We start from the raw sequence: 70,601 nt of genomic DNA, 5'->3' as shown, positions 1-70,601 counted from the left end.
TTACTAGTGAAAAATTAAAAAGCCACCTATTTCTGAATCTCCTCAAGTAGAATAACACAGGTGTGCAGTGAGCTAGCAAAATCAGGTCTAGGTTCTGGATTTATAGGTCTTAGAAAATGAGTTTCTGTGTATTAAGGGCCTGTGTTATATCACACCTCCAGTCAGGTCCAAAAACACATCCAGCCACAAAAATAGCTCAGCCCACTCCTTCCTCATTCACATCCCAGGGAACAGCAGCTGGGCTCAGAGATCCTGTTCCCTCAAAAGGAAGCCATGGGACACTGGCCCGGCTTCCATAATCAAACCTCCTCTACCAAATAACATCAACTCACCCTGTGTTTGCTCTTCAAGGGCCCCTTTCTGCGTGAAGTTTTCTCGTAATTTTTCTTGGATCTCTTCTAGGTCATGGAGAATATCTTTCATTTTTTGCTCAGGTGGGCTGGAACTCACTTTGGGAGAAGCCAAGGAAAGGTCCACCCCTTCCAACAAAGTCTATTGATGAATAAGAACAGAATGAAACAAAGGGAGAGAGAGGGAGGGGGAAGGGAGAGGGAAGGAAGGAAGGAAGAAAGAAAACCTTCTAAAGAATGCATCAAATATATTTCAGTCCTGCCAACCATCTATAATTTTCTACTTACCTCCCAACAGGTTTTTCAAAATATAATTAGGCCCTCAAAATACGTGCCTTGAAAACAATCTGGAATGCATTATTATGGCAATGATATTAGAGAGTAGCGATTTCTGGGTGATGGGGTTATGGATGGGTTGCGGTTCTTAAACTGCTAAGTATTTTCTAGTATTTTGTACAACAGATACAGAATTCTTAGCTCATACCCCTCCAAAAGTTTTAAAGTTTTAGGCCCATCTTATAGGGGCCTTACAAAATAAATAATACAGATAGTCACTAAGATAAGCCACAGAGGCTGAAATAGTCTTCCCCCGACTGCTATCATCTTATCATAATAACTCTTCCCCTGGGCCAAGGCTATCATGTTGCCTGCATTCAGTCTCTGGGGCCTCCAACACACACTCTCTGATTTTCTTTACCTTCAGGTCCTGTTTTTCCCCAGCACAGCCTCTCATCTGCTCACCACCTTCCTACCTCCAGCACTTGACTTTCCTTCCCAACTTAGGAAAATCCATTTCCCATTCTTTTCATCAGTCATAACAGGAGTAGGTACCACCTCTTGCGTATTTTCCACTGCTCACCTCTAACTGCCTAACAACCTTCCAAGATAGGTTTGTTACCCCCATTTTGCAAAAGAAGGTTAGGGCTGTGTGTGTGTGTGTGTATGTGTGTGCTCAGTCCTGTCCGACCCCATGGACTGTAACCCATCAGCCTCCTCTATCCATGGAATTTTCTAGGAAAGAATACTGGAATGGGTCACCATTTCCAGGGTTACGGTTAGGGTTAGTTAACTAAATTGCCACAGTTAATTTGATTGTCCCACATTTTCACATTGCTTAAGGACATTTTAAAACAAGATATTTTTTAAAAAATCTCCCCGTTAAACCAATGAGGAGCAGGCCACAGATCATCTGTTGTTGTTTTACAGATAGAAGCCTGAGACTCAGAAAAATGAAATGACTGGCCCAAGGTCATAACACTAGTGAGTAACCACATCAGGACTGACAAACTCTCAGACTTTCTGCCCCAACACACTGCATCCCTGAGGACCCATTTATTCACACATTCAAATACTCTGGGTATTTACTGAGCACTTACTATGTCCCCAGCACTGTGCCAGCCCTGGGAAAACAGAAATGAACAAAAGAACAAAAGTCATCAAGGTCTCTGCCCTCCTAGAGCTTAGAGTCCAGTGCTTAGGAAGAGGAACGAAAGACAATAAATTATGGTATCAATCACTATCAAGTCACAAGTCTGACAATTGCTGCAAATGAAAGGTACATGGAATCACATACATGAGAGCCTCTAGTAAGGGAACTTGACTTGTTCAAGGAAATCAGTGAAGGCTTCTTCAAGGAAGTGACAATCTAGTCGGGGTCTGAAGGATGAGCAGGCATGACCTACATGACAGGGGAAAAGAAGAACATTCCATGGTATGGGCCCCATGATGAGAAGAAGTGTGACTCTATAGTGGGAACAGAATGGAGTGATTAGGAGGCATTGGTAGAAATCCAGATCAGAGATGGTCATAGGATTGGATTAGAGATGTTTTTAAGGAGCTCCAGAATAGTAAATAGGTTCAAGAGATGTTTAGCCAGGTGATGGAGTAGGGCAACATGATCCTCAGCTTTCTGACTTGGGCACTTGGAATGGTTACAGGGTCAGCTGCTCAGACGGGGTACCTAGAGGAGAGACAGCTCAGGATGGATTAAGTGTGATGTGCCTCTGAGATGCCAAGAGGAAAAGATAAGAAGGAAGACACCAGATCAGAGGAGGGTCCAGACTGAAGCTACATTTGTGCACAGGGTGGGTAATGAAAGCCACAGGTGTGGACAGGGCCATCTGAGGGAAAGAGACAGTGACCTACAACTCAGCCTTGAGGAATCCAAGCATTTCACTGCTTAGCAGAGGAGAGTAAACCTGCCAAACAGACAGAAAAGGAGCAGCCAGAGAGACATGGGGCAAAACTGGAATACTCATATCTCAGAGCTAAGGGGAAAGGAAGCTTCAAGAATGAAGTTGTGAGAAGAAGCAGACTCACTGATATACAGATACACTGATCCACAATATATATATTGTGGTTAGCAATAGCTAGTGGGAGGTTGCTGTATAGCACAGGGAGCTCAGCTGGGTGCTCTCTAATGACCTAGAGGGGTGGGATGGGAGGAGGATGGGAGGGAGGCTCAAGAGAGAGGGGGGAATATATGTATTCGTGTAGCTGATTCACTGTGTTGTACAGCAGAAACAAACACAACACTGTGAAGCAACTGTACTCCAAAAATAATTTTTTTTTTTAAAAGAAAAAAAGGGGGAAGACAAAGATCTTTTATCTCTGGTCATGGCAGAACAGGTTTCAAAAACACATTTTCTTTTAAATATATTCAGCTATTACACAGTGTTTTGTAAAGTGTTTTGTAAATATATATATTAAATATATATAAATATTAAAAAACAAATCAGTGGGGAGAGTGGGGAGAGAGGCAACACGGGGGCACAGGAGTGAGCGGTAAAAACTACTGGGTGTGAGACAGGCTATGAGGATGTGTTGTGCAACACTGGAAACACAGCCTATATTTTGTAACAACTGTAAATGAAGTGTAACTTTTAAAAATCATACAGAATTTTTAAAAAATTAAAAAAAAAAGAATGATGCTGTGGTCAACTATGTCATAGGCAGCTGAAAGGCCAATGAAAATAAAAGCTAGAAGGTCTGGAGGATTTGCATAGAGGTCACTGGTGATCTTCAGGGAGTAAGCTGGTTACGTGGAGTGGTAAGGATGGATGCCTTCACACCTCACCTCAAACATTCCAAACTCCCAATTATCTGTGTTGGGTAGTGAAGAGCAAGGTGAAAGATTGGGATTTAGCGCATCCTTCAAGGGCAAACATATTCATCTTGCTTCCCAGCGGTTCCAGGGAGTTGTCCCTAGCCCCACCCCCTGGCACATCCTTTCTTCTCCCAGATGAGCCTACAATAGCCAGAATGCTCACTTCATCTGGTTCAGATTCTGGGATGTGTCTCGGACTCTGAAGGTTCCTGACAATCTCTATGAGCCGTCCCACCAGCTTTGCCAGCTCCCGGTCAACTTCTGTGACGCTCCTCGGTGCCTCCACCTTTAAAAGAGCAAAGCAGAACACAAAGCTGGACCCGGGAACCAGCTCTAGACAGAGGGAGCCGTAAACACTGGATAAAGGAAGCGGGCAAGGAAGTGACAAAAATGTCTAGAGGAAAAGGAGGTAAAGTCCTCGGACTTTCCGCATTCCCGCGTCCCCCTGCTGGCTGTCCAGTAGCCGTAACAGGGAAGCAGCGTTCATCCATCAGATGGGGCCAGGGGAGTGGGGGGTGGGAGTGAGGCATGAAGGGAAGACTGGGGTCATTTTGAACTGGGGAAGTCAGAGAGGAAGCAGGGTGGGAGCCTGGAGATTTCGTGCAGGTGGCAGCTGGTAAGTTGAGTGGAAGGCATTTGGCTCAGGCTTCAGCTCCACTCTCACCTCTGACTCATCCTGTGTCTTCACCACTCCTTTCAAAAATTAAAGCGACCACCCCTAGTTCCCTTTAACAGTGAAAAGCATCTACTATGAAAGGATCGTGGAGATTCTAGATTGCTGTACAGATGCAAGCTCTTTTTGTTTATTGGCGTCCTTCACATTTAAAGAAACATTCAGACGAGAATGCTAAACAACTCTGCTTCCAGAGCTTCATCTGAGCAGCTGCCTGGCTGAGAGTGGGAGGAAGTTTGGCCACTAACATATTCTGGCAACAACCTCAAGACCTGGTGACCATCATCAGAGGCAGGCGGGGCCCAGAAGTCATTGGAGAAATCTGAACTACCTCCCAAAGTGGTCCTACATAGAACCACAGAAATACAAGATTTTCATTATTCTACTCTAAATAAACCAGTTTTTAATAACTTTGGGGGGACAGCTCTCACTTTTTAAATTATGCTGGAACCTCAAAAACTGGAACTAATTTTTCATCTCTAAGAAGCACTTATGTCCCTCAAAACAGCATGTGTTTCAGACTCCATATGCAGACTAATTTTCAGAGGAAGGTGGCTGACCACTGGTAACATTGATTGCTCTTGTATACCCAGGTCTCACTCCTAAACATTCTGGCAGCGGGAATTCTGGAGTGGAGCCCTTATCTAGACACTTGAGCAAATTAAAAACTTTTATAAGTAAGTGTTGGTGCTTTTTCTATCCATAAAACTGCACACTTATCGTGATGAATGTAGAAAATGCACAGAATTGAAAGAAGAAACATTTTAAATCATCCAATATCCTACCATCCATAAACAATTGTAATCTGAAAGCCAATGCAAAGTATATTCAGTCACTATACTAACAAATAGTTTTAAGGACCTGAGGGATAATGCTGTATTTATTCATCTGTGGCCACACAGCTCAGCTTGTAGGGTCTCAGTCCCATGACCAGGGATAGAACCTGGGCCACGGCAGTGAAAGCGCTGAATCCTAACCACTAGACCACTAGGGAACTTCCAATGCTGTATTTATAACCAAAGAGAAGAAAACAGCTTTAATTATAAGGGAAAAAAAAAAAAAAGGAAGCAACCAATATGTCCATTAAAAGGTGAATAGACAAACTGTGGGACATGTATGCAATGGAATATTATTTGGCAATAAAAAGAAATGAGCAGTCAAGCCACAAATCTTAATTATGTTTGGTGAAAGAAACTAGTCTGAGAAAGCTAGATACTGTATGATGCCAATGGTATGACATTCTGGAAAAGCCAAAGAGATAGCAAAAAAAATCAGTCGTTGCCAGGGGTTGGCAACGGGTGAGGGGATACACAAAGCTGGGGCTCAGGGGGTTTTGAAGGCAGTACAACTATAACTGCAGATACCTGACTTCGTGCATTTGTCCAAATGCACAGAATGGTACAACACAGAGCCAACTGCAACTATGGATTTTAGTAAATGACAGTGTAACAATATTGGTTCACGGGACTCCCCTGGTGGTCCAGTGGTTAAGAATCTGCCTGCCAATGCAGGGGATTGACCCCTGGTCCCGGAAGATTCCACACGCCACGGGGCAAGTAAGCCTGTGCACCACAGCCAGAGCCCCCATACCCTAGAGCCCCTGCTCCACAACGAGAAGCCACCGCAATGAGAAGCACAAGCACTGAAACTAGAGCGTAGCCCCCACTCAACACAACTAGAGAAAGCCCATGGGCAGCAATGAAGACCCAGTGCAGCCAAAAAAATAAATAAAAATTTTAAATACTGGTTCATAAATTGTAACAAAGGAACCAAACTAATGCAAGAGAGTAATAATAAGGAAAACTGTGAGGGGAATAAGGGAACTTTCTGTACTATCTGCTGAACTTTCTATAAATCTAAAACTGCTCTAAAAAGTAAAGTCTATTAATTATTTTTTGAAAAAAAAAAAAAAAAAAAGTAGATAGCTCCAAGCTTTCTGACCCTCCATCAGTCCCTACCCTGCCCCAACACATCACACACAGAAGCATCACAAAACAAGCAAAAACTGTCAGAACCAACTTTTTGAGGCAGAACTCTGGCAATCACTGACTCAAAAAAACACAACCTGGCAGTAGGAAGCTTTGTGACATTCTGACCTGCACTCACCTCATTCCCTTCCTGGCTCAGTGACAGTACTGAAAATTTCTAGCATGAAACTCTGGTCCTGGTTCCCAAAGACACAGAAGAGATCTTATTCCCAAACCATTGCATATGTCTGTCCTAACCAGGCTCGGGGCTGTCTGAAGAAATGACACAGGGTGCTCATTCATCTTTGTTTCACCTAACTTGGAGCTCAGCCCAGAGAGGTGGTGGGCATTGCTCAGAAATGCTGCAAAAGGAGTCAACCTTGCAGGTGCCCGGGGCAAAAGAGCATGGTGTAAACTGACAATACCCTAAGTCCCAGTGGTTAACAGAGGAGGAGCAAATAGACATAAGTCCCTGGAGCAAAAGTTGAGAACTGGAACCTTTCTACTTTGTTAATGGGAATGCAAAATATTGTTGCTGTGTGGAATGCAGTTTGGCTGTTCCTCAGTTAGCTAAACACAGACCTGTCACGTGGGCCAACAATTCTGCTCCTACCGGAAAGAACTGAAAATAGGAACTTCGATATCTGTACACCAATGTTCACTGCAATGTTACTTATGATAACCAAAAGGTGGAAACAATCCAAATGTCCATCAATGTTTGAATGGATTAAAAAAAAAAAAAGAGTGGTATAATCAAATAAGGGAATTATCATTCAGCCACAAAAAAGGGAATGAATTTCGGACCTCCCTGGTGGCCCAGTGGATACGAATCTGCCTGCCAATTTAGGGGACCTGGGTTCGATCCCTGGTCTGGGAAGATTCCCCCTGCCTCAAAACAACTAAGCTCCTGCCCAACAACTTCTGAGCCTGTGCTCTAGAGCCTGAGAGAGTTGCTCAGTTGTGTCCAACTCTTTGCGACCCCATGGACTGCAGCAGGCCAGGCTCTGAGGCCTGCATACCCTAGAGGCAAGGCTCAGCAACAAGAATAGCCACCGCAATGAGAAGCCTTCACATCGCAACTAGACAGTAGCCCCCACTCACAACTAGAAAGCCTGAGAATAGCAATGAAGATCCGGTGCAACCGAAAATAAACAAATGAATGAATAGTTAAAAAAAAAAAAAAGAAAAAGGAATGAATTTCAGATATATGCTCCAACACAAATGAATCTTGAAAATGGTATAGTAACTGAAAGAAGCCAAGGCTAGAAACGAACCGGCAAATACTCCATGATTCCACTTGTATGAAATACATAGAGTAGGCCAAGTCATAGAGAAAGAGAGTAGATGAGGAGGTACCACGGGCTGGAGGGAAGGGAGAGGTCATCGCTTCATGGGTACAGAATTACTGTTTGTGGTGATGAAAAAGTTTTGGAACTAGGTAGTGTTGATCATTGCACAGCAATGCAAATATAATGCCACTGAACGGTACATTTAAAAATGGTTACATGGCAAATTTTATGTTATATAACGTAAACATATTTTAGCACAATTAAAAATCGTCAGAGAGAGAGGCTGCAGAAAGACTGGAAATAAGTGGAAATAGTCCAGGGTAGATAGCACTTTAGTTGATAGGATTTCAGATTTGGATTTTGTTTCTCCTGCTTCTTCATATTTCTCTGAGCCTTCCGAAGAACGGGTTCTATGTACAGCCTGAAAAAACTAAAGTGAAAGGAGAAACAAACAGGAAGAGAGGAAGCGCCCTGTGGGTACCGCGGTGCAGGCGGCGCGGATGAGCGGAGAGCAGAGGGCAACCGCTGGTCCCGCCTCCCTACCCGCAGCTGCGCCGTGGGGCGCCCGGGTCGGGGCGCTGGGCGAGGTGCCGGACCCGGCTCCGGGCCGGGGTATGGGCTCAGGCCCTCCAGCTCTCGCGCCGCCAGCCTGTACTTTTCCGCCAGGTCCTCCAGCATTGTGTTCTTCCGCAGCTGCGACGGCCTGGGGGCACCCTCGCGGCAGGTGGGGCAGAACCGGCCGCGACTCGCGGCCCACAGGTCCAGCAGGCACTCGCGGCAGAAAGTGTGGCCGCAGGGCAGCGTGGCGGGCCAGGCCAGCAGATCGTGACAGATGATGCAGCCCAAGTCGTCCTCCGCCAGCCACACGGGAATCGCCGGGCCCGCGTCCAGGCCCGCGTCCAGGCCCGCCATGGTCCCCAGGCCGCCTCCGCCCACCGGCGCGGGCGCGCGGAAGTCGGGGCCACGTGGGGACCGCCGGCTCCAGGTTACGTCTTCGCCGGCTCCTCCCTCGCTCTCTGCCTGTTCGCTCCTCTTTCGCTGACGCTCAGGTCCACCCTCGTTTCCTTTTTCCAGTCCCCCTGCGAGCTCACTGGGAAATTAGCTCGCCCCAAGTCGCTAGAAACACGCCGATGCCATAAACAGAAAGGAATTTGAGTCCGGCTGTAGTGACCCAAAGCCTGTTATACAGAGTGAAGTAAGTCAGAAAGAGAAAAACAAATACTGTATATTAACACACACACCAGCCAATCCTAAAGGAAATCAACCCTGAATTTTCATTGGAAGGACTGAAGCTGAAGCTCCAATACTTTGGCCACCTGATGCGAAGAGCTGACTCATTGGAAAAGACTCTGATGCTGGGAAAGAGTAAAGGCAGGAGGTGAGATGGTTGGATGGTATCATGGACTCAATGGACATGAGTTTGAGCAAACTCCGGGAGATGGTGAAGGACCAGGAAGCCTGGCCTGCTGCAGTCCATGGGGTCGCAAAGAGTTGGACACAACTGAGCAACTGAACAACAAAAAACAACAGCACACACACACACATATATATAGAATCTAAAAAAAAATGGTACCGTTGAACCTATTTTCAGGGCGGGAATAGAGACAGGCACAAAGAACGGACTTGTGGGCACAGCGAGGGGAGAAGACGGGGAAATTGAGAGAGTAGCGTTGACATATACACATTCATGCCAGTGGTCAGTGACTTGAGTCATGTCCGACTGTGACTCTATGAACTGTATTTTTTTTTAGGCAAGGATACTGGAGTGGGTTGCCATGCCCTCCTCCAGGGGATATTCCCCACCCAGGGATGGAACTTGCTGTCTCCTGCATTGCAGGAGGATTCTTTACCGCTGAACCACCAGGGAAGCCGCATATATACCCTACTATGTGTGAAGTAGATAGCTAGTGGGAAGCTGCTGTATAGCCAAGGGAGCTTGGCTCAGTTCTCTGTGATGTGAGGGAGGCCCAAGAGGGAGGGGAATATATATGTACTTTAAAGATTATTCTTCTTGTACAGCAGAAACCAACACAGTATTGTAAAGCAACTATCCTCCAATTAAAAAAGAGAGAAAAGCCAGCTCATTAAAACTATAAAATTTTTTAAAAAGAAAGAAAGAAATGTGCTGATATCCCCAAATTAGCTTTATGTTCCCCTGCTGCTGCTGCTAAGTCGCTTCAGTCGTGTCCGACTCTGTGCGACCCCATAGACGGCAGTCCACCAGGCTCCCCCCGTCCCTGGGAGTCTTCAGGCAAGAACACTGGAGTGGGCTGCCATTTCCTTCTCCCGTGCATGAAAGTGAAAAGTGAAAGTGAAGTAGCTCAGTCATATCCGACTCTTAGCAACCCCATGGACTGCAGCCTACCAGGTTCTCGTGGCCATGGGAGTTTCCAGGCAAGAGTACTGGAGTGGGTCGCCAGTGCCTTCTCCGTTATATTCCCCAACCCCCAATAAATTGCGACCTGGACAACTCTCTGGAGAAGAAAAAAGGAGAGGATCGAAGAACTGTTTTCTGAGCTGCGCCCACTAGGTGTCATTCAGCTACGCCATCAAGCCCTGAGGGATTGAAGAGTACTGGGTGCAGGTAGCTGGCAAGCGCTTTAAAGTCTGTTTTCTTTGTCTAGGGTGGAAAGCCGGCATGGGTAGCTTTTAAAGCCTGACCCAGATGATTCTGGGGCGTCTCAGGTGGCTCTAGTGGTAAAGAATCCACCTGCCAGTGTAGGAGATGCAAGAGACACCGGTTTTATCCTGTATTCTTGCCTGGAAAACTCCATGGGACAGAGGAACCCGGTAGACTGCAGGCCGTGGGGCTGCAAAGAGTCGGACACAACTGAGCACACACACACACATAGATGCCTCTAACATGTAGCCAAAATTAAGTCACCCTTAGATTTTTAAATTGTTATTACAGTGCAGAACTGTGCCACTGTTTCCTTACTGCTCCCTACTGGCTAAAAGCGCATTGCCTGCTAGACTTCAGGATGAAAATAAAGTCTGTTTTCTTGAGGGAGCACGCCTGGCCCTGGTGGGGCTTTCTCTTCCTCCTCTCTTATTCTAGTCCTATGTGCATGACAAACACATAACATACAAGAGCTGGAAAAGCAAAGTCCCCAAGAGGCAAATGAACTTGCAGGCTTACATAGCAATACCTGAATGGCAGAGACCTGGCCCCTTATCTCTGTTATCTGTTGAAATGAACGAAAAGTGTCCTGTATTTTATTTCACCCCATATTGTCTGGGATCAGAATATAGGTACCAGATAATATAAATTTGTGGCTACTTCCAATACTGGAATTGACAAGAAATACTCTTTAGTGCTGCTCATCAAAGTCTGCACTATCTATATGTGAAAAAAAGGCATAGTGATCTACCACCAGACATTATTTTTAATAACCTCTCAGCTGACAACTTGATTAGATTTTCCTTTATTTTTTTGTTGAAAGCAAAGAATTTGAAACCACCTGTGTTGCAAAAGTTATTGGAATTAACCACTTTCTCATTTTCTGGGAGGTAGGCTAAAAAGACTTTGAAAAAAGTGTGAAAGCTCAGTTGTGTCCAGCTCTTTGCAACCCCATGTACTATAGCCCACCAAGCTCCTCTGTCCATGGAATTCTCCAGGCAAGACTAGTGGAGTGGGTTGCCATTCCCTTCTCCACGGGCTCTTTCTGACCCAGGGATTAAACCCAGATCAGACACTATCAATTATACCAGTTACTCTTTTACTTAGAGGCACATTGTTTAACATGATATACTCAGAAAGGCCTAGGAGATTAGAATATTGTCCATTTATATAGACCTTTGTTAATCTAATTTTTTTGAAAGATACTTGTATCTTAAATGCTTGAAATATATTTCCTTTGAAAGTTTGGAGCTGCAAAATTAGCTCATTCAGTACAGGTAAAATATATGCCACACAATCTAATTGGCTGTGCCAGTTCTCATAGTTAAACCAGTTGGTTAAATCAAACTCATTTTCTATCAGAGAGTCTGACATCATTGTTAAATTTGAGTGGATATGTTAATATACATCCCTGTGATGCTGAGCTCTAATGCTAAGTCAGATGGGAAAGCACAAGGGTCTTGAGTTTGTATGCACCTGCCATTATTATATTATGTCAGGGCTCCTTTCTTTGTTTTGTTCTCACTTCAGGGACAAAGCATATTTTGTCAGGGGAAACATCAGTAAACTGCTAACCTAAAATAATAAAACAGCCAGTTATTTTACCAGCAAAAGGGGTAGCAAAAGGAGCAGCAAAGAATTGCAATTCAGGACAGGGAGCTATGGTGAACCACATCAACTCCAGTTATGCAAAGGACGGGAAACTCTTTTATTATAAAGAAGGAGGGGAAGTTGGGCGAGACGTCTAGAAACAAAAGGTCCTTTGGAGGAGTTTGAAGTACAGTGGCTTTTTATTGGCTGAGCTGTTGCCAGGCAAGGGGAAAAAAATCTTTCTGCCCCCTGCTGGTAGAAATAAAGCAGTGTCATTCCCTGCTGGCGATGCAAGGTGCATCTCTTCCTAAAGTGAAGTGAAGTCGCTCAGTAGCATCTTAGTCATCTGGACTCTGACTCACTGTGTGCGCCTCCACTCCACTGGAGGTTTAAAGTGAAATCGTTCAGTCATGTCCTACTCTTTTTGACCCCATGGACTGTAGCCTACCAGACTCCTCCGTCCATGGGATTTTCCAAGCAAGAATACTGGAATGGGTTGCCATTTCCTTCTCCAGGAGATCTACCCCACCCAGGGATCGAACCAGGTCTCCTGCATTGTAGACAGACGCTGTACCGTCTGAGCCACCAGGGAAGTCACATCTCTCCTATCGGGGTCTGTACTGTCATGGAGTTGTATGTACCTGATAGAGCTTCCCGCTTCTGGCCTCCTGACTCCAGGTTAGTTTTCCCTTAATTAATTTTCACCAAACATACATCACCCATATTTCCACTCTACATGAATGCAAAACACCCAAATATAAGCCAAACACCCTATTTTTAATGCCAAACTTTGTCACCAACAAATATCTGCATTAAATGAAGGAAATCACAAACCCTGACCTCAATGCCTTGATTTTAAAAAAACTTAACTGACACTGTTAGAAGAATGAAAAGCTATAGACTGGAGGAAAATATTTGCAAATCCTTTATCTGTCAAAGGACTTGTATCTAGAACCCCGAAGAAAATTTTCAAAACAGTAAGAAAACGAACCATTTAATATCACATTTGCATTAACTGTTTCATCTTCTGGGGATAATTGCTTTAACTTTAAAGAAAAGCATATTAGTTTGAAAACTGTGCCTCTCCAAGTTGAATAAATCTGCAAACTCTAGTGTAAACTAGTATTAAAGGGAGACTACATAAATTTAAGAGCAAGTTCAGTATCAATAAAGTGTCCTGCAAATTCCTCTTACAGCTTTTTTGAACAATTTACCTTACTACTGGTTATAATTAAAGTGTTCTGTATATTGATTCATGTTAGAAGAGTGTATAAAATTGTTATTACCAACAAGGACCTACTGAATAGCACATGAAACTCAGCTCAATGTTATGGGGCAGCCTGGTTGTGAGGGGAGTTTAAGGCAGAATGGAAACATGTTTATGTGTAGCTGAGGGCCTTTGCTGTTCACCTGAAACTATCACAACATTGTTAATTGGCTATACCCCAATACAAAATAGAGTGTTTTTAAAAATGTTATCACTGATTTGTATTATTAAAGTTTTCATCTCAAATTCTTGTAACTGCTTAGCTAAGTCACATATTAACCTTTTCTTAGAACTTCTAAATTAGCTCCTTCATATGCAGTGTGACATCAGTGAGAAAACATAATCACACTGCCGTAGGCCTTTGACTGTTGACTATTTTGCAAGCACTCCTTTAGTTTCAAGAAAATCTTGAGTTGAAATGAACAGTACATTAAATAATTGTAAAACTTGTTCGAAACTCAAATGAACAAATATGAGTTCACTGAATTGTCTTCCATATCTTTCAACAGTTCTATAAATTGGCAGTGCTTCATAGCATTTTCAGGTACATGCTGAGTAATTTTAACAGTTGTATCCATGACAGTTTTCATAGTCTGTTTCAGAAAACTGAACATAAATATTTTTACTTTGTGTCATACAATGGAACAAAGTCATGAGAATCATCAGACCCTTATTTTAAAATTTCAGTATTTGAATTTTTGACCTAACACAGCTAAAGGAACCATCTGTCACAATAAAGATTGGGTTTTCCATATCTACCTGAAATTCTTTTCTTACAGATGTAAAAGATTCAAAAATATCTACAGCATGAGTTTGACTTTTTAGGCAGTGGATTGACATTTCCTCATAAATGTAAAAGTCCTTTGAAACAAAACTTACCTATATTATTCATTGTTAGTCTAGTATCACATAACTCAAAACTAAAACAACAACAAAAAAAAAGTCTGCCGTTTTTTCAAATTTTGAATCAGTTGATCTCTGACATTATTAGGGAAAAAAATCTCATATTCTACAGGTAATCATTTGGCAGCTTAATTGAAGATATTCACTTTTTATAAAATTTAGTTCTTACTTTTTTCCATATCATTACATTTTTTTCCAAAACTAAAATAATTAGCTATCTAATGCACTGCAGGGCTTCCCTGGTGGCTCAGAGGATAAAGCGTCGGCCTATAATACAGGAGACCAGGGTTCGATCCCTGGGTTAGGAAGATTCCTCTGGATGGCTAAGTTAAAATATGTCTTACCAAAGCTACTAAGATGTGTCTGAAGTAATGATGTTTTACACTGCTCCAGTTTCTCATTTTAAATTTAAATTACTTAAATTTAGGGACTCTCCTCCTGGTAGTCCAGTGGTTAAGATTTCATGCTTCCACTGCAGGGGGTGTGGGCTCGATTCTTGGTTAGGGAACTAAGATCCTTCATACCAGGGGGCACGGCAAAAAATAAATTTTTTTAAATTATAAAATTAGATAAAATGAAGTAAAATTAAAAATTCATTTCCTCAGTTATGTTAATCACATTTCAATGCTAAATGAAAACATGTGGCTATTGTTACCATATTGGGTAGTACAGCTGTAGGTCATTGATCCTTTTTTTTTTCCAATTTTAGTGTAGTTAATTTGCAATACTGTGTTAATTTCTGCAATACTGTGTTAATTTCTGCTGTACAGCAAAGTGACTCAGTCACATACGCATTCTTTTTTATATTCTTTTCCATTATGGTTTATCCCAGGATACTGAATATAGCTCCCTGTGCTATACAGTAGAATCTGTTGTTTGTGTGTGTGCCCATTCACTCAGTCATTTCTGGCTCTTTGTGACCCCATGGACTGTAGCCTGCCAGGATCCTCTGTCCATGAAATGTTCCAAGCAAGCATACTGGAGTGGGTTGCCGTGCCCTCCCTCTAGGGAATCTTTCTGACCCCGGGACTGAACCTGCATCTCTTTCGTCTCCTGCTCTGGCAGGCTGATTCTTTACCACTGCACCACCTGGGTAGGTCACTGATTCTTATGCGTTTCCCTTTAATAAATTCTTTAGCTGCATCATTTCAATTTTGAAACTTTTATTATCATTCAGTTATAAATCTTTCTAATTTCCCATCTGATTTCTTTTTTGATCCATGATTATATTGATGTGTCTATTTTTCCCTTAAATTTTCCCCATTTTTGCTGCATGTACTTTGGGGCTATATTTTTAGGCACATGCCACATCTATGATCCATTATGTCTTTTAATGAATTACACCTTTTATAGTTATGAGATATTACTCTTTATTTCTGGTGTTACTCCTTATCTTGAAAAAAGTACTTTATCTGATCTCAGTATAGCCTCTTCAGCCATTTTATTGTTACTGTCTGCATGGTGTATATTTTTCCATACTTGTTACTTCAACTTATCTATGTCTTAAAATGTCTTTTTATGGGGGAGGAGTCAGACCTTGTGGCATGCAGGATCTTCTCCTGACCAGAGATTGAACCTGTGCCCCTCTGTAGTAGAGGGGGCAGAGTCCTAAGCAGTGGGCCACCAAGGATGTCCCCTAAAATGTCTTCTAACATCATGCAGTTGGATCATGCTTCCTCATCTTCTCTGACAATCGTGTACTTTAATATAAAAGTTTAATCCACTAATATTGAATTCATTAATTATTGATATGACCAGGTCTCCCTTTTGCTCTTTATTTTCAGTTTGTCCCATCTATTCTTTACTCATTTTTTCCTTCCTGTCCTGCCTTCTTCTGGATTAATCAAATGCTTTTAAAAATTCTGTTTTAATTTCCTCGTTAGCTTTTTAGCTATACCCCTTTGCACTACAAGTTAGTGATTCATTAAGAATTACAGTAGACATCCCTGCCTTGTCACAATCTACTTAGACTTCCTTTTGCATCACTTCAGCTTGAAGTGCATGGTTCCATTTACTTCTCCTCCAGACCTCCATGAGGTAGTTGTCATATACATTACCTCTACAGATGCTATAAACCATAACACATGTAATTCTTGCTTTAAATAGGCAGGCTTTTATTTACTTATATCTTTACCATTTCTATTACACTTTATAGATCAGATCAGAGTTTCTGTTTGGTATCATTTCCTTCTACCTCAAAGAACTTTCTTTAGTATTTCTTATACTGTAATTCTGTCAGAAATCTATACTTATCTTTATGGGAAATGTTTTTTGTTTGCCTTTAAAAAATAAAAATCTACCTTTATGCATTTTTTATTGTGATAAAATATAATCAACAGGAAGTTTACCATTTTAATCATTTTTAGGTGTTCAATTCAGTGATATTTTGTCTTCTTTTCTAAAGATTTTTTGGTTTGTTATCTATATAGAATTACAGATATATATACCTGGAATTCTCCAGGCAAGAATACTTGAGTGGGTAGCCATTCCTTTCTCCAGGAAATCTTGACCCAGGGATCGAATCCAGGACTCCTACATTGCAGGCAGATTCTTTGCCATCTGAGCCACTAGGGAAGCCCCAATATCTATCTACCTATCCCTTATTCTTGAAAGATGTTTTTTCTAGTGTTCTAATTTGATTTTTTTCCTTAGAAATTAATTTCTTTTTAAATCTTATTTTTAATTTTTAAAATTTATTTTTAATTGAAGGATAATTGCTTTACAGTAATGTGTTGGGTTTCTGCCAAACATCAACACGAATCACCATAGGTACACATATGTCCCCTCCCGGATTTTTTTTCTTTTAGAGCTTTAAAGATTTATTTTCACTGTCTTCTGGCCTCCTTTGTTTCTTATAAGAAACAGTATTTCCTTGTATGTAATGTATCATTTTTCACTGGCTGCTTTCAAAATTTTTATCTTTGGTTTTCAGCAGATTGGCAGTAATGTACCTGAGTGTGACTTTCTTTGTATTTATTCTACTTAAAGTTTGCCAAGCTTCTTCTCTTTAATAAAGTGTTCTCTTTCTTTTTAAAAAAAAATTAATTTATTTATTTGAATTGGAGGCTAATGACTTTACAATATTGTGGTGGTTTTTGCCATACATCGACATGAATCAGCCATGGGTGTACATGTGTCCCACCATCTTGAATAAAGTATTCTTTTTAAAATATTTACTTGGCTGCATCAGGTCTTAGTTGCGGCAAGTGGGCTTAGCTGCCCCGTGGCAGGTGGAATCTTCCCAGAGCAGAGATAGAACCATGTCCTCTGCACTGGCAGGCGATTCTTAATCACTGGACCACCAAGGAAGTCTCCATCTCTTATATCTGTTCTCGGCCCCTCTGAGGGGCTCCTAAGAATCCCAAATTGCTCCTCCAAGTAGTTTTGTTATTGCCTGTTTCCTTCTCTTTCTTCTTCTGTGGACCACAAGTTCCTTTATTGAGTCTCTCATTCTCAGAACTTAGCAGAGTACAGCAAACAGAATGTAACAGTGTGGTTAGAAAAGAAAAAAAAGGCAGGCAAGTAACATGACCCTTAATATACATACAGCCCAGCAGGTGCTGAAACACATCTTGAAGGTGCTTTAGGGGACAGAAGAGGAAGCAAGCATGTCTTCATCTGGGCAGTCAGGAAGCCTCAGGAAAGACAGCTCGATGATGTTGCTTGTCTTCTGATCAAAGGAAAATCCCATGAAAAAGCAGAGACTCTCTTAAAGACCCTCCCAACCCTGTGGGTCTCCACTGAAATGAAAACAATGTCTTTCTTCATGTCACTCGAAGGGATAATGAATCATCAAGCCTAGACCTGGGTGATCTATTTCTCTAACATTGCAGCCACCCGCGATTTCTTTCCATTCCTCTTGCCCATCTGGGAGCCTTTGAACATTTTCCTCCCTTACCCTAGAGTGTTTTCCTGGCCCTCTTTGACTAACCTCTGAAGAGTTTAAGGTTTCAACTTAGACGTCACTTTCTGGAGAAGAAGGAGGCTCCCTCCTCCCGTTCAGGGTGAACCCCGTTGCCACACACCCTATAGCAGCACATCCCCTTTCTAGACACTTGCCTCATTGTCTTGCCCTCTGTTAGGGTTGCTGTCTGGCGGGCTGAAATCTGTGACAGCAGGTTCCTGCCCGTGCAGAGCCTGGCACCTGGGAGGTGCTCAGAAATAGTTGTTGCTTCCATTGAATTTCAGCAGTTGCTACAACTTCCTCATTTGAAAGAGAAAAACCGAGGCACAGAAGTGGGGAAGTGAGTTTTCCAACAGTCTCATTAGTGGCCAGTATTCTTGCCTGGATAATCCCATAGATGGAGGAGCCTGGTAGGATACAGTCCACTGGGTCACAAAGAGTCCGACCCGACTCGGGGACTGAGCACGCACACATGTGTTAGTGGCAGGGCCAGACATGGCATTCGGGCTGGATAGCTGTCTCCCTGGGGTCCAGCTGAGTTGTCGTCTTGTCCTCCTTTCCTTCCAGAGTGTGTGGATGGGAACACTGTGCTTTGGGGGGAGGAGGGTTGTTTGTTCTTTCGTATTAGCTATTAAGACGTGCACAAAGGTAGAACTCTCCCAGGAACATTTTTGACTCATGGGAAAACGCACTACTTTTGAAGAGTGAAAAGTGGATGCTTTTAAAGTAATTTCCCCCTAACTTTTAAATTCGAAAACTTTCAAGCCTATAGGAAATTTGCCTGAATTGGACAATAAGCATCCAGCTATACTTCACCTAGATGAAGTTGCTAACATTTTGCACAGTGGTCCGCTTTGTCTTTCTCCCCCTGAGTGTGTGTGTACACAGACTTTCTTTTTCATAAATACACACTATATCTATGTAGATACTCTCTATGTACAAATACATTTATATTTTGCTGAACCATTTAAGTCAGTTGTAGACATATTATATTTTATCCCTGACCACTTCAGAATCCCTAAGAACAAGAGCATCCTTGTTCACACAAATGCAGCACAATATCACAATCTTACACTACTACTAGCTACTATACATCCATATTGGAACTTCCCCAGTTATCTCGATTACATCTCAAAAACTGTTTCTTTTAAAATCCAAGATCTAATCAAGAATCATGAATTGCACTTTGTGGCTATGTCTCTTTAGTCTTGTCTAATCTAGAACAGTTTTCAGACTACTTGATCTTTCATGATACTGGCAGTCTTGAAGTGTCTAGCCAGTCGTTTTGCAGAATTCCTCTAATGTGGACTTGTCCGATTGTTTCCTTATGGTTGGATTCAGATTAAACTTTTTGTTTTTTTCTGTTTTTTTCAGCAAGCTTGGCTGATGGCACGGGTGCCTTCCCATTGCAGTGCCTTCATTCCCGGTATCCTGAGCCCCGAGGACATTTACCAGCTCCCTAGACCCCTAGGGCAGCGGGGAGGCCCAGGGAGCCAGCAGGTAAATGCCAAAGCTTTGGTCTTGGCAGAGTTCACTGCCCGTGACAGCTGCTGACTTGGGGGGTGGAGCACTCCTGCAGGGGCCCCAAGGCTGAAGTGGCAACTCTCCACCAGGTGCGCTGGGTGGCCAGTGGGTCACCTGTGGCTGCAGTCACTCTCTGTTGACACAGCTACAAAGGGAACAGAAAGAGGGCTGGGGGTATGGCTGTGCCAGCGTAGTCCCACCGGAGGGAAGGGACAGCGAGAGGAGAGGGGAGCAATGACAGAGGGAAACAGAATTAAACAACAAATGTATGGCAAAACCAATACAGTATTGTAAGGTAAAATAAAGTAAAAATAAAATTAAAAAAAAAAAAGAATTAAACAACAGACCAGAAAGTGGCAGATGAAGGGGACACACACACAGCAGAGAAGGAGAGAAAAGCGGAAACAGACGGCAGCAGAGACTCCGAAGCACAGGCCTCCAGGGTGCGGGGGGGGTGGGGGGGTGGGTTGGGGGGTGGGAGGGGAGCACCAGCTACTGTTCTTCTTTAACAACTTCCCAGCCCATTTCAGAGGCCCTTCAGCTTTGGGATTTTTGGAGAGTGAAGCAAGTCTGTGTTTATCCTGGTCAGACTCAAAGGGCACCAGGGTTTCTCCCCAGGGGCCGCGTGGGGTCACCTACTCAGGCTGTACTTTTCCAAACACGGAACTTCTCCTCGGTGTCCCAGGAGCCAGAAGGCCCTGGGCCAGAAGTTTTCTGCTCAGAATGTCTCCCCTCCTTCCATGAGGCTGTCTGCAGATGGGGAAGCCTGCTCGAGACACATCTGGGGCAAAGGGGAGGAGCAGGAAAGGAGCAGACAGACCAGGGCCCAGAGAAGAGCAGCACCCTAAAAATAGCCTTCCCTCTGAGTGGGGAGGAACCCAGAATCCCAGGAGCTGCCGGCGGGTGTGACCTTCCTAACAGGCCGAAGATTTCTCACGGGAAAAGGGACTCAGAGGCAGGGAGCGGAGGGGCAGAGAGGCTGCTCGGCTCCTGGGAGGGAGCAGGGTAGAAAACGGGACCCAAGCGATAGTTCGGGCTTCCCTGGTGGCTCAGTGGTAAAGAACCCACTTGCCAGTGCAGGAGCTGTGGGTTCGACCCCTGAGTTGGGAAGATTCCCTGGAGGAGGAGATGGCAACCCACCCCAGTACTCTTGCCTGGGAAATCCCACGGACAGAGGTGCCTGGCAGGGCTACGGTTCACGGGATCGCAGAAGAGTCAGGCACAACATAGAAACTGAACAATAGCAACAGCTCTACCAAGACGAAGCTCATCCGGATGCCACTAGGGAAGGGCTCCCGGTAGAGGAACTTAACGTGGACAGAGAGGGTTTTCGGGCAATAACGTGCACTGTCTGAACTTCTCTTGGGCCGGAAGAGAAGAAAAGGGAAAGAGGGCAGTCAGGAGCCATGACCCTGATTTCAGGACTTGCAGCTGAACCCAAGCAAAGAAGCCCCTTTCTGCCCACTTTCCTTGGCCAAAGGAACACACGCAGGGCCCTGTATCTTACCAAGGAGGTTGAGGGGTGTCAAGGGGCTAGAGAGGACCTCTCGAAAACTCTCCAACCATTCACGCTGCTCCTTCTCACTGGGGCAGGTGAAGACGAACCTCCGGTAGGGGGTGACGATGGTGAGGCCAGCTTTCCAGCGGTTCCCTCGGATGCCCTTGGGTAGGTCTTCAAATACCTGGTACCCCTGTTCATTGCTCCCGAGAAACACCTGGCCCAGCTCGAAGGCATCCTGAACAGAGAGGACAGAGGTCATCAGAAGCCACACCTGGGGCAGAGGGCCACCTGCAGGCCTGAGAGCCCCCAGGTCCATCTTAGTAAGAGGGCTGTGTGTGTGTTGGGTGGGGGGTTCTGGGGATTTCAGCTAGGTGGACCCCTGAATTTAAAAGGCTCAAACTATAAAGGAAATCACATACAACCTCTGTTTAAATGAGCTTCTCTGGTGGCTCAGTGGCGAAGAACCCCCCTGCAAAGCAGAAGAGATCAGTTGGATCCCTGGGTCAGGAAGATCCCCTGGAGGAGGGCACTGCAAACCACTCCATATCCTTGCCTGGGAAATGCCATGAACAGAGGCGCCTGGCGGGCTACAGTCCATGGGGTCACAAAGAGTCAGACACGACTTAGCAACTAAACAACAACATCTGTTTAAATGATACTTAATGTTTGCGTGTGTGCATGCTAGGTGACTTCAGCCACGTTCAACTCTTTGTGACCCCATGGACTGTAGCCTGCCGGATTCCTCTGTTCATGGGATTCTCCAGGCAAGAATACTGGAGTGAGTTCCCATGCCCTTCTCTAGGAAATCTTCCCAACCCAGGGATCGAACCTGCATCTCTTAGGTCGCCTGTGTTGGTAGATGGGTTCTTTACCACTAGCACCACGTGGGAAGTCCCAAACTCAGTGTTTATGGAGCGCTAACCCTGGGAGTTGCCGATGGACAGGGAGGCCTAGCATGCTGCAGCCCATGGGGCTGCAGAGAGTCAGACACGACTGAGCGACTGAACTGGACTGAACTCTGCACTAAGTAAGTGCTTTATGTATAGTAACTCACAGAATAATCCTCAGGGCAACCTCTGAAGACGGCAGTGTTATTAAGTCACCTCCTGAGAGGAAACTGAGGCAAGGAGAACTGAGTGCTCTGCCAAAATGCCACGGGTGCACCCCTAAAAGTGGCAGGGCTGGTCCCAGGGCCCGGACAGTCAAATTCTAGAGCTCTTACTCCCAACCGTGACTCTCCACAGCCTCCATGTTGGAAGGCAGCCCTGGGGACTGGAGGACGGGGAACCCCTCCCTTGGCTACATTGGCAGCTTTTGGACACACGTGAAGGACTTCCTGAAGGTGAGGGAGAACACAGTTTCATGCACAAGGATGACTTAGAGACAACCGATGATGGGGGGTGTCTCTCGCTGGGTCTCTCCAGCCCTGTCGCATCCCCATGGTCCCCGACCAGCTCTGACCCCACCGCTGCCTGCTGGTGCTTAGCAGAGGGGCCATCAGTGACTCTTACCAGTGGGTTCTTGTAATAAAGCAGCCTGCGCTCCTGGGGATCCAGAGCAAACCACCTTTTCTTGAAAGGTTCTCTCTGCTGCAGAAGAGGGAACTTTGTATCAGGCTTGGCCGGGCGGGGGTGGGGCACAGAGGTCAGAGGGCCAGCCTGGGCCAGGACGAGGGAGCCGGTCAGACACCCCAGCGCTCGCCCCACCCCCGGGTCTCCAGCTCTGACAGCTCCAAACACCCTCCTCCACCCCAGCTTTCCCTTACAGCCTCCAGCCGCTGCCTATGTGCGTTGGAAGAAGCATTTTCCTCTTTCTCAGGCTGTGGACAAGACATCTCAGAAAAAGGAACCTGGGAAATCAGAAGTGGCTACTGCTCAGCGCTTCTGAAAGCCCTGGCCTTGGCCAAATTCTAACCTAGGTCAGGAAAGTCCCCCTAAGAGCGACAGGGGCGGTGCCACCAGCTGGTGAGGGATGAAAACCTGCAACCCTTTACCCAGCCGTCTGAGGCTTCCTTTACTGTGACTGCCTAACACTTTTCACTGTCATCTTAACAAACACTGCGTCAGCGTATTACACCTTAAAAAAAAAAAAAAGCATCGGAAAGCCGTTGCTTTGGGGTTTTTTCTTTTTTTTTTAGGGAGTTCCTCTGCTTTTCTCTGGGAGAAGGAAATGACACCCCACTCCAGTATTCTTGCCTAGGAAATCCCATGGACAGAGGAGCCTGGCAGGCTACAGTCCACGGTGTCGCAGAGTCAGACACAACTGAACGCACACACATCTGCTTGCTTCCTTCTTCCTTCTCCTCCCTTCCCTGCTTCCCTGTACCGCCCCCTCTGCACAACCCCCCACCATCTCCATCTTCTGGCTTGGAGCTTCACCCCACCAGCATCCAGGCTGGGTTGGAGATGTCCTGGGGTGGCAGGGGCCTCACTGGCATCCAAGCATAGGTACCGGAGGTGAGCTCTCTCAGACCAATCACTAGTCCTGCCTCACTTGAACGGTCCTGGTAGGGCCCCAGCTCGGAGCACACAAGTGTTCAAGAGCTGCCCCCCAAAGGAGCTGTGCTTTTCAGCTGTGCTCTCCCTTTTCAGCTGTGCTTTCCCAAGAACAGGGTCAGTTAGATGGTAAAGAGGAGAGCCACTGATGGTGATGCTGATCAAGAAGGAAGATGCCCAGTTGCAGGGAGAAGCATCTGCAGTGAGGCTGGACCACCCTCCAGCCACCCTGTCTCCACTTGGTCCTTCACCCCTGGAGCTCACAGAAGTCCATTTACTTCCGCTTCCTCCCTCCTCCCTGCCCCTGGTTCCTCATTTTCCCACCTCCCCACTTTGGCCCCACTGCCCACTGGGACTGAGGCCATGAAAGTGTCCCCCCCCCCGCCCCGGGAACATGGGATGTACCTTCGGACCAGTCTTTTCCATGAAGCCTTGTTTGAGATAGTTCCTGGTGATGAGGGGCACAAGCTGGGGGAAGAGAGACACACACTGACCCCCTGCCTCCCACCCAAGAGGCCGCACTTCCCCAGCGAACTTGGCTCCCCAACAAAGGGGGAAGTTTGCGATGGGGAAGGATGTGTACATGGTTATATCTGGTATGGACGCAACGCTAACATTTCGACAGAGCCCGGCAACAGCACCCCAGATGCCTGCAGAGCTAATCAGCACAGCTGAGTCTTGGTATAAACACTTAGGTTAAGGGTTCTTTCAGCAGTTCCAGGAGGAGGACACAGGTCAGGCTCTGAGGAGACCCTCCTGGTATCAGGGGGGGTTGGATTCGGAGTATCTACTGTGTGTCATCGGTTGGATGGCATCACCGACTCAATGGATGTGAGTTTGAGCAAGCTCCGGGAGTAGGTGATAGGCAGGGAAGCCTGGTGTGCTGCAGTCCTTGGGGTCGCAAAGAACCGGACACGACTGAGCAACTGAACTGACTGACTGACTGTGTGTCAGGCTCTGCGTGTAATTCTCAACCACCCTGTGAGGTGGCTGTTATCATTTTCATGCTCTGTATGAAGAAACAACACCTCAGAAAAGTCACTGAGGATTTTCCCGAAGACATGTCACCGGTAGGATGAACTTTCACTACCTAGAGCCAAAGGACACCAGCCAGACCCTAGTAGTAGCTCTACTGCTACTCTATGATGCTCAAGTATAAATATGCCAGAACCTTCTGATCAGGCCCTTGGCCAAGACCTGGGCATTGGCAGGGATTCTGAGCCAGGGCCATAGGAGGCAATGGCAGGGTGGATTAAGTAGAGAAAGCTCTGGACTAGGAGTCAGGAGACTTGAGTTCTAGCTCCAGGTCTGACCTCAACCAGCTGTGTTACCTTGGTAAGACCTTATACCTCTCTGGGCCTGTTTCCTTCTGTGTAATAAGGATACCGCATTATGTGATCTACAAGACTGTCCTACGCTCAGAGAAGCTTCCAGGGATTGACACTGGCCTCCTATGCTCCAGGGTTTCAAACTGGCAAGTCTAGAGCTTCAGATGAGAACAGAGCTTGGGTCGAGAGCAGGGGCAAAGGGGATGTAAGGTTTGGGAGTAGGAATGGAAGTCTGAAGGGAGAAAGTTGTGAGCGAGAAACCAAAAATATAGAGGACACCACTCCCCTTTCCCTAAAATGCATTCTGTAGGCTTTAATTCCTTCATTTGGAGCAAAGGCAAGAGTCCTAATCGCTCGGTCGTCTGAACTGAAGCCAGAGCAGGGTGAATCTAGGCCTTGAGAAGGAGAAGGAGGCCGGGAATGGGGTACTATGCCCTGCACCTTAGATGCCTTGGCTCACTGGACACATGCAGCCCTGGAGGCAGGGACTGTCCCAGCGGTGACAGATGAGTAAACGGGCTTGGAGAGGTGAGGCCACTTGCCCCGCGTAACACATCAGCTTCCCTGCCTTCGGGCCCACGCGTTTCTTTTTACAGGACCACAATCCACTGGGGTCCCCCAGGTTTCATGCGTTGGATCCCTGAGCTCGGGCAAGACTTGGGTGGTTGCTCAGAACCTCACACCCTACGTAGACATGGGGGGAAGAAAGACAGGGAGAGAGGCAGGCGGGGAGGAAACTAGGGGAGGATAAGGGGTAATGATAGTGGAGGCGGGAGGAAGAGGACATTGAGGAGGTTGACCAAAGCCCATTTCCCCCGCATGGGTCGGGCGAGTTGGAGAGCTGCCCAGACAAACAGGCGGGGCGTCTGCAATTTGTCCTCAGTGACTCCAGGCAGCAGTCAGCACCCCCACGCCACGCCCATGCAAGTGGGCATTCACCCGCTATGGCTGCTGACTCTGCAGGCCGGGAGGGCCCTGAGCCAGGCCTGGCTGGAGGAACTCGTGGAGACGTGCCGTTTCAGTGTATCCCTAGGTCTGGAGAGGACCCCTGTTCCAGACACTTAGCTCCCTGCAACCTGGGGAATTAAGGAGCACTTAGGCTTTCAAGAAGGGTCTAACAGTTGGGAATAAGAAAGTCCCAGGAATGGGACTCCTCTGGCGGTCCAGTGGCTAAGACTCTGCACTTCTACTGCAGGGGGCCCAGGCCCCATCCCTGATCAGGGAAATAATGCTCCCCATGCTGGGTGGTATGGCCGAAAAATAGTCACACGATTAACATGGTCTTTCCCCCTCCATCTCTTACAAAATCCTTCCAGAGCAGGCCTAACCCAGGGACTAGAGCACAGCACCTCAGAGTTAGAAGAGGCCCTGAAGATGACCCAGACCAAGCGCCACCGTACACACGTGGGAACAGATGCTCAGAGAGGCAGCTCCACCTGCAGTGGGCACACAGCAAGTCAGCGGCAGAGCGTCCACAAGGGCCTGGGCCTCCCGGCTCACACCCCCCGGCGCACTCTCTACAGCTTCCCCAGCCAAGCCTGAGGGATGTACATGGATGCCCCAGACCTCTGAAGACAACTGAAATGAACTTCTCAGGCTCACTGTCACCTTGGCCATGAAAGGCAGACTCTTTCTGTTAGAATGGTAATGGGAAAGATCCCACTGCCTTCCTTAAAGCAGACTAGGAAAGGGCAAAGTAGGAGATGTTCAAGTGGGAAGAACACCTTCGGATACACACTTGACCTTCCTGGGACTCGATTTCTCATCACTGGAATGGGAATAATCACCTCACCTAACTGCTGGCCACAAAGGACGATTAGATAAAAGGGATGACAAGATAAACCAGGTTCAGAAGCACGTTGTAAGCAGTGTGTGAGGGACCATTTGTGAATTGCAGTGGGAGAAGTCAGGAAGAGATGCCCAAATCCTGAGCCTTTTGACACTGTGAGTGACGGATTCCAAAGGGGAGAGTCTGATCTGCTTTTTGGAGACTGCCTTGCCGACCCCCCCGCCTCCCCAGGAGAAAGCTTTTGGTTTCCCGCTGAGGTCCCCAACCCCAAGGCTCAAGGTCTTTCCTGCAGTCAAACTGAGTCTGGCCTCTGCATGTCTTTGAGGTCAGCCAACCAGGAGCACAGGAGGTGGCAGACAGGAGCCGTGGAAGTTGGGGTCTGCATTTAGCTCACCTCAGACTCTGGGAGCTCAGGAAAGGCCATTTTTAGGTATTGGAGACGAGCTGCACGGAGGGCGTTGAACCAGTCCACTATCTCCTGCAGAGAGACATGCAAAGGACAGACAGACAGTCAATGAGACTGAGAGCCGGTGGGGGCCGGGGGGGGAGGGGCGCGGGCAGCTGAGGCTGGCAGCAGGCAGCCAGCTGGATCTTCAGGTTTGGGCACATGCACACCCCCCAGTCCTACTCGGGCTGATCCCAGGCACCTGGGAGGACGGTGCCAGAGCCCAGGGCATCACCCGAGCAAGAGGGAAACAGATCCCCAGGGCCATGGGAAAGTACCAAGGCCAACCGCACAAGAGTTATGCAGCGGCCCAGCACAGTGCTTGGCTCTTGCTAATGTGTGTATGCATCACCCGAGGATCTCATTAAAATGTAGATTTGAATTCAGTGGGTTTGGGGTGGGGCCTGAGATTCTGCATTCCTAACAAGTTCACAGATGATGAGCTGCTGGTCACTGGGAGACACGTTGAGGAGCAAAGGTCCTCAAATGTCAAAGACCAGCTTTCAGGTGGGGGCAGGTGCTCCTGGGGACACGCCATCAATACAGTGCTCATCACCTGGAGTGCAACTTAGGCCGAAGCTGGTGTGGACCTCCTGTGTCCCTCTGGGAGAGCGCCTCCCTCAGCAGTGTCCACCTGCGTCGCTCACCTGCTGAACCCATTATTCCAGCTGGTTCTGCCTCTGCTCTGCTGCTCTTCCTTCAGTCCTTACGGCAGCCAGAGTGATTTTCAAATTGCAAATCTAATTGAGTCTAGCTTAGAGTCCTCTCCACTACCCCCAGGGAAAGAGCCTTAAGTTCTTTAGTATGACTTACTTTGCCCTCTGGACTTCCCCTGACAGCTCAGACAGTAAAAAATCTGCCTGCGAATCTGCAGGAGACCCAGGTTCGATCCCTAAGTTGGGAAGATCCCCTGGAGAAGAAAATGGCAACCCACTGCAGTATTCTTGCCTGGAGAATGCCATGGACAGAGTTGGACAGGATGCAGTGACTAACACTGTCGCTTTCACTTTGCTCTCTGAGCCCTTTCCATACAAAATCATTTGCAATCGCTGCCCCCCTGTTCTTCCCTTCTTTTGGAACACTCTGCCTCACCCACCTCTCTACCCTCACCCTTGATACACCTTTTATCTAGAACATTGTATTCATCCTGAGAGTGAGTTTAGATGGAATAGATTTTTGCTCCACCCAAACCCTGATTCTATGAAAAATGCCCCACCCATTCTCAGCCGCGCACCACCCACTCACAGTTGCAGTCACACTGGCTGCTATGATCCTACCCCTTCTTGGCCACAGAAAATGGATGAGGGCTGGACCAGTACAGGGGCTGAACAGGGCTTCTCAGGTTCTATCTCACAGGAGTATGGAAGAGGAGAGGAAAGACCTGCTCAGATAGCTGCTGTGCTGCACTTGCATACAATACAATGATTGAGAAATTCATTTGAACTTGGTTTCAAAGGTATGAAACATCAGTATTTTTCTCTGTTTTAGGTCAAGCTTTGCTGGTTTAGTATTCCTAAGCTCTCTTGACCAGGGCATGAAGAACGTTATAGGGTTTCAGGCACTAAGGGAAGGGGGTCATCCCCACAGAAGACCCACCTAGGCCTTCACTTTGGAAAGACTCTTCCAGTCACAAATCCAGCCTGCATACAGTTTGGTTTGTCCTTAAGTTTTGCCTGTTTCAGTTCTCTATACATGTGTTCCTGTTTGCCACAGACTTAAGGCTGTCCACTTTACTTTTAATTTGCCCACCTGGCTCCTGCAGGCGTGAGTTTGTAGCCCCCCATTTATGCCCATCTAAGGGAGAAGCTGCGGTATCACCAGGGAGAGGAGACTGGCCAGAACCAGGTTGTCAGCTGCTCTACAGCTGGGCCAGTGGGAGGGAGACAGGTACCATAAGTGTCTGAGATCGTGGGCACCTCAGCAAAAGTCCTTTAGCAGCGATGGGCATGGAGAGGTAGCCACGGTTAGTCTGGACATGGGGCCACAGCAGTGAGCCCAGCATGGACTGAGAGCCAGGGATCTCCTCCATGTCTCCTGGACTGCACGAGTCCCAAGATTCTGGAAAAGCCAATGGAGGGAGCCGAGAAAAATGAGTGGCACTAGACTTCTTGGCAGTTTGGGGAATGAGATCCTTTCATTTAGAGAAACAAAGAAGCGAGACGTTACTTGCACTCCTGGTTTTATAGAACAATGTGTTCCTGTTAAGAGTGTATTCTCTCTCTCTCCAAACACACACAGAATCACACACATCACATTTCTTAATTCTAACCTTTCAGGAGCCCAACCATGCTTCTGTCCTTTGAAGTAAATACCCCTGTTTCTTTTCCACGCATGACCCTTTTAAGCCGGTTTGAGTGTTCTCCTTCTCAGCATACTCACACAGTTCTTAAGTAGAACCTCCCTCTTTGGATAGCCTTTTAGAGTGCCCCTCCCCCAGACTAGGCCACTTACATATCTCCTGTGTGTCTCTAGCACGGCCTCCACCGGCATCATCACACAGTATCTTCAGTGCTTATTTCCCCATCTGTCTCTTTCCCAAGACTATGAGATCCTAGAAGCCCATTCACTACACACCCCAGTGCTGTGCACGTTGCAGGGAGGGGCGCTGTAAGGATTTACTGAAAGAGTGAAGTCCTGAACACAGATATGATCAGGAACGGCTCTCAAGAGCTTGTCTTCCGCTGCCGCCACAATCGTGAACAAATAACAACAGTGACAACTAATGTTTATAATGCACTTCACAGTAATGAGGTGCATTCACATTCATGGTTCACAGCCTCTCAATCCTCAAGACCCCTCCGGGAAGTGGGTATTATCAACCATACACAAGCAGACTTGGGAGGGGAAGGGACCTGCCCTCGTAACACACAAGGGAGTGGGAGAAGCAGGGTCCCAACTTCTGACTCCACACCCCAGCTCTTCAGACCACGCCAGGAAGTCAGCCCAGACAGTGGAGAGAGCAGGAAGCCTGCTGGGAGGATGATCCACGGTCAGTATCCCAGTGCTGGGGCCTCTTGGGAAGATCCAGGCCCTGTATCTAGTTTCTGACTCCTGCTGGCAAGGGTCTTCCTCCAGCAGAGCCACATGGGGTGGTAAGACAGGTGCAGGGTTCAGGAACCATCGGCCACACGACTCTGAGCAAGTTACTTAACACACCCATGCCTCAGTGCGTGTGTGCTAAGTTGCTTCAGTCGTGTGCGACCCTTTGAGATGCTATGGACCCTAACCCGCCAGGTTCCTCTGTCCACGGGAGGCTCCAGGCGAGAATACTGGAGTGGGTTGCCGTGGCTTCCTCCAGGGGATCTTCCCGACCCAAGGACTGAAACTTCATCCCCTGCAGCTCCTGCATTGCAGGTGGATTCTTTACCGCTGAGCCACCAAGGAAGTCCCATGCCTTAGGAACATGGAGATAAAACATTTCCAGGGTTGCTTTGAAGGTTAAGAACTGATGTACAGGACTTCCCTGGCAGTCCAGTGATTAAGACTCCACGCTTCCAATGGTTCCATCTTTGGTCAGGGAATGAAGATCCCACATGCCGCACGGCGCAGGCAAATTAATTAATTAATTAATTTTTAAAAAAGGAAAGCAATGATGTATAGTGATCACCAAGAAAAGTGCCCAGCATAGAATTAATAGCAAATCACAAAACGTCAGCCCCCACCTTTGCACCTCCTCACCTCCACTTAGCATCTTTGACTCCTGCCCAGTCACATGACCCTGCCATTTAGAGCCGGCTTTTGTCTTTGCAGCTGTACTACTGGCCTGCTCTTCTCTGACGGAGCTGACTTCCTGGACCTCTGATAGTGCTTCTCAAACTTCAGCGTGCCTGAGTATCACCTAGAGATCCTGTGAACACGCAGTTTGAACTCAGCAGGTCCAGGATGGGCCCAAGACACTAGTTCTAACAAGCTCCCAGGAGATGCTCGTGCAGTTGGTGCCGGACCACACACTGCGAAGGGAGGCCATGGGATGCACTGCTGTGTGAGCTTCGACTCATCCCTCCTCTCATATCTGGAATCTCTGGCTGCACCTGATTTGCCACCTCTGGGCATAGTCCCGTCTGCTAATCGGACGGCCCTTGGTGGCTGTGCACCATCCAGACACACCCCTGGTCCCCACCTGGTTCCTCTCTCTCCCAGATCTCGCTCTGCCTTAACTTCTGCTCTGTCCCGACCAGAAGTGACAGCAGGGACTTCCCTGACGGTTTGGTGGTTAGGACTCGGTGCTGTCATTGCCGTGGGCCCGAGTTTGATCCCTGGTTGGGGAACTAAGATCCCACAAGCCACACAGTGTGGCCAAACACAGAAAAGTGACAACAGATGAAAGCGAACAGCAGCGGCATGTCTCAAGAGGCTGCTGCGCCAGGGAGCCAGGGAGCTGCGTCTGCAAGGCTGCTGAGCTGGAGGCTGGAGAGGCAACGCCATCCTCTCACCTTCCCATTCTCGTGGTACACAAAGAGGTTCCGAACGTGGCCGTCTCTCCGGTAGGTGATCTGCAGCCCGTGGGGGTTCCCAATCTTCTCTGTCTGGAAGGTGGCATTCAAGTCCTTGATGCTGATGACAGCTTTGGGGTCTTTACCCTAAAAGAGAGGAATCGGATAGTCAGGATGCCTACAGTCAGTGGAGTGACTTCTCCTCACCTTCGCCATCAAGCCTTAAACCAAACATGACCAATTCGGAACTCCACATAGGTTTTTTAATGTTCTTGCTCTAATATCAAGATCCACAGATATTCTACCATTCTCTATATCCAGCCATTCCACTAATACTACTACTACTAAGTTGCTTCAGTCGTGTCCGACTCTATGCGACCCCATAGACGGCAGCCCACCAGGCTCCCCCATCCCTGGGATTCTCCAGGCAAGAACACTGGAGTGGGTTGCCATTTCCTTCTCCAACGCATGAAAGTGAAAAGTGAAAGGGAAGTTGCTCAGTCATGTCCAACTCTTAGCGACCCCATGGACTACAGCCCACCAGGCTCCTCTGTCCATGGGATTTCCCAGGCAAGAGTACTGGAGTGGGGTGCCATTGCCTTCTCCGAGCCATTCCACTAATCCTGCTTAATCAGTTGGCTTCTCTGAGCTGGAAGGGGGCTTGGAAAGACCGTAACTTGGCCTTTTTCAAGTTTTTCAGCCATAGAACTTTTTCTAAAATAAATCATTAGGATTTCCCTTAGCGGTCCAATGGTTAGGACTCCACACTTCTGCTGTAGGGGCCACGGGTTCAGTTCCTGGTCAGGGAACTAAGATCCTTCATGCTGTGCAACCAAAAGAAAAAAAAAAAGAATTTATAATGAATATCCATGGAAACCAATCAAATGAAACAGATAAACCAATAAAAGCAGGGGTGGGCCTCAAAGCGTGCCTTCCAACACTATACTCTGTTCTCAGGATCTGAACACATTTTGAGCACTCCTTGATGCTAAGAAGGCAGAGGGAAAACAAATGTTTCCTTTCATAACTGAAGAGAGGAAAAACAATGATACCAACAATATAGTCCCATAGTAGCTGTAGCTGTAGTCACATGTAGATATTAAAATGAATTAAAATTAGGACTTCAGGGACTTCCCTGGTGGTCCGGTGGCTAAGACTCAGTGCTTCCAATGCAAGGGGCCCAGGTTTGACCCCTGGTCAAGGATTGAGATTCCATAGCTGCACGAAGTTCCTGCACACCACAATGGAGACCAAAGATCCTGAGTGCTGCAACTAAGACCCATCACAGCCAAATAAATAGTTTTTTTTTTTTAAGGAGACTTTAGTTCCTTGGCACACGTAGTCCCATTTCAGTACTCAGTGACCATCTGTGGCTAGTGGTTAGGGTGTGGATAGATACAGACAGAACATTTCCATCACTGACAAAAGTTCTAATGGACAGTCTTCGCTAGAGGGAAATTTGATCTTATTTATTAAAACATTGACTGTTTAGCTCTAACCCACAATTGCACATCTCAGAATCTATCTGAGAAAGTAACTTCATTACTATGCAAATATATATGTCAAAAGAGGTTTTACTACCATGTTGCTTATATTAGTTACAAAAAATTATTTAAATGTCCATCAATGATAATGGGTTAAATAAATAAATCATGGCACATCCACACAACAAAATATCACAGAATTGTTTAAGGAAAATTTAAATCAATATTACTAATATGAAAAAATATCCACATGTAAGAAATACCAAGTACTAGGATAGGATATATAGTAGGAACCTATTAAGGCAAAAATTGTACACACATATCTATGCATATGCTACCTGCATATAGTGTATATATGTACATAAACTATATGTATATATGTTTATTTGCACATACATAAGAAGTATGGACAGACTCAGGCCAATACTCTTCATAACGGCTTTCTTGAAAGATTGCTAGAAGAATATTTCCTTTTAAAATATTTACTATGAAAAATACTAAAAATACAAAAAAGTATATTTTGACAATATTGTTCCATAAAAGGAAATTTATTTAAAAAATACGACATTACTAATAATGTCAAAATCCCTTTAATTACTACTTACCCTGTCCCTTCCCCTCCTCCATTCCCCACAGTCAATCACTGTCATCAGTTTGATGTTCCTCTTTCTAGCTCACTTCTTATATTTTATACACACATACACATGCTTATGAACATACATGTGTTATGTGGCTTTAATTTACATAAACGGTATCATATAATATAACTCATTCTACATCTTACTTTTGTCACGCAACCTTGTAGTTTTTAGTTCTATCCATGTTGAAATAAATCCACCTACTCAGCTCTTGTAAATGACTACACCGAAAGTTGTCCATTTATTTTCCTGGTGACAAATATTGGGATCATTTCTAATTTTTTGCTGCAGTCAGCTGGCATCCCTGGTATACATCTGTGAGGGGGTCTCTAGGTCACAGTACATACTTAGGAATGGAATTGCTAGCTTGTAAGTGTATGCATCTTTGACTTACTGAAAACTGCCAAATTATTTCACAAACTAGCTCTCCACAGTGGTTGCACCAATATTTACTTCCAACAATAACACAGAATAGTTTTCCTTTCTCCATATCCTCACCAACACTTGATGCTGCCAGTTTTTTAACATTTTGCCAACACAGTGAGTTTGACTGACTCTCAATTTGTTGTTAATTTTCACTTACTCAACTTAACTGAGGTATAATTTATAAGCAATAAATGGAATTCATTTTAAGAGTACAGTTTTTTGACAAGCGTATATACTCACGTAACCACACCACAATCAAGATATACAACATCAGGAACTTCCCTGGTGGTCCAGTGATTAAGAATCCCCTTTGCAATCCAGGGGACGAAGGCTCAGTCCCTGGTCAGGGAACTAAGATCCTACATGCTGCAGAGCAACTAAGTCCAGGAGCCACAACTACTGAGCTGGTGTGCTCTACAGCCCATGGTCCCCAACAAGAGAAGCCAGCAGAGTGAGGAGCCCGTGTACCACTAGAGAGTAACTCGTGCTCGCCACAACTAGAGAAAGCTTGAGTGCAGCAATGAAGACCCAGCACAGCCAAAAATAAGGAATAAATAAATATTAAAAAAAAAAAAGAGGCACGATCTCTATCCCCTCCCCAAGGACTGATGTTGAAGCTGAAACTCCAATACTTTGGCCAACTGATGGGAAGAACTGACTCATTTGAAAAGGCCCTGATGCTGGGAAAGATCGAAGGCTGGAGGAGAAGGGGACAACAGAGGATGAGATGGTTGGATGGCATCACCGACTCAATGGACATGAGTTTGGGGAAACTGCAGGAGTTGGTGATGGACAGGGAGGCCTGGCGTGCTGCAGTCCATGGGATCGCAAAGAGTCGAACACGACTGAGCGACTGAACTGAACTGAACTGAATTGGTTTTGTTTGCATGACTTGAATTGATCAATAGCAGGCAGTTCCTGGCCTAAGCTTTGGGGCCTGGCAGCATCCTCGTTTGCTTGGGGGAAGTCGGCCGCCATGCTGTAACAAAGCTTGAGCTGGACTCCTGAATGAGGAACATTCACAGAGAGAAAAGCCACAAGGGAGCAAAGCACGAGACACGTGAGTGAAGGCTATCTGGGTCTCCTAGCCGAGCTCAGGAAAATGCAGCAGAGGGAATGACCCAGCTGAAGTCACAGGGAGTACCCTGCAGCAGCCACCACCTGCTCAAATTCCTGACCCCAGAGGATTATGAGACACAATCAACTGTTATTTCAAGCCACTAAGTTTCACGGTGGTGCGTCACTCCGTGACAGACACCTAAAATACTCAGTCCTTAGACATCTTTTTTCATCCACCCCCGCCAGCCCCCACCTCAGCGATTCCAACCAGTCCTGTTGCTCAACCAGTTTGCATGCTGCTGACTCCAGCTCAAAACTTTCCCCAAACCTCTAGACTCAGAACTTCTGAGAACGTCTTCCTCAGTCTCTACGTGAATGACTAATAAGCATCTCAAATGAAAAAGGACTCATGATCATCCCCTTCGGGAGCTAAATCTTTGCCATCTCAGCAAATGACAAACTAACCTCATAGTTGCATAAGGCAAAAAATCTGGGATGCATTCTTATTTTTTGCTGTGCTGGGTCTTCGTTGCTGCCCTTGGGCTTTCTCTAGCTGCCGCGAGAGGAGGCTACTCTCTCTCTAGTTGCATGGGCTTCTCACTGCGGTGTCTTCTCTTGTTGTGGCTCAGGGGCTCCAGAGCACTTGGCTCAGTAGTGGCGGCAAACAGGCTTAGTTCTTCACAGCACATGGAATCTTCCTGGAGCAGAGTCAAACCTGTGTCTTCTGCACTGGCGGGTGGATTCTTAACCATTGGACCACCAGGGAAGTCCTGTGGATCATTCTTGATCCCTCTCACTTTCACACCCCGTGTCCAATCCTTCCGTAGATCTCATTGGCTCTATTTCCAAAATGCAAGCAGACCACTTTTAACCATCTCCAACACCATTATCCCGATCTTGGATTATTGTAGTAGCCTCCTAACTGGTTTCTCTGCTTCTACTCTTGCCTCCTCCTGCCCCACTCTTGCCCAAGTAGCAGCCAGAGTGCCTCTTTTTAAAAGTTTTAGTCAAAGCTTATCACTTTTCTGTTCAAAACCCTCCTGCGTGCATGCTAAGTCACTTCAGTCGTGTCTGATTCTTTGCAATGCTATGGATCATAGCCCACCAGGCTCCAAAGTCCAAGGGATTCTCCAGTCAAGAACGCTGGAGTGGGTTGCCATGCCCTCCTGCAGGGGGTCTTCCTGACCCAGGGATAGAACTTGGGTCTCTTCCATCTCCTGCATTGGTAGGCAGGTTCTTTACCACGAGCGCCACCTAAGAAGCCCCCAAACCCTCGTATGTCTTCCCAATAGCAAAGTAAAATCCAAACACAGACATTTTTTGTAAAAATATTCTGGTGATAAACCATAATGAAAAAGAATATTAAGAAATAAGAAGGTAACTTAAAAAAAAATCATATACCCAATAAGGGCCTTGTATACAGACTATATAAATAACTATTACAGCTCAAAAAGAAAAACAAATAACATAATAAAAATATGAGAAAAGGCTGTGAATAAACATTTCTACAAAGAAGATGTGCAACTGGCCAGTAAGTACATGGGAAGACACACAACATCACTAGCCATCAAGGAAATGCAAATCGAAATCACAATGAGATATTATCTTGTACCCAGTAAGATGGCTATGATCAAAAAGACAGATAATAACAAACATTGGTGAGGACGTGGAGAACCCTCATACATTGTTGGTGGGAATGTAAAATGGTGCAACTACTTTGGAAAAATTCCTCAAAAAATTAAACAAAGAGTTACCATATGACTCAGCAGTTCCACTCCTAGGGAGAATTACCCAAGAAAATTGGAAATGTAGATTCACATAAAACCTTGTACATGAATGTTCATAGCAGCCTTATTCATACTAGCCCCAAAGTGGAAACAACTCAACTGTCTATCAGCTGATGAATAAATAAGTGAAATGTGATATATCCATACAGTGGAATATTACTTGGCAATAAAAAGAAATGAAGTACTGATACATGCTACAACATGAATGAGCCTTAAAAACCTAATGCTAAATGAAGGGAGTCTGCTATAAAAGACCACATATCGTATGATTCCATTTGTATGAAATGTCAAGAACAGGCAAGTCCGACAGTAGATTAGTGCAAGGGGAGGGCTTCCCTGTGGCTCAGAGGTTAAAGCGTCTGCCTCCAATGCGGGAGACCAGGGTTCGATCCCAGGGTCAGGAAGATCCCCTGGAGAAGGAAATGGTAACCCAATTCAGTATTCTTGCCTGGAGAATCCCATGGACGGAGAAGCCTGGTAGGCTACAGTCCACAGGGTCACAAAGAGTCAGACACAACTGAGCGATTTCACTTTCACTTTCAGGGCAAGGGGAGGGCTTCCCTGGTGATTCAGCAGTAAAGAATCCACCTGCCAAGCAGCAGACACGGGTTCCACCCATGAGTTGGGAAGATCTCCTGGAGTAGGAAATGGCAACCCCCTGGGAAATCCCATGGCCAGAGGAGCCTGGCGGGCTATAGTCCATGGAGTTGCAAAGAGTCAAACATGACTGAGCGACTAAACAACATAGGGCTGGGGGAGGCTAGTAGAGTGGAGAACTAGAGCTCACACATGTGGGCTTTCTTTTTAGGGTAATGAGAATGCTCTAAAATTGACTGGTGAAAGTTGCACAACTCCACGAATATACTAAAAGCTATTAATTATATACTTTAAATAGGTGAATTGCAAAGAGCTGACTCATTTGAAAAGACTCTGATGTTGGGAAAGATTGAGGGGAAGGGGACGACAGAGGATGAGATGGTTGGATGGCATCACCAACTCAATGGACACGGGTTTGGGTGGACTCCGGGAGTTGGTGACGGACAGGGAGGCCTGGCGTGCTGCAGTTCATGGGGTCGCAAAGAGTTGGACAGGACTGAGTGACTGAACTGAACTGAAATAGGTGAATCCTGTGGTATGTGAATTTACATTTCAATAAAGCTTTTAAAAAACCCATCTTCCAATGGTCTTCAAAGTCTTCCACTATGTGAGCTCATCTCTCTCCATTATTTTTTTTTGCTCACGCTGTACCAGGCACTCTGGCCTCCTTCATGCCCTATAGACTCACCAAATACACTCCCAGTTCAAGCCACGGCTATGGCTCATGGTTGGGCAGTTTGTGCACTGAACAGAAAGCTCCTGGCTGAAGGGATGGGGGAGAAGAGGCATCCAGGCTTCTGCTTGCCTAGACTGGGACCAGGGATGCACCCTCTCAGAGGCGTCATCTTTTCTAATCAGCACACGTGACCATGCTCCTGCACATACTGTTCTCTCTGCTTCTTCTACCCCTCCCCCACATAGCCACATAACTTGCTCATGTTTATTCTGTTCTGTGCTCAAAGGTCATCAGAGAGGCCTCCTCTGACCATCTCCCCATGCCCCATACTTGTATCATGCTCTAACCCTTCACCCTCTTTTATTTTACTTCATAGAACTTACTGCTACTGGATAGGTAACATATATTTTGGTTATTACCTGTCTCTATTCACTAGAATGGAAGCCCCAAGAGATCAGGAACTTCGTTTAGTTCACTGCTGTATCTTCAGTGCTTGGAATAAGGTCTAGCATAGTAGGTGCTCAGTGAATATGTATTTTTTGGCTGTGATGGGTTTCCATTGCTGCGTGAGGGCTTACTCTGGTTGCAGGGATCTGGGGCTACTCTGCAGTTGCAGTGTGCAGGTTCCTCACTGAGGTGGCTTCTCTTGTTACGGAGCACAGGCTCGAGGGCACAGCCTTCAGGAGTTGCGGCATACAGGCTTAGTTGCCCTGTAGCGTGTGGGATCTTCCCGGACCAGGGGTCGAACCCATGTTCCCTGCATTGGCAGGCAGATTCTTAACCCTTGGACCACCAAGGAAGCCCAATAAATATTTCTTGAGTGAATGAATCAATGAAGTAAAGTCAAGTGATCATCAAAAGCTTAATCATGGACCAATCTAAGCCCATTCAAGGTGAAGGGAAGGTGAGGTTTTCAGTGGACTGGATGGATTGTATAATGAGGAAACGTAGCAGCATGTGGTACCTAAGTCTCAGTGACTGAGCTCATCTACAAGACCGGGCACCGTTGATCAAAACATAGACCGGAGAAGGGTGTGTGCCCGCGCTTGGGCAGGAGTAAGAGAAGCTTACCTCTTCTTTAGTGTAGTACTTCAGCAGGCCTTCTCTTGCCAAGAGGACAAACCTCCTTTTCAGGAACTGTGCGTTGTCCCTTCCCCGCTTCCACAGGAACCCTTCTCTGTTACCTGCCACCAAAGACGAGAAAGAGTGAACCACCACAGCTCTAAGACCAACAGGCCACTCTCATCTGCCTATTGATGACCCCGTGCCGTGCAGTCTCAGGGGTGGAGTGGACCTCCCACCTGCTGCTGAAATGTCTCGGATCTGATTTAGCTCTTACAGCTGCAGGATGTGGGGTCCTTTGCAATGCTGTATGATTTTAGTTGGGGGTCCCTCCAACTTTCATTCTTGGCTGTTTCCTAAGAAGACATAGTAAACCTTTGGGTGGGGACTTCCCTGGTGGTTCAGTAGTTAAGAATCCACCTGCCAATGCAAGGGACATGGGTTCAATCTCTGGTCTGGGAAGATCCTACATGCTGCAGAGCAACTAAGCCCATGCGCCACAACTACTGAGCCCACGTTCCACAGCTATTGGAGGCTGCCTGCCTAGAGCCTGTGCTCTGCAACAAGAGAAGGCACCGCAACTAGAGAGTAGCCAGTGCAGCAACAAACACCCAGCACAGCCAAAAATAAACAAATAAATTAAAATGTAAAGGAACCCTTAAGTAGTCAAAAAACTGTGAAACTGGACTGATTTTGAAAGAGGCCCAGCTTCACGTTGATATCAGCCAACTGAAAGTCTCCCAAGTACGGGAATAATGAGTGACCTCTAGGTCCCTGCTGGTGGATGAACACTCTGTGCTCCTGGCGGCTACGAGCGTTCAGCACTGGCTGCCTCTGGTCCTTGAGAGGACCAAATGTTTTGTACATTTTGCTCTCTGGGACAGTGTCCCTTTGGACTCACAGCAGAGGGGTAGAATGTGCCACAGGTCCAAGGCCACCGATGAGGTCATGCCCTCCACAAAGGCGGGAAGGGAGGCAAAATCCAGCCTATTCTCCTTCTCAAGGCTTGTGCCACACCAGGGGCTCCCTTAGCCAGAAACAGATTGTCTATTTCTACCTGGTCTCCCCAGGGGGTGAATCTTTTTGCAATTTATACTAAGACTCTGTACACCTTGTGGTCCTGCAGGGACCTGAAACGAATGAGCTTCTCAGCCAAGAAGACCATAAAACCCCACAAGCCGATGTGTTGCTATTTCAGAAGCAGAGGAACCCACACCTTGGTCTCCGGGGCCAGAGCGAGGGCGGCAGGTATCTCTCTGCTGATCTTGTTCCTAATACTCAGGCACTTTGTTTTCTAGAATACATCAGAATCAGCCCTCAAGAGATGATGAAAATAACTTTACCTGGGGGTGAGATGGTTTTCCCATCGGCCGTAAATTCCTGTCTCTCATACTTAGCTCGAATCCACTGTTCTTTTAAGACCCTAAAAAGAGAGAACCTTTAGTCAGCTGTGTCTGATGCATCCTCTTTTCAGGGCAATTTTATGAGACCCTGTAGCTGAGGATGGGAGCTTCACAGCAATGCCTGGCTGCCTGCCCAGCCTGGTCAACTTTCTCCACCTGCATACTATTAACACTTGGGACCAGGTAATGCTTCATGGTGGGGGACTATCTCGTGCTTTGTAGGATGTTTAGCAGTATCTCAGACCTCCACCCCCTTGATACCAATAGCAACCCTTCCCAAGTTGTGATACTCCAAAATGTCTGCAGACAAGGCCAGTATCTCACCAGGGAATAATATCTCCCCCCAGGGGCTAAATTCAAACCGCTATGCTATTCCAACCTCAGCCCCAATCCTCTAGGTCAATGAGACAGATGCCAGCTTTCCTGGACCGTCTAGTCTGCCACATTGCACTGTGTGTTCATGAGCTTAAGCCAGGAGAGTCCATGAGCCTCTCCCCAAGGCCCACCCATGAGATGTGGGCATGCTACAATGGACAGAGCAGTGGTCTCGGGGTCTGACCCTCTGGGACCTAGTCCTACTCTACCATTTATCCACTGTGTGACCAAGGGCAAGTTACTTTACTCCTCTGAACTTGGGGAGTATTCCAGTAATATTATATCTACCTATCCCTTATAGTTGTTGAGAGGTTTAAATGAATACAGAGGGCCTAATTCTATGCTGAGCACATAATAGGCGTTTGCTATTAGCCCAACCAGACATTGTCACCCACGACCCCTACAGAAAATCCACACAGCTGAGGGGACTTCATTCCAATTGTTTGGTTCCCTCTTGCCTTTTCCAGGCAAACGTTCTCAGGTTGATATGACCTTATGCTATGGCCACAGGGAATGACCTAGAACTGAGTACCTGACCCAAATTGGTCAATCAGAGCTTGGTCCTGGGCCATGGGGACCAAAAGAAGTAAAACTGAGAGAGGTGGATTGGAAGCCCTCTCTCCAAGGTTGAGCTGGGAGCTGGAGCTGGGAACATGAATATGGTGTTGCTTCCAGCTACAGGAAGAAGTATATTGAAAAGCAGAGACGTCACTTTGCCAACAAAGGTCTATATAGCCAGAGCTATGTTTTTCCAGTAGTCATGTATGGATGTGAGAACTGGACCATAAAGAAGGCTGAGCACTGAACAACTGATGCTTTCTATCTGTGGTGCTGGAGGAGACTCTCGAGAGTCCCTGGGACTGCAAGGAGATGAAACCAGTCAATCCTAAAGCAAATCAATCCTAAATATTCATTGGAAGGACTGATGCTAAAGCTTAAGTTCTGATACTTTGGCCACTTGATGCAAAGAGCTTACTCATTGGAAAAGGAGCTGACTCCCTGATGCTGGGAAAGATTGAGGGCAAGAGGAGAAAGGGGCGCAGAGGGTGAGATGGTTGGATGGCATCATCGACTCCATGGACATGAGTTTGAATAAACTCCAGGAGATAGTGAAGGACAGGGAAGCCTGGCATGCTGCAGTCCATGGGGTCACAAAGAATCGGACACAACTGAGCAACTGAACAACAGGAAGAACGCCTGGCTGAGAAAAAGAGGTAGGAATGGGAACCAGAGGGATTTCAGAGACTTGATAGTGCTGGAGCCTCCAGCCTGTCCTTCTGGAGGGTGGCTCCACCTCTGTTCTTTGTGCAGCCTGATCCAAACCCAGAAAATCACCTTGTGCATAAGCTGGTTTAAACTAGGTTTCTGTTGTGTGTAATCAAGAGCCCTGCTGAATGCACAGCCCTTGGCCCCAGGACACGGAGGAACACTGATCAGAGCTGGGAGAGAATGGAGACACGGGATCAGAGCTGGGAGAGAATGGAGACTGACATTCTAGAGGTGGAGAATTCAGGGGACTTTTAGAATTAGGGATGGAGTTTTAGTATTCAACCAGAAGGGATTACAGTTCAGGGCTGTAGTTGGGGTCATGACACATAGCATCTGTGTAGCACTGGCAGAGAGCCTTGAGCTCAGTAGGTGCTCGCCAAGTACCCGGTCCCTTCCCCTTGGAGCAAAGGGTTGGGTGGCAGCGGTGAGGCAAAAGGAGCCCTTTCACATTAAGCCTGGCACATCCCACAGCTGGGCCAGCCACCAGCCAGTATGCCAAGGTGGACATAGAAATAGATTAAAACTGGCATGAAGGGGGTTTCCCTGGTGGTCCAGTTGTGAAGAATCTGCCTTGCAAGGCAAGGGACACCAGTAGGATCCCTGGTCTGGGAGGATTCCATATGCTGAGGAGCAACTAAGCCCACATGCTCTAGGGCCCACATGCCACTGCTCCTGGGCCCACAGTGCTGCAAATGCTGAAGCCCACGTGCCTAGAGCCTGTGCTCCACGAGAGGAGAAGCCACCGCAGTGAGAAGCTGGCGCATCTCAACGAAGAGCAGCCCCAGCTTGCTGCAACCAGAGAAAGCCTGCACACAGCAATGAAGACCCACACAGCCAAACAAATAAAAAGAAGTAAATAAATCCTTTTTAAAAAATGGCATGAGGGGTGTCTTGTGAGATGTTTTACCTAAGTTATCTCCTTTAATCTCTACCATCATGCCTACCAAACGTAGGCATCACTGTCTACATCTCACAGATGAGGCTGCCACGAGTTGCAGAGTTCTGCTCCCTTGTCTACCTTTTCACAGCTGAATAGAGACAGAGAAGTGTACTGCAGTCTCCTGAGTGCAAAGCTGTGCCTGCTCTGCCATGCGCAGGTTGTTTAAATACCGGGACATCACAGGACACTAGATACAGTTGCATAGTTTATGCACTGTCCACCAGCATCCTGCCACGGTTAGAGGACAATGGCGGCGGAAATGCAGCCTGTTTCCAGCAAGCCACGCCTCCTGTCTGCCTGGAGGTAACCCTTCTCCCCATTTACACTCCATTCACACTCAACCAGGATGCTGAGTCCCTGGGAGAGAAGCTCAGGCTCAGTCTGGCCTGCAGAGGTCTGGGGTCACTACAGACCAGTGTCACCCCCACCCCTCACCCCCAGGGGACCTGAACCCTCCTGCTGCTCCATGGCATGCAACCCCAGTACACTGGACTTTTTTTCCCAGCACCTTGGTACAGTCACGAAGGCCCTGGTGTCAGATGGGCTAGTCCCAGCTCTGCCTCTATCAGCCTCAAGGTTTTCATCTTTATGATGGGGACAATGCAGTATGATCTCATAGGGTTGTTGAGAGAACGAAAATTAACACACACAAGCATTTAACACAGGGCCTGATACAGAGTAAAGCTCAATAAATATTTGAAAGTGAAGTCACTCAGTCGTGTCTGACTCTTTGCAACCCTGTGGACTGTAGCCCACCAGGCTCCTCAGTCCATGGGATTCTCCAGGCAAGAATACTGGAATGGGTTGCCATTTCCTTCTCCAGGGGATCTTCCCAACCCAGGGATCGAACCCGGGTCTCCCATATTACAGGCAGACGCTTTAACCTGTGAGCTACCAGGGAAGCCCCAATAAATATTAGTAGCTACAAGTATTTCTATGGTTATTATTTGGGGATCTGGGGCCTAAGCAGCTGCCTTGGAGCTATGCTGAGCTCTGGGCACGAGATTCCATGCAAAGTAGCTGAAGCACATTGATTCTGCTAGAATACTGGCATTACTCTTGTTAATCAAGTTAGTCATCACCTGTAGGCTATGAGAACATCAAGGCAAAGGGACAGAAACTAAAGCAGATGTCCCATTTCACAGATGAGTCCAGGAAACTGAGTCCCAAAGAGGGGAGGTGATGACCCAAGCTTCGAAGGTAGAGAGGGCCTTACACAGGTCTGTGTGTTCTCATGTACCAAAAGCTCTCCTGGCTCCACCTGCTGGGCAGGTCCACAGAAAAGACTGTCAGAGACAAAGGCACTGGAGACAGGGTAGCAGTGGGAGTGGGTGGGACCAGGAAATCACCCACTCACATGCAGTCGTTGGCCTGGGGGATATAGTAGAATGCAGGGACTCTGGCTTCGTACTTGGCCTTCACTCGGAGGTTCCCGTTGTGGGTCATAAACTGCAAGACAACAGCAACTTGGGGTAACGTTAGAACTTGAAAAAATGTGAAATGAAACCACAGTCTACCCAGAAGGCCACTGTTCTCACTGACTCCTAGGCTGAGTCAGGAGACACTCCTGGAGTTTGACATTTCCCCCAACCCAGCTTGGTCACGCGTGATGCTCACAAGTCCCAGCCTGGAACAATGTAACAACCACGCCTCATACAGGCATAGCACTTTACAGCTCTTCTCACATTATTCCATTTGATCCCCTCAATCACTGTAATATTACTGTCCCTGTTATAAGACAAGGACACCAAGGCTCAGAGAGGTTAGGCGACTTACCCAAGGTAACACAGCGAGTCAGTGGAGAGCTGGAATTTGAACCCAGACCTGCCTAACTCCAAAGCTCATGTACTTTCTCCACTGCCCTCCACAGATGGCCAGGACCACCAGCAGTAGTCCCTGCAAGTCCATAGGAGATAGATGGAACTGAAGGATGGAGCACTTTAGCGCTCCACCCCATAGCGTATGTGGGTCAGGAAGATTGCACCAGAGAGACCCAGGGGCATGCATATGTGTCAGGAGTGGCCCTGGCCATCAGTCAGCGCTCAGTAACATCGGTGGCATATCTGGACTGGGGACACATGGGAAAAAACAGCCCATTTTTAATCCATGTCTCTTGGAAAGAGTGAACCCTATTCTTTCCTTCCCCACTGGCCACTGGGTTGTCACAGGATTTGCATGGGCTTTGAGTCTCCATAGAGCAGGGTTCCCATTGGGCTACACTTAATCCCCTGAGCTTCAGGGATCTCACCTGCAAAGATGAAGAAGCTATAACTGGGGAGTGCTAAGTGTTAAGTTGCTTCAGTCATGTCCGACTCTTTGTGACCCCCTGGATTATAGCCCACCAGGCTCCTCTGTCCACGGGATTTCCCAGGCAAGAACACTGGAGTGGGTTGCCATTTCCTTCTCCAGGGGATCTTCCCAACCCAAGGATCGAACCCGTGTCTCCAGCATTGGCAGGCAGGTTCTTTTCCACTGAGCCCCCACGGAAGCCCATAATGGGGGAGTGATGAGGCACAAAGAAACAACCTTCAGGTTTATATGCCAGTTTCTGGTCTTTCTCCTGCACTAGAATGTAAGCTCCACGTAAGCAGAGACTTTATCTTCACTGCTCTGTCCTACACCCAGCAAATGCAGGCTTACAGTAATGAATGAATGAATAAAGCATCGAGCCCAGTGGTCTAGCACAGTGCCTGGCACAGACAGGGGTACTCAGTAAACATGGGTCTGCTTCCCCAGTTCCTTGAAATCCTCAGCCAGCCCATTTTAGGACTGCCTGCTCTCTGAAGGTTTTCTGGCCAGAATGGTGTCATCATCCAGGCTGAAAGTGTTCTCCATCTCCGGAGATCAGGAGAACACAGTGGCTCCCTCCCTGGCTAGGGGGACTGGAGAAGGGCTATGGATCATGAATCAGGATACTTCTGTTCTGGTCCAGGACTTCAGCTACTAAGAACAGCAGCTGTTAATTGACTATTTACTTTGTACTTGCCTTGAGTCAGCATTTAATCCTCATAGCAACCCTGTGAAGGGATAGTGGTATATTTATGATACACATGTGGAAAGGGCCCACAGCTAGTGTTAAATAACAGGCTCTGGACCTCACAGCTTGCAAGTAAGTAAGCCATGGAGCTAGGATTTGAACTCAGGGCCTCTGTCTAAGGCAACTCTAACTGGCTCCTTACTGCCCCTCTCTCGGCCTCAGTTTCCTTCCCTGGAGAACGGCAGCAGGCTCTTGTTCAAAGGCTCTCCACATGCGCCCCTTGCTACCTCCACGATACTGTCATCCCAGAAGTCAAGTCTGACGGATTTCACTTTGCTGATGTCTGGAAAGTTGCGGTGGACTCCGGAGCAGTTCAGACAGATAAAGATGCCCAGTTTGTAAGAGGCCCAGTCAGGATCTGCGGGGTGAGAAGGCAGGGTGGGGAGCTGGGTGAAGAGCTAGCTGAAGAAACCAGGGCTAGGCTAGGGGCGCCAGGAGAGGCAAGGGCTTGGCAGGTACCAACAGCCCATGCCTTCCCTCTCAGCCTCCCCGCCTTGCGCGAACTAAGATACCAGCATGAAACCCTCTGCTCAGCCCACTTGGCCCTGACGCGGCTGCGGCGGCGGCCAGAATGAAGATCTTGGAAGGAGTCCGGGGGATGGAGAGCGAGAGGCTGAGGCGGCGCGAAGTGGAAGTGACAGCACTTCAAGGAACCGAGAGGCGAGCGCGGAAGGACGCACCCGCAGCTCGACGCCGGGAGCTGCCGGTGGAGGGGGGTCAGAGTCCCTTGGCGTGCGTCGGGGCTGAGCGCGCAGAACCCCGGGGACGTCCGAGGCGCGGGAGGGGACACTGGACCATCCGGGAAGACCCGGGTCCGGGGTCTGGGAACCGTGGTGTGTGGGATGTTTGGTTCCGAGGGTGGGGGAAGGGGCTGGGTCCAAAAAGAAGAGGTCAAGGACCGTGGTCCGGGTGGGCAGGGTGTCTGGCAGAGGGAGGTGAGTAGAGTGGGCAGGGCACCCGGGGCTGGGATCTAGTGTCGAGGTCCAGAGGGGGCAGGTCAGGGGTCCCGGCTTCGAGTGGGGGCAGTACTGGCCGAGGAGAGGGCTGTCGGGGGCTCGGGTCCGAAGGTGATATAAGAGTCGTGCGCGGGGGTCTGGGGCCCGCCCGGATCTGGAGGCGGGGGACGGGACCCGCGGGCCGCAGGCCGGCCCAGAGTACCTGGCTACACGCGCCGCCGCGACCTTACCCGCCGCCCCGCAGTCTGCGCAGTACGCGTTGCCAGTGCCCGCCGCCTGCAGCAGCTCCAGCAGCCGCTTCTTATTGCGCTCGCGGTCGCCCATGGCCGGCCCCGGCGGGCTCAGGGCTCAGCCTGGCAGCCCCTTGGCACGCGGCAGTCCATGGCCAGCTCGCTCGCCCGCAGGTGGAGCGGGAAGCAGCCTCAGCGCCTGCAGCGAAGTCCTCGCCGCCAGCCCCGCCCCCGGGCGTTAAGCCCCGCCCACTCTGGACTTTCCGCCCCGCCCTCGGCTCGTCCAGTTTGCCCCCCTGCTGCGAGGATCCAGGGTGAGGCCCTCTCTAAGGCCTCACCCGTCTGGGAGGGACCCAGCGCTGGGCTTGGAGTCGCTCACTCTGGCCCCTGATCAAATCCTGGCCTATCACCGGCTAGCGTTGTGACTGTGGACAACCTGATCAACCCCTCTGGGCCTCAGTTTTCGCCTCTGTAAAAGGAGAATGAGGACATATGTCCTTGGAAAACTAGAAAGGTTCTAGCTTCCGTTAAGGCATTCTCCTGATGTAGGTGCTGTGCAGTGCTTAGTTGCTCAGTCGTGTCCGACTCTGCGACCTCATGTACCGGTAGCCCTCCAGGCTCCTCTGTCCATGGGGATTCTCCAGGCAAGAATACTGGAGTGGATTGCCATGTCCTCCTCCAGGCGAAAGCCCAGAGATTGAACCAGGTCTCCCGCATTGCAGATGGATTCTTTACCGACTGAGCCACCAGGGAAACCCAAGAATGCTGGAGTGGGTAGCCATTCCCTTCTCCAAGGGATCTTCCCTACCCAGGAGTCAAACTGGGCTCCCCTGCATTGCAGGTGGATTCTTTACCAGCTGAGCTAGTAGGAAATATCTATGTAGATCCTACATCTACTTAAAGACATAGAGATGTTAAATGCCACCTCCTCAGGAAGCCCTCCTTGATACTTAGCTAGCTTGGAGTGATCTCTCCAGCTTCTGGTCTTGCTAGAATACTGGCTCTTATAGGATCCATTTCTCCCTTTGGCCCTGAGAGCTTTCAACCAACTTTGCATCACAGTTATTTATATATTTATGTTAATTCCTCCCCAACTTCCAACACACACTAGTTTGATGTCAGAAGTTTTACTTCTGTATCCCACACAGCTCCTAGAAACAGCACCTGCACATTTTTAGAAGTTCAATAAATAGTTGTTTGACTGTGTTCCCCAGGAAGTGAGGCTTTACCAATGGGATACCACCGGGCACTTTTATCTGAGAATGTTCATCACTTAAAGTATGGGGAGAGTTTAAGTGGTCTTGAATCTGGGCATTTCATGAATCCCCCTCTCCCTTCCGCATTCTTGTCCTTCCTTGACATCATCCTCAGTGATGCACAGACTCCTGGTAAGGCACTCGCTGTGCACACGTGCCATTCCCTCTGTTTACAAACACCTATCTGTCATAAGCATAAGGCTTAATGCACATAGATCTTCAGTTTCCATCCTGATGGGTTGCAGCTGATCTAGCTGACCTGCCAGCATCTCCAATTCATCACACATGCATAAATGCATGCGAACATGTAAGGCAGCATGGTATAATGGAATGGATTCAGGAATCTAGACTTTGAATCTTGGCTCTATCACTTACTAGCTGTGTGGCCTTGGGCAAGTTCCTTCACTTCTCAGAGCCTTGGACTTCTCATCTGTAAAATGAGGGTCGAGAGATCACCGAATGGGGTCATTGAGACGGTCATTGGCACACAAAGCTCTCAAAACTCAGTGGCTCCCTTGCTTCCCCTCTGGGCAGCTCATGGGATCATCTGTTGGAATGCTCTGTGTCATTTCCCATCTTCTCCAGGGTGGAGGAGGTCAGGCCTCCAGGCCCTGGGGGAGGGGAATATGACCAAGAATAACCAGCCAGGACGGTCTTGGCTGTGGGGTGCTGCCTGGCCTAGGAACATCTCCAGAGGAACCAGTGAGAGAGCCTAGAGAAGGGTCAGAGACTGTTTACCAAACAGGCCGAAAGATGATTCATTTCCGCTGCTTTACATGAAATAGAGACAAAAATAGATCTCCCAGGAGAAAGATGGGAAAGGCAACCTGAGGTATGAAGGCACGGCAAGGGGGAAGAGGGGGACAAACAGGGGACAGGCCAAGGACATCATTTCTCCACTGACAATGCCAGGGCAGAATGGTGATGTTGGGATGGTTCTTGGGCGCTTTTGTCCCACTGAGCTGCCCTCCTTTGCACCCTGAGTCTCAGCATCCCCCCTCTGGAAGTTCCACGAAAAACAACTGAAGGAAAAAAACAGCATCTCTTTCATGGTGAGAAGCCAAATATTGAGAGGTTCCTTTAGTTTCCTCTCTTCCTTATTTCTGGAAGTTTCCAGTTAACAGAATTTCAAGGGACTTCCCTGGCAGTCCAGTGGTTTGGACTCCGTGCTTCCCCTGTAGCAGGTATGGGTTCGATCCCTGGTGGAGGAACTAAGATCCCACATGCCGCAGGGCTTGGCTAAACTTTTTTTAAATTAAAATACATTTTTTTTAACTAAAAAAAAAACGAACAGAATTTCAAGCCTCAAGATTTGCCAAGAACAAACAAACAAACAAAAAAAAAACAGAAACAAACAAAACCAGTACTGTTATACTTCTGGTGATGAATTTCTTCCTTTCCTTCTATTTTGGAAGGGGAGATAATTCTAATTTAAATGTATTGAGTGTTATTTTAGAGAGTTTTACAGTATTTGATCACATTTGCATCCCATGGAAGCCATCTGAGGACAGCTTGCTCCCCTCATGGAGGATGACATTAAGGTACCAAGGTCATCATCAGCAAGGGTGGGAACGGGGTTTACATCCAGTTCTCCTATTGTAGTGACCACCAAACCCCACAGGACAAGCCTCTCTCCCTTTAGTCTTCCTCCCACAACTGGATTTTTTTTCCACTTTAAAAAAATTGCGACGAAAATCTCCATAAAGTTGGCTGTTTGAATCATTTTCAAATGCACAGTTCAACGGCATTCATTCCATTCACAATGCTGTGCAACCATCACCACTATCTAGTTCCAAACGTTTTTCAAAGCCATAAGAAGAGACTCTGTAGCCCCCTCGTGGGAATTGGACATGATCAAAATCAAGCTCAGCTCTGCATTCGGGAGGCAGAAGCTGCTTCTCAGGGAAGAACTCTGTGCCAAAGGAGGTGACCCAGCGGAACACTGAGATCAGCCAGAGGCAGCCCCTCTTATCGGCTCAGTCTATACAGCAGCTGCTGGGGTGAGGGGGCAGTCGGGCCCTGGGACACAGTGTTCTCTGTAAATAAAGCTCCCAGGGTCCCTCAGAGCACAGACATCATGCTCCCAGGGTCAAGGTCTCTGTCGAGCTGAGCCCAGCCTCGACAGGGCTGGAAGAAAGCCTTCAACCGCATTCCCAGGCCTGGACTGGGCTTAAGATCCCCACGGGATAGACCACAACTCCCTGGAAATTTTAAATAATTATGTTTATTAGTTATACAGAATTTGAAAACTATAATTATAGGAAATTTGGAATACATAATAAAGAAAGAAAACACCACCCACACTTGTGGCCATTTATTCAGGGCATTATTCAGGGATTGCTGTATGTCAGGCCCCTTATGGGCATTATTATTCCATTTCCTCTTCAATATAACCCTGAGGTGTAGACTACTTTTATGGCCATTTTATAGATGAGATAACTGAGGCCCTGTGAGAGAATCTAAATAAATTTGTCCAACCAATGTTACACAACTGAGACGATGCATACTGGATGATACAAAGGACCAGATTTGGGATTCAAACCCAAGTTCATCTTGAGCTCTTTGCAACAAAATATGTTGAAATGTGTAGAGTTGACTTATGAAAATAGTAATGTTATACAGTTCAACCTAGTGCTCTTTTAATGGACCTATCACCAAGATTTACTATTATGAATATTTACATAGATTTCCTTCTAGTCTTTTATACATCTTTTTATCATTGCGGCCATATTTTTCATATAATTGTTTATCCTTTAAAACTTTCTTATCTTATATTACTATGGATGCTTCATGACATCATTTTAATAGCTTTATAATAGTCCATGGGGTATATGCATTTCCTTATTCTTGGACACATAGATCATGACTGATTTTTTGCTGTTACACATAGCACTATAATGAGTAACTTTGTACCCAAAGCCTTTTCCCTCTTTAACACTGAATTTTCAAGCACCCAGCTCTGCTCTACTTGCTCACTGGTCTCCCTCACTCATCCAAGATCTGTGAAGATAGAGTCAGATCAGTGTATCACCATTGTACCCCCAGCACCTGTCTGCCACAAAACAAGGATTCAATAAATATTTGTGAAAATAATGAAATAAGTGGGGGTAAAAAAAAATAGCAAGCAATAAAGTGAGAGGACTTGAGGTCACAAAAGTATATTCCTTTCTTTTTTAAAAAATTGAAGTATAGGGACTTCTCTGGAGGCTCAGTGGTAAAGAATCTGCCTGCAATGCAGGAGACACGGGTTCAATCTCTGGGTTGGGAAGACCCCTGGAGAAGGGCAACGCGCTCTAATATTCTTGCCTGGGAAATCTCAGGGACAGAGGAGCCTGGTCGGCTACAGTCCTTGGGTTGCGAAGAGTCAGACACGACTGAGCGACTAAACACCACCACCATGTGCTTAATTGTCCAATTGTGTCCAACTCTTTGCCACCCCATGGATTGCAGCCCGCCAGGCTCCTCTGTCCATGGGGTTTTACAGACAAGAACACTGGAGTGGGTTGTCATTTCCTCCTCCAGGGGATTTTCTTGACCCAGGGATCAAACTCCTGTGTCTTTTGCTTTGCAAGCAGATTCTTTACTCGCTGAGCCATTGGAGAAGGCCAATAACAACATACAGCACAGGAATTAATTTACTCATATGTATATATATTTATATATATATTCTTTTCCAGATTCTCTTCCCTTATACATTATTATAAAATATCAAGTATGGTTCCTTGTACTTTGCGGTAGATCCCTGTTGGAAGTGTTTTCCTTTCTGAAGGAAAGAAATAATGGGCAGGCATGTGTAACAGCTGAAACTCAAGCAGTCCTACCGAAGAATCTGATGGATTTCACCTATTTATTTGTCTGTTCAATATCACTTTGTCTTCACCAGCAGCTAGTACCAAGCTGAGAGGGACTCCCAACTGCCATACTCATGACATATTTCCAGGCTGCATACTATGTGGCAGGTACTGTTGTGTAGGTACTGAGGGCACAGTTATAAAGAAAGCAAACAGCTCTGCCTTCGGGCAACTTACCTTCAAGTGGGGGAGACAGAAAATGCTATAAAGGAAAACAGCCAGAGTAAGAAGATAGAAGGATATGGAAGATTCTATTTTGATAGAGAGGTCAAGGAGGTCCTCTCTGAGGAGGTGACTTTGTAGCAAAGATCTGGAAAGGAAGAGGTTAAATCAGCTAGGCACCCATCTGAAAGAAGAGGGTCCCAGCAAAAGGAGACAGTGAGTGCAAAGGCCCTGGGGTGGGGACATGCTTGGGGTTGCCCTGCTCACACTCTTCATGTCCAACTCCGGCTCCCTCTTTTCTATTCCATCCTCCTGCCCAGCCCTCACTGGTTTAGCAAATTCCTGCCCCCACCCGCAGATGCAAATCTTAACTTCCTGCAGCATCCTTTTTCTCCCTCATCTGTTTCCCCACAATGTTCATACTTTTATTTCAATAATCATCACATCACCTTGTACATGAATTTTTTAAACTCTCTTTCATCCCAGTTGGAAGTGATCTCATTTAAGAGCAGATTGTCATATTCATCTTTGAACCCGTGGTGCCTAGCAGTGCTGAGCCTGAAAAATATTGCTTGATCCATTTGTGTGAAATGTGCAAGACAGGCACATCCATACAGACAGGAAGCACTCTTGTGGTTGCCCGGGGTTTGGGGAAGCGAGGACAAAGAGGGACTGGTAAATAGTGTGGACAAGGGTTTTTTTTAGGGTGTTAGAAATGTTCTGGAACTAGATCGTGGTGATGACTGCACAACATTGTGAATGCCACTAAATTGTAGACTTCAAAATGGTTAAAATGGTGAATTTTATGTGTACCTTTGTACAATAAAAAATATTGGTTGAATGACTTGAATTGAGTAGAGCTGAGAGCCACGTTACAAAGGTAGTTGGCTTATGGGAGTTTGCATTATGAATAAAATACAACCATCCAGGGATCTGGAGAGTTGAAGAATCCAGTTATGAAATCTGAAGAGCCTGAATAAACACAAGATAGTTAAATGTTTACATTTTACATCATTACCTGGAGCCCTGAGTGAGAAGTTATTGCTACAGTTGAAGGGATTCGGGTGACATTTTGATTTGAACACTGGGGTACTTCCCTATTGAACTAGAGTTTTTAAATTGAGTTCAAAATCTAAGACTTTCATTTCTTTTAGTTTCACCTAAATCAGTTCCATAAAAAATTATCTTATAAAGCATCTGGGTATTTCCCCTTGAGATCATTTCTTAGACAACCACATCTCATCTCAACCTATATAACCAATTGTCCAATTAATAACCTCACTCACTGTATAACATTTTTTAATCTACCAATCACCCATATAATTTCATTTTGACAACTGCATTGTAGGTAGAGGTATTTTGAGCTTTATTTTGCAGGAGAGAAGACTATTCTTATAGAAATAAACTGATATATACATATATAATACAGTTCAAGTATTCTGATTCTGGGTCTCAATGTGTGAATGCTGTTTTTCATTTTGAAAGAATTTAAAATATGTGCTGGATATTATAACAGATATAATTACAGTTTGAATCCCTCATGCACTTTAGGTGGATCTGAAGAGGCACGGAAAGGTGATGTCACTTGCCCTAGTTCACACTGCTGGTTTGCCCGGTTAAAACTAGGTTAAAACACAGGACTGAATGATCTCAAAGTTTAAGCATAACCACTGAGCTCCTCTGTCTCCAGGAGAGCTATTGAGCCACAGGAATGTCTTTCTGTTTTGTTTTGTTTGGGATCGATATGTACACACCGCCTTACTTATTTCTGGCTGTGCTGGGTCTTCATTGCTTTGTGTGGCTTTCTCTAGTTGCGGCCAGTGGGGTTTGCAGGGCACAGGCTTCTCTCGTTGTGAAGCACAGGCTCTAGGCTCACGGGCCTCAGTAGTTGTGGCACATGAGTTTAGTTGCTCCAGGGCACGTGGGATTTTTCTGGACCAGAAATCAAACACGCTCCCTGCACTGGCACCACTGCACCACCAGGAACATCCCAAGGAATGCCTTTTTGATATATCCTAGTTGGTAGCTTCCAGATCATCTTGGAAAGAGGAGCAAATAAGAAGACATGGGACTCCCTGGTGGTCCAGTGGTTAAGACTTTGCTTTCCAGTGCAGGGGGTACAGGTTTGATCCCTGGTCAGGGAGCTAGGATTCCACATGCCTCTGGGGCAAGAAACCAAAACAGAAAACAGAAGCAATATTGTAACAAATTCACTAAAGACTTTAAACAAAAGCAAGCAAGCAAGCAAACAAACAAACAAAAAACGCATGGACTGTCTCCTGAGTGGGAATCTTAATCAGAAAGTGGTCCGTTCCAAGTATCAGAATACTGATCGGAAAGTGCCTTAAACAAGGTCAGTTATTCCCTCACTGAACCAAAAGTAGGCGGTTTCAGGGTTGGTCCTGCAGCTGCACAATGTCCTCAAGGCCTGTTCTAGTCTTTGTCAGTGCTGTCTGTCCATGGAGAGATGGTTGTTTCTCTGCCATCACCCGCCTGACATCACAGTCACAAGAAGAAAGAGGAGGTGGCCACTTCCACTCCCATACATCACTCCCACTCTTTATCAGGCTATAAAAATCTTTTCCTGTTAGTCCCCCAACAGAACTACACCCACTCTTATTATTTATTTTTTAGCAGCACAGGGCTTGTGGAATCTTAGTTCCATGACCAGGGAAGCCCCCTGCAGTGGAAGCACAAAGTCTTTACCACTGGACCACCAGGAAAGTCCACCACACCCACCCTTATCTTAATCCTTGTCATTGTTGTTCATTCCCTCAGTCATGTCTGACTCTTTGCAACCCCATAGACTGCAACACGCCAGGCTTCCCTGTCCTTCACCATCTCCCGTAGCTTGCTCAAATGCATATCCATTGAGTCGGCGATGCCATCCAACCATCTTGTCTGCTGTAATCCCCTTCTTAATCCTTAGTAAAGGGAAGTGGGATTCCCATAAGGAGTTCACCTTCTGGAACATTGCCACCTACCCACAACCAGGAATGTATCAAGAATGTGGAGAAGCAGCTCTCACCTGGAGGTGAGCAGAGAGAAAGACCTGGAAGAGCAGGGTGAGGCCCCTCCATAGGGCAAGAGTTGGAGGTTTGGGCAGCACTGGGGTCAGGACAGGGAGGATGTATGTGAAACACAGCGACAGGGTCAGGCTAACAGAAAGCAGAGAAATCAGGAGGGGGAGGGGTTATTGCAGGAGCCCAGTGGAGACAAGGAGGTTCTGATTTGAGTGGCCATGGCAATGGAGAGGCTAAAAAAGACATTTTGCAGGTAAGGTCGATAGAATTTCATATGTTTTAAACTGCAAGATACCACACAGTAGTGAGTTGTGAAATTAATATCAATTTAGTGGTTCCAATTAACCCAGATTAAAAAAAAAATCTTTTCCCATCTCAAAATTCTCTGTGTCCTTTGTCCCCTTTTTCACTTGACTTTGTCCTGTCTCCCTTTGAATCTCTCCAAACATCGCTTCTCCATCTTTTGGGGAATCCAAATACTCTACTCGCCCAGTGTTGGTGCTCCCAGTTTCTCTCCTGGACACCCCGTGCCTTCTTCAACCCACCCCTCTCCTTGGCTCAGCCCAGACATTCTCATGGAATAAAGTGTCATTTTTTTTTTTTTTATGGCATACCACAGTCCTCTCCTTTACATATCTAACCATCTACTGGACATCTCCACCCAGTGTCCTGTGGGTTAAAAACAGACCAGTGTTACGAACAAATAAACACACATCAGTGTTCTTAAAAAGCTGAAACACAAACACACAAATTGAAATAGAAAATGTCAAAGTTCATCCTACATAAGAACACAAATATTTTTCCTCTTTTTTAAATCAATATTTTATTTTATTTTTGACCACACCACAGAGTATATGGGATCTTCATTCCCTGATCAGGGATTGAACCTGTGCTTCCTGCATTGGAAGTGTGGAGTCTTAACTGCTGGACCACAAGGCAAGTCCTTTTCTCTCTCTTTTTATTGAAGTATAGTTGATGAACAGTATTGTGTTAGCTTCAGGTATACAGCAAAGTGATTCAGGTATATATATATACATATAAAACATTATGTGCATAAATATGTAATAATATATAACACTGTTCTTAATGTTCGTATACATAAAGTTCATTTTCAGATTCTTTTCCATTATAGGTTGTTATAAAATATTGAGTATAGTTCCCTGTGCTATACAATAGGTCCTTCGTGGTACAAGTATTTTTAAATAAAGCTTTTGTTTCACATGTACATCAACATCTCCTGAATCATGGTCAAAAAAAGTTTTGAAAATATAGAACCTGGGTAAAATGGGCTAGAAATACGAGTGAGAGGAGCCAGGGTCATCTGCATCTGAGCAACAAAAACATGGAAGTGAGGAGCTGGTTTCTGGGGAAGATGACGTCTTTCATTTTGAACCCACTGATTCTGATTTACAGTAAGTCATACCTAGTGGTTGCCTCTTACTACTTCCAGACTCTGGTCAACATAATTCTGAATGAATGCTCTGAGAAATGATGGCGTTTCCCCTCAAGGTCATTAATAATTAGCTCCAAAGAAGAGGTAGTGCTTTAATAGAGGATGTAACATTCATTTAACACTTATTCTATGCCAGGCTCTCTGCATCCAGTTTCTAAGGAGAAATCCTCGTAGCAGGATTTCTTGGCAGTATGAGGTGGGTACCATGATCTCCACTTCACAAATGAGGAAGCTGAGGTTCAGAGAGGATGAGAAACTGTCTATAAAGCTGCACAGGTAAAAAGTCATTTGTTGCATCTTACCAGGGAACCACAGCAGTTCAGAAAGCATCAATCACCAGGGTTCCTAGGGCTGCTAAACAGATCACCACAAACTGGGTGGCTTAAAGCAACAGAAATGCACTTGAAACATTTAATTCTGGAGGCCAGAAGCCTGAAATCAAGATGCAAGCAGAGTGAATTCGTTCTGTTTGTGAATCGTACCATGCCTGGTGATCCTTGGCCTTGGCTTGTTGACGTATCATCCTAAACTCCACCTCCATTTTCACAGGCATTCACAGGGTCATCTTCTTATAAGGACAGCAGTCATATTGGATGAGCTGGCCCCATGTACTGTAGTGTGACCTCATTTTAATCTTCACTGATTGTGTTTGCAATGACTATCTTTCCAAATAAGGTCACCATCTAATGTACTGAGGGTAAGATTTTAATGTATCTTTTTGAGAGATACATTTCAACTCATTAACATTTCATTAAGTGGAATTAGGGCTTCCCTCGTAGCTCAGCTGGCAGAGAATCTTCGCCTGCAATGTGGGAGACCTGGGCTCGATCCCTGTGTTGGGAAGATCCCCTGGAGAAAGGAACAGCTACCCATTCGAGTATTCTGGCCTGAATAATTCCACGGACTGTATAGCCCATGGGGTTACAAGGAGTTAGACAGGATTGAGTGACTTTCACTTTCACTTAAGTGGAATAAGCCTCAGAATAAAAAGGAAATTATTTCCCATTGATTTGGAGAATTTTGCACAAAAAGTTGGCTTTATTTTCTGTTGGATTCATAAGTGCCCCAGAAATTGGCAAGAATACTAGAATTCTCATGAGTACCTACAACTGGCTACATCTCCACCACCTCTTGGACAGTATCTACAGACACTGCTGCCTCATAAAAACACAAACCCACCACTTTTCCCTCCCAAAGTCACCATGCTCCTGATTTCCCTGTTCATCACAAAATTAAAGTCTCTCCATCTTTCATGAAATGGGCTTCCTAGGTGACTCTAGTGGTAAAGAACCTGCCTGCCAATGCAGGAGACACAAGAGGCGCGGGGTTGATCCCTGGGTGGGAAGATCGCCTGGAAGAGGGCATGGCAACCCACTCCAGTATTCTTTCCTGGAAAATCCCATCGACAGAGGAGCCTGGTGGGTTGCAAACAGTCCAAGAGGTTGCAAAGAGTCAGATACAACTGAGGACACACGTCATACCATGCCATCTTTTGTGAAAGAGCCCAGAGTCAGCAACGGAGACATCAGTGGTTTCGTGGATAAGGGTCTGAAGCAAAAGGGTTCTGGAGAGGCACTCACGGTGGCAAGGCAGGGCAAGGCAGCCTGTCTTCACTGGGTGTGGGGGAAATGACCCCAGGTGGCCCGGAAACCAGGGAAGGAGGATGCCCCTCACCACCCCTTGATAAGTTATCGTAGTAGAGATGTTTTGAGCTATAGATTAGGAAAATCACTAGCTGGGGCTGGGGGTAAGTACATAGGCATTTACTCGTTAGGTTCTATGACTAGGAGGGATGATCAGTCATGTACGGGTGGTGTAGGTGAAGCGGGGACTGTTCTAGCAGTGAGTGTACAAAGAGCAAGGAACAGCCATCCAGCATTACCGGATCACACAACTGCCCGGGTTCAGTTCCTGACGGTTGCCTATGCCTTGAGGATACACTAGCTTCCAGATACACTTCGTTACCTCTAATCCAGCCTCACACTTCAACGTATGGTCAGTTTTTCAGAAACACACCTCAAGTCTGACTCTACAAAAGTCGAGGTGGTTTCCAGTTAGCTGGTGGAACAGGACCAACTATTTTTGGTGCCAGCCTGATCTGCATCCATCCCTTCCACAAGGGGATACTTTTGAGGCCCAGCGCTAAAGCTACTTCCTCCTAAGGCTCCCTTCCTGGAGCTTGTCTTCAGCTTGCTGGGCTCCTGAAACACCACCTCGCACCTGTCCCAGTTAGTCCATTCTACCTGGGGTATTGGTTATGTATGTTCTTGCCTACGTTCCCCGGCCAGACTCTCCTTGCGCCCCAGACGGTCCCGGATAGGAGTTCACCAATCTAAATGCCTGGATCCAAACCCAGGGAGGCTCCCCAGAGGAAGGATCTTGCCAACTACAAGCTAAAACCAGTCCAGGCGTTCTCTTCCCAGAGATTCGGCTCGGCAGCTTTCAGGGGCCACAGTGGGCGAGGCCGTTTTCCGGATGCAGAGGAACGAACCTATGACGCAGCTGGGAGCTCCGGATCCTGGCACTACTACGCCGGCGGAGTCTGCATCGAGGCTCTGCGTAGCGACTGCCCACAGCCCTGCTGGAAGCCCCTAGTGGCGGGCCGGAACGCCGCTTCCGCCGGAACCTTTGAGAGGCCGGGCGCTTTTGGGAGAAGCACGCAGAAACCGGAAGTCCGTGGGGGAAGACTGGCCCGTAGGAACCCAGTGCTTTAGCGTGGAGGATGAACGTCCCTAGTCTCCTTTTGGCGGGAGGTAGGGTGCCTGGAATACTGGATGAATCTGCCGTATGCTTTTAGCGCCTGGCGTATTTACCCTCTCAGGTCCCGTGTCCAGGTCTCCCTCTTGGAGACCCTGCCGAGGAGACTGGGCGGTTCTGGTCGCCGAGCCTCGGAGCGATTGGGATTCCTTTCCCTGGGTTAAGGGTCCACGAGGACTCCTCGGACTGGGCTGAGGGCACAGGGCAGAAGGTTCAGCGTCTGACAGCTGCTTGCTTACTTCTGGATGCGTTATTGTCCTGTGGCCGCAATGTAAAACTTTCCCCTGGTTTTACAGAGTTGCTCTTTGTATGGGTTTTCTTTGTAGACTTATGGTAGAAATCGTGAAAAGCGTACAAAAGAAAATAAAAACCGCTCTTAAATTTACCACTCAGCTAAAACATTTCTTGTAAACGGGTAAAATTTAGTTTTATTTTATCCGCTCTGTGCAGCTTTTGGGATCTTAGTTCCCCGCCTGGCGATTGAATCCCCCGCTCTGGCAGTGACAGCGCCAACCTCTCCAGCGTCAGGGAATTCTCTGAAATTTAGTTTTATTTGGTTCCACTGGATGAGAAAGAAACTAGTGAAGATAAATATTGTTTAAAATATCAGTTAATTGCAAAAATATTTCTCTAAGGTTAAAATTTTTAAAAACGTTAAAAAGTTGGAAATAATCGTTTTAAATACATGCTTTTTGTTGGACATAAGATTTATATGTAGTAAAATTTAAGTTTGTTACCCACAAAAATCAGAGTATATCTCTTATGGATAGTTCTTAAATGATGGGAAAGTCCGTATCACTTTGCAAATGCCTCGTTAGGCCACAACACTAAAAGGAACTAACGTCTAACTTAAATTTTGCTGAAATTTTCTTTTAGGGAGATGGAGATGTTTTCCACTTCCATTAGGGTCCTCCTTATTCCAGGCCCTACATAATTCCTGCTGTCGGAAAGAATCCACTGCACCAGAGAAAATCATTCCCCATGTTGATTTTTCTGATGAGACTGCAAAGGAGTCTGGAAAGACACTTGACAAGCTCTTTTCTTCAGAACAGCAGGCTTCCATCTTGCATGTGTTGAATACAGCATCTAATAAAGAACTTGAAGCTTTCAAATTGCTTCGTGGAAAAAAGTCCCTCAATATTGTAGAACACAGAAAAAAGTTTGGACCATTTCAGAATTTGGAGAGTTTAATGAATGTGCCCTTGTTCCAGTATAAAATCACCATTCAAGTTTGTAACTCCATTCTTAATCCAGAGACTGGAGGGAAAAAAAAGAAGTTACAGGAAAGTCGGATCTTGAGAAAGCTCATCAAACCAGAAATAGGAAGAGAGAGAGTTAAGGTACACTCTTTTTCTTAATGTCTCTTTTACTGCCTAAATATTTGACAACCTACTTTGCAAAGTACTATTCTGGGCACCAAGACAGGATTCTTCTGGCAATTATAGTTTAGTCCTGTGGACCCAGGGATACACACATAATCTATTTATAGTTATTCTCAAAGACATGAGATGTACAGGTAGTAAATTGGCAATTTAGTGGAGAGAACTGTGTGTTGGGGAATGTTTACTAGAACTCAGCCTGGATCCTGGAGAGAGCTAGGCTAGTAGCAAGAGGAAGGCATTTTAGGAAGGATAATTGATGTAGAGAAGTAGGTCTGTGCAGGACTTATGTAGAAGGAATGTTGAGTTACCTGTTTTTGTTTCTTCCTTTATTCCACATATCAGTTATACTCGTATTGTTTTTAATCTGTTTGTGCTTCTCACTGTGACTAAGATTCCTAAAGCTTTGTTGTGTAATAGGTACCTGATACAGATCTTTCTCCCTAGTCTAGCCATTGCCCATCCACTTATACACAGCTGTCCGTGTTCTTTCTGAAATGTAAATCTGTTACACCTGAATGTTGTATGCTTTGGTGGCTCCCAGTAGCTCTCAGGATAAAGGAAGTTACTTTCTGCAGAAATCTGCCCACCCCTCTGCCCTTTTGCCACTTGCATTCTTTATGCCACTGTCTTGAGATGTGTCAGCCTATATCTGCAGACATCTGGATGAAATAACTTCCTGTTTACCATTTTACTCAGTCTCCTAGTCCTCCAGTAGGTCTTCCTGACCATTTCTCCTCTCTACAGTGTAACTTGTACGGTGGTGTTTCTTAGAATGTAGGGTCATGTCCCTTGTTTCCCAGTATCTAGCACATTCCCCAGCAACATTTGAATATCTGAACACCTGCTTTGAGCTAGGTGCTGAGAACAAGTAAAAGTTCTGTCTATAAACTGACTACTGCTGGTTACCTTTTAATAATAACTACTTTGATAATTCTTAGTTCATAAACTGTACATATTATTTCTATCACATAAACTAATTTGGATTTCTGAGTTTGTATCTTAAATCTTGTGTCTGTTAAAATGTTCACACTTATAATTAAACCAGGCTTTTTTGTTTCAGGCAGTTAATAGTATAGTATCCATTGTTTCTGGTACTCGAAGAATTGCCTGGGCTCACCTCGATCGTAAATTGGCAGTGCTGGACTGGCAGCAAACCGAATATTGCCAACTGATGAAAGGATCATACCTATCATCTGTCTATTTAGAAGAGGTAAGGCAGTTGCACCTCCAAATCCTGACCTGCTGGAGCTCCTCATCTTTTAGTCCTAAAAGGGATGAAATAGTAAGGATGGATTTTCTTTGTGTACTTACTATTCACCTGTTCCTATTATGTTTTCCATCGCTTATGTTTTTTTAATTAAAAAAAATTTATTTTTGGCTGTTCTGGGTCTTCACTGCCGCGTGCAGTCTTTCTCTAGATGTGTTGAGTGGGCCTCTCATTGCAGTGGCTTCTGCTGTTGCAGAGCACAGGGTCTAGGTACTCGAGTTTCCATAGTTGTGGCCCACAGGCTTAGTTGCTCCACGGCACGTGGGACCTACTAGGACCAGGGATCAAACCCACGTCCCTTGCACGGGCAGGCGGATTCTTAACCACTGGACCCCTAGGGAAGTCCCCACTTATGATCCTTTTAAAAACTGAATAATTTATTTCAAGAAATGCCTTATGAATCAAAGGTCGATCCTGAGAAAATCAGTGGTAAAGTATACTGTTCTCAATGTTAAGAAACTTCTGCCCCATATTTATAAAGCTTGTTCTTCATACATTGTTATTTATTATCTCATCTGAGTCCAGAATCTGGTGAGATGGGCAGTAATGATCATCCTGATTGTATCTGTAAAAACTGTTTCAATCAGTCATCTGACGTGATTAGTCAGTGGCAGAGGTGATTGAGTCTAGGCTAATCATTCCAAGCCTATACGCTACCCTAGAATTTTTTAAAAGGTAAATAAGACAATTTTGTCCAGTTTTAAAGGCAATCTAGATCTTAGGGATTATGAAGCCCATTGCACAGATGAAGAAAGTAGTAATTTGGATGACTAACTGGCTTGTTTTAGCTCAGCTTGTGCCTGCTAGAACCATGATCAGAAGAACTTGGCTATCCTTACTCCTCCATAAAAGTCTTTTTCAGTTACTTCAAAATTGTCAGCGGCAATCTAATGGAAGTTATGTATTTAACAAACAGAACTGGGACAGAGATGGAGGCCTAAACAATAAAACTCAATGAATTCTTCCTTAATTTTTGGCTGCACTGGGTCTTCATTGCTGCATATGGGCTTTCTCTAGTTCCTGCGAGCAGAGGCTGCTCTCTAGTTGGCATGCTCAGGCTTCTCATTACGGTGGCTTCTCTTGTGGCAGAGCGTGGGCTCTAGAATGCACGGGCCTAGTTGCCCTGTTCACTTATTTTACCTTTTTCTCCTCCCAAAGATTTCTTCAATCATTTCAAAGATGCCTAAAGCTGACTTCTATGTTCTGGAGAAAACAGGACCTTCATTTCAGAACCCATCTCTGTTTCCTGTGCTGTTGCATTTTCATATGACAGAAGCCATGCTGTACGCCTTACTGAATACGACGTTTGCCCAGGATGGTCATCATCAAGTGCTGAGCATGAATCGAAATGCAGTGGGGAAGCATTTTGAGCTGATGATTGGGGACACACGGACTAGTGGGAAAGAGGTTGTGAAGCAGCTCCTCTCAGAGTCTGTACTGAAAGATGAGCCTCGGGTATTCTTCCCACCAGAGAAGATAGTCCGCTACAGACAGATGTTTTCATCTACTGAACACAACAGAGTGGAGGAGTTATATGATTCATTATTACAAGCTATTGCCTTCTATGAACTGGCTGTTTTTAATACTGAATCTTAAAATTCTGAGGTTAATATGTTACATGCTGTTAATATTCTATGAATTTATATTTATTAGCTCCTAAGTTGTAAAAGCAACTGTTTTGAACATCCATGTTAACGGAGAAGAAAGCACAAGTTTGAATGTATTTACATGTTTAAAGTCAGACTTTTGGCTCTTGAATGGTTTATACAATAATAAACCAAGGCTAAATCAATAAATATGAGATCCTGTGCCTTTCAGGTTTAAGTGTTAAAAAATATTATGTTCCTCAAACATCCAAAACAGGAAACAAATTATCTTCCTTGAAAGGCAAGTGCCATCTACACTAAAAGACTTCCATTGTTATCATATTGTTAAAGTGAGGACTAATGAATTTTCTGGATGGTGCTCATCATGGGAATAAAGCTAAATATAATCAATAACAACTTGTGGAGTCCTCCTCTTGCTCTGTGAGTACAATGTGGTTTGACGGCTTCAGAAGGCACTCTTCATCAGCTCAATCTATTAAGCACCAAACAAGCAAGGAAAGTGAAGTCGCTCAGTCGTGTCCGACTCTTAGCGACCCCATGGACTGTAGCCTACCAGACTCCTCCGTCCATGGGATTTTCCAGGCAAGAGTACTGGAGTGGGGTGCCATTGCCTGGTGGTGAGCAGATTAAAATGTGAGAACTGTTGCAGATACCTCCAAGTACAGGTCTGAAACCATTCTTCCTCCAGACCACCTCGTTTGCCACTGTGTGGTACTCTGGGAAACAGCTTCACCAACCATTCAGTTGGTCAGGCCAGGTGGGTGGCATTCTACTTCTCACATATTTCTGGAAATAGCTGTGGTGAAAATGTGTTCAAGTTAGACATTTAAAGGATAAGACGCTAAGTACTGAAAAGTCATCAACATGTGGTAGCTTGTATCACAAAAGTAAATCTTAAGTCTCACAGGTATTTATCGCCTTTAAGAACTGAGAAAGTATTTCCTCAAAATATGCTAAACCTGAAAAAAGAAAAAGCTATTACCTGTGTCCATACTAGGGAGGAAAATGCTTCTTTCATTTCTTGATTTTTGGTATCCATACTACCCAGGTGATTTCATCTGGAACTCCCATTTAAATATTGCATAGTCTTACGTTTAGCCTTTAATTTAATCAATGTACTAGCAATACAAGAAAAGATACATTGAACAAATATTTTAAGAGGTAAAAACATTTTGTACACAGGTATATGTCTATGTTTTTCAACTGTAGAAAATTAGGATCCTTACCTTTTGGAGTGAAAACATAATTCTCCAGATAATGTAACTGAATATTAAGCTAATATATAGTATAAACACTTGAAACAGGAAACTATTTTCAGATACACCTGATTATCTGGTTGTAAAAATGATTTTAGGTGAAATGTTGTATATTTTAAAATCTTGTAATTAAAAATAGATACTTTCTCCAAAAATATAACCTTAAGTGGAAATGGCTATCATGTAGAAATCCTAGAGTAGAATCCTTTGTTACAGTTTGAATGAACAGAAGTTTATCCAGAATATTTATATTAATATCTTTATGAAATAAAACATCAATGATATAAAAATACAAGAAAAATGTACAAGACAAATTATTTGAGTTATCAAAATATACAAGATATCACATTTGTGCTATTGCTAAAAAAAGATTTATGAAAACTACAGTTCATAATCTTGATTTCACCTTCTCAGTATTCAGTGATTCACATGGAAACATATCCTGGACAGCACACTAAAAATAAATTTATCAGGAAAAACTTACTTTTTGAAAAATGATACATAATTTCTTTCCTTGGAAGTTTTCTTACTATTGTCCATGCTATTTCATATTCTGGATTGTGTAACTTATTTATTTTTTTAAAGATTATTTATTTATTTGGCTGCATGGAGTCTTAGTTGCATCATGTGGGCTCTAGTTCCCTGACCAGGGTTCGAACCCCGCCCCCTGCATTGGGAGCTCAGCGGCTTAGCCAGTGGGCCACCAGGGAAGTCCCTAAACTTATTTTTAAAAAGATCATTCCCTGGGTGATTCACATTCACAATCTGACAGGGGGCTGACACTTGGTTGGAGAGAGGTGGATTGAGGATCACGAGAAAGGGAGAAGGTGTAGATTAGTTTGGCATTGAAGCACCTTTAGGAATATTTAGGGAACTCTACCTTCTAGAAACAGCCCACACACATATTCCAACAGAGCTAAATCAGGTAATACAAAAACATACAGAAAAAAAAAATACTACCATAATTATAAATATAATTTATAACTCCAATTTTTTCATTTTAAATATTTACACACTAATAAAAATATACAAATAGTCTGTTTTAAATGTACATTAAGAGAAATACACACTTCCATGAACATCAATATAAAAATTTATCTTGAGAGCCACATGAGACTCCGTAGAAGGCATTGGTAATGTAGAATATTAAGGGAAGTCAGCTGCCAAAGTGTTCATAGTCTCTTTTGAAATGTTAAGATGAATTCCTTCAAGATAGTGCAGGAATCTGTCAAAATTACAAGGAAAAATACAATTTAAATATTAATATTTCCATCAGATAAGAATATTTATCAATCTGTAAACAGCTATGTCAAATGTTCTTTTTATAAGAAACTTTACCTTCTTTTACTTTTTCCTTGTTCCTTTAGCTTCTCAGTCCTACAGATGTTTCGAAGAGTTGGCAAGTATTCAATTATACTAGCTTGTCTATTACCCAGGTTCAGAAGAGATCGGCTGGAAAATACGCTTTTGATGACTGCTACCCTCTGCCAAGCACTGCTGTAAATTCAAAGTAATGCATTACCTTTTGATTTTTAATGTCCAATAAAAATGCAACAGTCTCAAACACAACCAGCTTCTGGTCTAGTCTAGTCTAGTCTAGTGAAGTGAAAATCACTCAGTAGTGTCCAACTCTTGCGACTCCATGGACTGTAGCCCACAAGGTTCCTCTGTCCATGGGATTCTCCAGGCAAGAATACTGGAGTGGGTTGCCATTTCCTAGTCTAGACTAGATTAACTGTATTCCAGATGAACCTCCTGTACCATTTTCAACACATCAGTCACTTCCGTACTGAAAAGACTTTCTTGGCCACCTGCTGGCTACACAGCAAATCCAGACCCCTTCCCTGTGATCCAAGAGACTTCCAAATCTACTCCCCCTGCCCCCAATCTCTCATTATTTCTCTTCTCAGAAATCAGGCTGGTCTCCTTAACTGTCTCCTTACAAGCTACAATATTATGGGGTTACCTGGTCAATAAAGCCCAGCATTTCAAAATTAGTAAGAGAAAGAAACCAGGAACTCCCCCCCACCTTTTTTTACCATTATTGAAAAATAAAAAGTAAACAGAAGACTTACTCTAAATTAGCTGCAGACTGACTGAAGCATACATTGTTGCGTCTTTGAGAAATATAAAAAGTAAGCTCTTTTGTGGGATCTCTTCCTAACTTCTTGCAAGAATTCAGAGACGTTTCCAATGCTTTTGAAATAGCAGAAGAACATTTAGTAAAGCTGAGAGCTTCTACAGCCGCCTTTATTTCTCCAGATCTTTGAGAAGTCCATCCATCACTACTCTCGAGACTAAACTCATCACAAAGTCCACTTTTAACCTTTCCATTTGTCCAACCAAAATCATCTTTACCAAACTCCCTTTGTTCCCGTACATCCATTAGAAGGGCATCTAAGAAGGACATGTTGTCCATGAACTCAGTGAGAGAATTTAAACAGTGAGAAACAAGGACAGAACATTTTTTTTCTGCTGCTGTTGTAGGAGGACGAGGAATAGATTCAACGTTTGACTCTAGACATTTGTTTAGTTTCTTTGTCTCTGGATTGCTTTCTTTATGTCTGGCTTTCCTTTCTTCTAAATTTGAAGATGCAGAGTAAAGACTAATACATTCACCAGAAATGTCCAATTCACTGTCAAATAAGTCACTATCATCTAAAGTTACAATCTTTTTCTTATGTTTCTTTTTTGCTGACTTTTTCAAAGGCTTCTCTCCTTCAAAAGGTGTCCCAGCGAGACATCTCATGTTTTCTGTTGCTGCACTGGTGTCCTCATTGAATGATGAAACAGAAGAGTTTTCTGTTTCTGGAATGATATCAACAGGTAGTGGTAGAATGAACTCAAGATTACTATATAAGAAATCCACATTCTGCATTTGGAATTCTGTAAGAAGGTGGATGAGCTTATGCCATTCTTCCTTTGTTCTGATTTTGTGCTGAAAAACAATTGTGAGTAAAGAAATGTTATAATAGTACCTAGTCTGAACATTTTTCTACCCATATGAATAGTGTCATTCCTATCTATCTTCAAAGTAATGAGTCTCTACCCTTCATAATTTTATTAACTTATACTTCCTTAATACATCAAAACAGTATTGAGTCTAAAAAATTAATTTGGAGTGTTAAATTGAAGAATTAAATTCTCTAATTGTCAGTATATCCCCTAATTCAATAATTAGCAGTTTATTTGTTTAAAAACTACTGTTCTGAAACTTTTTTTAATCTGAAATATCTCTAAGTTCTATATTCTATAATATATATTTAAAGCAATGCATATGCACCATTTGTCATAGTGGTACAATGTGTTAAAATGTGGTACAATGTGTTGAAATCATCAATCTGAAGCCTATACAAATCGTTGGTAAATTACAATTAACTTTAGATTCAAACGATAGAAGTGAGCGTTGGGAAGATGAAAAAGCACGTAAATATTCCAAACCAGACACTGAAAATACCTTCAAAAATGAAAATAAGTCTTCAGACGGGGAAAAAATGTTCTTAAGGCCGAACAAGGTCTCAGCGCAACCAGTGTCACATTTGGGAAGGTCTGCTGGATTCCTTTTTGTATTTTTAGGGTTATTTTTGGAATCAGGGTCATCTTCAGAACAAACAAGTGATACATTTCTGCTATTTCCTCCTAGAAAATTAGTAAAAGAAAAACTGAGTATCCACATTTTTATCAGACTGTAACAAGCAATTATTTAACATCCAAGATCCTTTGGCATTTTTTCTACCTAATCCTCATTTTGTTATTCTCCATCTGTGTATCTGATTCACAAAGAGAACAATACAAACATTATTTCTACATAAATTAAGTGGGGGTGGGATGTGGGGTAAGCTTACAAACAATCCAACTGAAGAAAGTGCAAGGACACACAAATATCTAATAAACTCATAAAAAGGCGTACAATTTCACCAATGATCATGGAGATTAAGATGTTCATTTTTCACCTTTTAAATTGGGAAAAATTAAAAAGATAATCACTGCATACATTAATGAGAAACTGAAGATGACTTAAATATTGCCTAGTAGGTAATGGTTAATTATGTTACATCCATTTTATATTACAGAATAGCATGCAGTTGAGAATAAAAGGGCTAGGACTATATACTGACAATAAATTGTCAAGTAAAACAAAAGCAAATTATTTAACTATACATAGTACTGGTAATTCTGCTAAATAAGTAGGCAGCAATATTTGTATATGCACAGATAAAGGTCTAACGGTAGCTACCTTTAAGAAACGGGGAAGCTCTTTTACTTTTCATGTTATATATTTCTCTACTGTTTGATTTCCACTGAGTGTATATTTGTGTTTATGTATGTATGTGTGATGCATTTAAGATCTTCAAGAAAATAAATAATGTTAAAGTTCTTGGTACTGTATTTTATATCCAGTAATATGGTGATAGTTATTAACTATTTTGTTTATAATATGACAATTTCATGTCTTATTTATCATATTTACTTCTAAGAAATAGTGAAACTGCCAGCTTAAATTGAATTATTAATAAATACTTGAAAAGAAATTAAAAGACGCTTACTCTTTGGAAGAAAAGTTATGACCAACCTAGACAGTATATTCAAAAGCTGAGACATTACTTTGCCGACTAAGGTTCGTCTAGTCAAGGCTATGGTTTTTCCTGTGGTCATGTATGGATGTGAGAGTTGGACTGTGAAGAAGGCTGAGCGCCAAAGAAGTGATGCGTTTGAACTATGGTGTTGGAGAAGACTCTTGAGGGTCCCTTGGACTGCAAGGAGATCCAACCAGTCCATTCTGAAGGAGATCAACCCTGGGATTTCTTTGGAAGGAATGATGCTAAAGCTGAAGCTCCAGTAAGAGTTGACTCATTGGAAAAGACTCTGATGCTGGGAGGGATTGGGGGGAGGAGGAGAAGGGGACGACCCAGGATGAGATGGCTGGATGGCATTACGGACTCGATGGACGTGAGTCTCAGTGAACTCCGGGAGTCGGTGATGGACAGGGAGGCCTGGCGTGCTGCGATTCATGGGGTCGCAAAGAGTCAGACACGACTGAGCGACTGAACTGAACTGAACTTGAAAAAATAAGATGTTAAATTCTGAACTAACTGAAAAACTGATAAGGGATTAATATAACAGAACTTCACCTTTTTAAAATTTAAATATTAGTGTATTTCCCAGAGCAAGATCTGTAACTATAGAACTGTGACTATGGAGCATGGAAACCACAAACTATGAACTTCTTCAGGGAAAGAACCATGTCTTATTCATATAAACACTGGACCTGGCATGGAGAAAGTCCCCAGAAAATGTCTGTGACTTGAATTAGGTAACAATGACTGAAGATTGATAAGAAATGAAGCATTTTTGAAATAACATAATGCTTAGGAAAGACAGGATTGTAGGCCATTCAAGAAGCTAACAGGGAAATTACAATACAGCAATCTAAAAATAATTTACATATGGAAAAATCACCAAT

The 70,601-nt window shown here is 45.4% G+C and overlaps 4 protein-coding genes across 6 annotated transcripts in view; 1 reads left to right on the top strand and 3 right to left on the bottom strand.

The window, feature by feature from the left end:
* Positions 1-9,444, bottom strand: part of RNF135 (ring finger protein 135) — a 15,547-nt gene extending 6,103 nt beyond the window's left edge. The window contains exons 1-3 of one of the 2 annotated variants that reach the window (XM_040244000.1): positions 7,929-9,444; positions 3,602-3,742; positions 333-492 (exon numbers count right to left, since the gene is read on the bottom strand). In XM_040244000.1, coding sequence (XP_040099934.1) covers positions 333-492; positions 3,602-3,742; positions 7,929-8,297 — 670 coding nt within the window. In that variant the 5' untranslated portion in view covers positions 8,298-9,444. The remainder of the gene's footprint in view (positions 1-332; positions 493-3,601; positions 3,743-7,928) is intronic. The other variant, XM_040244001.1, reaches the window with a different exon arrangement.
* Positions 9,445-17,162: 7,718 nt separating this feature from the next.
* ADAP2 (ArfGAP with dual PH domains 2) lies at positions 17,163-47,311 on the bottom strand. 2 transcript variants are annotated; one of them, XM_040244002.1, is made up of 11 exons: positions 47,124-47,311; positions 46,165-46,295; positions 44,258-44,349; positions 40,257-40,336; positions 38,923-39,035; positions 31,185-31,331; positions 26,701-26,784; positions 23,595-23,657; positions 22,206-22,283; positions 20,701-20,929; positions 17,163-19,338 (listed from the first exon to the last, which is right to left on the bottom strand). In XM_040244002.1, exons 1-11 carry the CDS (start codon positions 47,215-47,217, stop codon positions 19,304-19,306), a joined length of 1,146 nt encoding a protein of 381 aa, XP_040099936.1. In that variant the 5' UTR covers positions 47,218-47,311; the 3' UTR covers positions 17,163-19,303. The 2 variants fall into 2 exon arrangements, with proteins under 2 accessions (XP_040099936.1, XP_040099937.1); XM_040244003.1 differs by lacking the exon at positions 22,206-22,283 and having other exon boundaries at positions 47,124-47,294.
* A 12,206-nt stretch (positions 47,312-59,517) lies between these two features.
* On the top strand, positions 59,518-64,276 carry TEFM (transcription elongation factor, mitochondrial). Its single transcript, XM_040243999.1, has 4 exons — positions 59,518-59,621; positions 60,502-60,965; positions 62,068-62,217; positions 63,433-64,276. Exons 1-4 carry the CDS (start codon positions 59,591-59,593, stop codon positions 63,868-63,870), a joined length of 1,083 nt encoding a protein of 360 aa, XP_040099933.1. The 5' UTR covers positions 59,518-59,590; the 3' UTR covers positions 63,871-64,276.
* A 730-nt stretch (positions 64,277-65,006) lies between these two features.
* The window catches only part of ATAD5 (ATPase family AAA domain containing 5), a 36,591-nt gene continuing 30,996 nt past the window's right edge, over positions 65,007-70,601 (bottom strand). Inside the window, exons 20-23 of the mRNA XM_040243998.1 lie at positions 68,595-68,776; positions 67,213-68,075; positions 66,476-66,634; positions 65,007-66,362 (exon numbers count right to left, since the gene is read on the bottom strand). Coding sequence (XP_040099932.1) covers positions 66,284-66,362; positions 66,476-66,634; positions 67,213-68,075; positions 68,595-68,776 — 1,283 coding nt within the window. The 3' untranslated portion in view covers positions 65,007-66,283. The remainder of the gene's footprint in view (positions 66,363-66,475; positions 66,635-67,212; positions 68,076-68,594; positions 68,777-70,601) is intronic.

This window comes from Oryx dammah, unplaced genomic scaffold (genome assembly GCF_014754425.2).
Source record: "Oryx dammah isolate SB20612 unplaced genomic scaffold, SCBI_Odam_1.1 HiC_scaffold_8, whole genome shotgun sequence".
Lineage (NCBI taxonomy): Eukaryota > Metazoa > Chordata > Mammalia > Artiodactyla > Bovidae > Oryx > Oryx dammah.
This window is presented reverse-complemented; position numbering and strand designations above follow the sequence as displayed.

What these genes read in the sequence shown, in the direction of transcription:
- ADAP2 (XM_040244002.1), bottom strand. Translation starts at nt 47,217, where the DNA reads ATGGGCGACCGCGAGCGCAATAAGAAGCGGCTGCTGGAGCTGCTGCAG. An exon ending in TGGAAAAGACTGGTCCGAAG is followed by an intron (nt 22,284 to 23,594) that starts GTACATCCCATG and finishes CCTCTTCTGCAG; the next exon opens with CAGAGAGAACCTTTCAAGAA. An exon ending in TTTATTACAAGAACCCACTG is followed by an intron (nt 20,930 to 22,205) that starts GTAAGAGTCACT and finishes CTCTCTGTTCAG; the next exon opens with GATGCCTTCGAGCTGGGCCA.
- TEFM (XM_040243999.1), top strand. Translation starts at nt 59,591, where the DNA reads ATGAACGTCCCTAGTCTCCTTTTGGCGGGAG. An exon ending in TAGGAAGAGAGAGAGTTAAG is followed by an intron (nt 60,966 to 62,067) that starts GTACACTCTTTT and finishes TTTTTGTTTCAG; the next exon opens with GCAGTTAATAGTATAGTATC. An exon ending in CATCTGTCTATTTAGAAGAG is followed by an intron (nt 62,218 to 63,432) that starts GTAAGGCAGTTG and finishes CTCCTCCCAAAG; the next exon opens with ATTTCTTCAATCATTTCAAA.